The 72,089-nt window shown below is 34.7% G+C and overlaps 4 protein-coding genes and 2 long non-coding RNA genes across 11 annotated transcripts in view; 2 read left to right on the forward strand and 4 right to left on the reverse strand.

Moving 5' to 3' along the window:
- The window catches only part of LOC145634710 (uncharacterized), a 2,496-nt gene extending 2,231 nt beyond the window's left edge, over positions 1–265 (reverse strand). The window contains exon 1 of the mRNA XM_081686106.1: positions 1–265. This exon is cut by the window's left edge and continues 286 nt beyond it. Coding sequence (XP_081542232.1) covers positions 1–242 — 242 coding nt within the window. The 5' untranslated portion in view covers positions 243–265.
- A 3,036-nt stretch (positions 266–3,301) lies between these two features.
- Positions 3,302–5,262, reverse strand: LOC145634711 (uncharacterized). Its single transcript, XM_081686107.1, has 5 exons — positions 4,605–5,262; positions 4,282–4,512; positions 4,129–4,194; positions 3,968–4,033; positions 3,302–3,654 (listed from the first exon to the last, which is right to left on the reverse strand). Exons 1-5 carry the CDS (start codon positions 5,196–5,198, stop codon positions 3,562–3,564), a joined length of 1,050 nt encoding a protein of 349 aa, XP_081542233.1. The 5' UTR covers positions 5,199–5,262; the 3' UTR covers positions 3,302–3,561.
- Positions 5,263–29,738: 24,476 nt separating this feature from the next.
- Positions 29,739–42,392, reverse strand: LOC145634712 (uncharacterized). Its single transcript, XM_081686109.1, has 9 exons — positions 42,138–42,392; positions 41,559–41,639; positions 37,987–38,107; positions 37,809–37,903; positions 36,002–36,073; positions 35,201–35,449; positions 34,939–35,047; positions 30,354–30,540; positions 29,739–30,215 (listed from the first exon to the last, which is right to left on the reverse strand). Exons 1-9 carry the CDS (start codon positions 42,159–42,161, stop codon positions 30,134–30,136), a joined length of 1,020 nt encoding a protein of 339 aa, XP_081542235.1. The 5' UTR covers positions 42,162–42,392; the 3' UTR covers positions 29,739–30,133.
- Positions 42,393–51,183: 8,791 nt separating this feature from the next.
- Positions 51,184–57,930, forward strand: LOC145635941 (uncharacterized). 3 transcript variants are annotated; one of them, XR_014113949.1, is made up of 10 exons: positions 51,184–51,365; positions 51,478–51,654; positions 52,366–52,511; positions 53,631–53,687; positions 53,767–53,847; positions 55,226–55,315; positions 55,418–55,483; positions 55,639–55,833; positions 57,192–57,293; positions 57,486–57,930. It is a non-coding gene; the product is annotated as an uncharacterized LOC145635941 (long non-coding RNA). The 3 variants fall into 3 exon arrangements; XR_014113947.1 differs by having other exon boundaries at positions 55,226–55,483; XR_014113948.1 differs by having other exon boundaries at positions 51,184–51,320; positions 55,226–55,483.
- A 7,396-nt stretch (positions 57,931–65,326) lies between these two features.
- On the reverse strand, positions 65,327–68,807 carry LOC145634713 (uncharacterized). Of its 4 annotated transcripts, XR_014113504.1 has the most exons (6): positions 68,387–68,807; positions 67,277–67,865; positions 67,030–67,178; positions 66,577–66,651; positions 65,904–66,456; positions 65,327–65,824 (listed from the first exon to the last, which is right to left on the reverse strand). It is a non-coding gene; the product is annotated as an uncharacterized LOC145634713 (long non-coding RNA). The 4 variants fall into 4 exon arrangements; XR_014113505.1 differs by having other exon boundaries at positions 65,904–66,651; positions 67,817–67,865; XR_014113503.1 differs by lacking the exon at positions 66,577–66,651.
- Positions 68,808–71,774: 2,967 nt separating this feature from the next.
- LOC145634714 (mitotic checkpoint protein BUB3.2) overlaps positions 71,775–72,089 on the forward strand; it is a 5,341-nt gene continuing 5,026 nt past the window's right edge. Inside the window, exons 1-2 of the mRNA XM_081686110.1 lie at positions 71,775–71,957; positions 72,061–72,089. The exon at positions 72,061–72,089 is cut by the window's right edge and continues 102 nt beyond it. Of these exons, the coding sequence (XP_081542236.1) occupies positions 71,838–71,957; positions 72,061–72,089 (149 nt within the window). The 5' untranslated portion in view covers positions 71,775–71,837. The remainder of the gene's footprint in view (positions 71,958–72,060) is intronic.

Genomic DNA, 72,089 nt, shown 5'->3' on the forward strand with positions numbered 1-72,089 from the left:
GAATAACGGTACATATTTTGAGAGTTAGAGGTGGAATCAGAAGAATAATAAGATGAACCACCTTCTGCATTGTTATTATTATTATTGTTATTGTTAGTATTATTAGCAATAATGTGGTAATGATGATGATGGCTGTAATTGAGATTTACGTCGTTAGGATTAGGAAACAATTGAGCCATAAAATCGGCCTCTTCGTTGACACACACAGCAGCATTGAAGTTGCTCCATTCTCCTCCTTCCATACTGTCTCGAGTTATTAGTAGGATTGAAGTATTGCAGGAGGAGAAGGAGAATGCTGCTGTGTTTGTTATTATATAGTTAGAATTTTGTAAAGTTTATTTAAGTTTCGAGTATTAGTTTTTTCGAAACTTACAAGCTAGTTAATAATTTGGATGAGGATGGATGAGATGATCATGTTTTAGTTTATATATTATGTCTATAACAGAACCAAAGGAGTAGAGAATAAAATTGACCTTGCCATAAACTGTTTTCTGTTTAACTAAATGATTAGCTGTTGAGAACATTAATAAATATTAATGTCATTATCCATGTACATCAGCAGCACGAGTCTACTACGATGGGACCCATGACAGCTAATAGCAGGAACTTAAGTATTCCGGTTGGTGGTCATAAAATAATAATAAACACATTGGTTCAGAATTAGTTGTCACATTGTCTCAACCTTTCATAATCACAGACAACAAAACTTTTACCATAAAAGGCCTTTATAATAGTCGTGTTATTTCTATTTTTTCCCTCAAAGGGATGCCAATCCCTGACATGGATCGACCTAAAGTTAATGAGAGAAACTAGAACTTGATTTGAACCAAGCCCAGATAACACGAAATCACCCCAGTTTGACCCATTTATCATATTTCATCATGATATTGATTATTACAACATTTGCGATAGCTTTTTTTAGCACGACCCAAAATCTAACCCCAAACCAAACCTATCGGCCTATCCCCCAGCCTAAAAGGTGATAATGTGGGCGTAAAATGGGAAATGAGTTAGTATATGCGACTATTAGTTTCAAACATGTTAGATAATGTACCGGGGCTAGAAAACATTAGAATGAACAAGGATGGAGAAATGGTTACAAATACAATCCAATGATTGAATAGAGAATGTAGTACGAGTTATATAATTGGTAGTACCAGACAATTAATTGCTTTTTTAGAATTTTAAAAAGAAAAGGAATAAATTTTTGGATGGAGGGTTAGAGAAAGAATCCCACCTCTTAGCAACTTGCAAGGACGTGCAACGAGTTCTCTATGTTTTTATGCAAAAATAAAATAGACTAAGATTAAGATCTTTCAAGCTACAAATGAGACCTTATTATAAAAATTAAATATATATAATATAATTTAGAGAATATACTTTGATACAGACAAATATCTGCTTACGCCATTTTTTGATTAGTAATGTCTTCTTCAATGTTCTGTAATTTTGTTAATAATTATATTATTTTGGATTAGTGCTTGTTGATTGATGACTTGTTTACACAATATCCCCTGATCAACAACTGCATCTGTTAGCTAATGATCGTATTTCGTATACTATCTCCCTAGACAGTTATAGGGATTTTTCGAGAGGAACAAGATCGTATGTGACTTGGCAACCAGATTATGTACTTGTACTAGTTCATGCACCGTATTAAAAATTCACCAAAGAACTTTTGTCTGCTCGATCTATTATTTGTCTTTGTGATCCGTTTGTCTTGGAATAATTTGTGATTTAATTTGATGAAGGTGATCAGTTTGTCTTGGAATAAAAATAAAAATAAAAAAATAAAAACAAAACTTGCTACATTGTTCAAGATGATCTGTTACATTACTTATTTAGGCAAGACTAGTCGCGAAAGGTGTTTTTTTGTTTTAACAGACCAACCATAATGAAGGCTCTAACCTTCTTTATATACCGAGTAATACACATGTATGTAGTTTAGTTAAACTGTTTGCATTATTACATAATTACCAATTAAGTTTATTATACTTGATCCTCTGGTGACTTTAAATAGATTGTATTAATTGCTTGAAAGACATTTTGTATAAGCATCAGCTAGTTGAATAATGTGAATCGATACATACTTATGATCACCATGCTTATTGAAAAACTGATGTTCAATCTTGATGTACCTGCTTCTATTGTACATGTTGAACATGATTAACAATACGATAGGTAGGAGAAACACTGTCACGAAGTAGTTTGATTGAACATCGATCTGATAACCTGACCAAGACCAGCAAGAAGAGATCTTTTTCATAATGTACTTATGACTGTCAAAATAGAAATTTCTGAATGGTTATAGACCAACACGAGAAAGAAAGTTGTACAGCTAGCGCTACATATTAAGGATTGTGTTAGGAGCAAATAGGGCTGCCATGTGCTGCTGTGCACTTGTGCTTATTATTTTACAAACACATCCATGGCAGCAGTCCTGTCCAGAGCAGGGCTGCAGGGCAGAAGGCGGAGATCTTCACCACTGGCAGGCATCCATGTCAACTGCAACGGCATTTTAGGTTGGAATTGATCTAAGAAACCAATAATAATGAAGGTTCCACACCTCTAGTATATGCTATCTGACACAGGTGTGGTGCAATTGAGGCAAAGACAGTGGTAAACCTACCCATCGCAGACACTTGTGTCCGTTGACACAGTCGTGTTGGGTGGAGTTTGCAAGTTGACAAGACAATTATTGCACTCACACGACCACCTGTGTCAGCCATCAAAGTTGGGGTGAAATGAGTTCCTTTCCTAACGGCTCAACTTGGCAGCAGGCTGTGTTAGCTCTAATTTGCTGATTTTTGCTATAAATTCTTTTCGAAATGTATTTTACAGCTACCATTTCAATGACAGCTACAGAACTACTGAGCATCGATTTTAGGAACTTAAAAAGAGTTTTTTTTTTTTACTGTAAATTTTATTTTTCTTTTGAAAGTAGCTTCTCTGTTTATGCAATGAGCTATACTTAGGATGAAAAGCGCACCTATAGATACCATAAAATCGTGCTTGTTTAATCCAAACCGAAACAGCTTGGAATTGACATTTGAACCAGAAATTTAGTCCATTGTCATATTTCTCAATTAGTAAAACTTTGCTACAGATTCCAAGCTATATAAACAGGCTTTGCTACTGTATAGTTTTAGAAACATTGTCAATATTCTATATATCACTCCAAAGTAACTCTTATAGTCATTGTCTTTGAGAGCAAAGTTTTAATTGTCCATTCATATTTATTTACACATTACATGATCACCCACACCAAGCAACGAAGAGTCCATCAGTAGAACAAGAATAAAACCAATGTGATCAAAACAAGTCAATAAGAAACAATGTATTTCGAACAAGGTCCATTATGAAAAAAATCAACGGACACAAATTGGTAATCCATGTCAGTCCAGATCAAATGTAAACTGTCACCTGAACTTTCTTACAGGTTTCAGCAAAAAATGTTTGCCTTTGTAACTTAGTTTACTGATAAGATAACAAGGGCTTAGTTATTATTAGTGTTGGTATCATGAGTTATGAAGTTACAAGAGCCGTATATTTTTAGATACATCATAGCAGCGCGCTGATCTTTGAATCAAGACCAAAGTCCACTCCGTTGTATGCAAGGGGCGCATACATCCACATCTCGTCAGAACTCAATAGCTGCAAGAAATCGAAGAGAGAAAGAAATTAGTACCTATTAATATAATATTACATTATTGCATTATGATCATTGTGTGTTTTTCAATATTGTAAGGGACTCATTTATAAACTACTCTTTAAAATATTTGTGACTGGCGTATCTTTGCATAAACATTCAAAATAAGGTTTGCCATTTATTTGACTTCATTATATATTTTTTAAATGATATGTAGAATATTATTGTCTTGGATGAAGTCATTTTTTGAAATGAACCATGACGCGTTTTTCTGGTCTTAAAATTCAAACAGTAAGGATGTCATCATATCCCTTTTACCTTGATTTGAAGCTGCAAAAATTTGACATAATGGACAGCTTCTTCAAGCATTGTGCTTATGTCAACCTGTCAACCAAAATCAGATCCTTAAGATTTTCACTTCTTGATAAAGACTTAGAATATAGTAAAAATAAGATATGCTAAAACCAAAGTGTTCTCACCTTCGTTCCATTAGGAACAAGGCTCTGCAAGATTCTTAATCGTTCATTAATCCTCTCTCTTCTTTTCTGCAATATAACGAAAATAAGTTAAATCAATAATTTACCAATAAGGCGATATGCATTGTTACTAATGTGTAAAATGTTAACACTTACCCTTGCGTAGAGACTTTGAGGATCAGTTGCAGCTCCCCTGCTGGCTCTTGTTTTACCATTCATTTTGACAGCTGCTGCAGTCTCTTTTGAACCCAACTCCTGAGACCCGTTGCATTCCTCGAGCTCTTCTGAACTAGTACTTGAGTTCTGCTTAGTAAAGTCAGGAGCATTATCTTCGTCATCAGAACCACTTTTCTGATTCCTCTTTGTCCTGACACTCCTCTTTCCTTTCTGAACATACATTGCAATACCATGATCAGACATTGTAATGTAATATAATAAAAATTTTCTAAAGGTTCAAAATGAAAGTTTAACAATCTTACCTCTGAAATTCGAGATCTTTTCTTTCCACTCTCAAATAGGCCACTGCTTCTGTCCTCAGAAGCAGGCTCGACTTCTGACATCTCATATTCTTGTTTCAGCTGTAAATGCTTATTTTCCGAAAACTCTGGCTGATCTTCAAAGCTGCCACCACAGCTGATTTCCAAATTCAAGCTGTCACTTCTTTCCATCGAGTTACCTGGAAAGCGCTGGATAAAGTTTTTCGCAGCAGATGGACATAAATCAACAGGAAAGTGGCAGCTATTATCATTAGCTGCAAAAATCTGATGAGTTTCGCTCAAACAAAAGTTTTCATGATAAGGGTAGACAACAGTACTACTGCTGCTGCCACCACTATAGTTACTCCCTTGGGACAAACAATACGAATTAAAATTCTTATCATCGGAACTAAAAAATGAACTGCTGTCAAGCCTGTCATCCTCTGTCATACCGGAGTAGCAAGAGGATGACAGTGCCAAGCTACACGATTCTAGTTCTTGCTCAAGCGAACAATTAGGAAACAACTGAGCCATAAAATCGGCCTCATCATTGACAGAAATTCCGTTAAAGGATCCCCATTCTGCCTCCATCATCATTGTTTTAATGTTTTTTTATACTTAATTGATCTTAAGTGTGTTAGAAGTGTGTTAGAGAAGCTAGATTTTGTTCGAGCTTGAATGAAACAAAGATATCAAAGGACATATTTATACTCCAAAGCCAATGCAGCAACTTGCAGATTGACTTCGTTAATACTAAAACGACACTTTTGTTGTGTAGTTAAGCTCAAAATGATTGATGGGGCCATTGCAGGCTAATGTAGATTAAATTAAGGATTAATAGAAGTAAAGAAACCCTTTTGATGGCTTAGAGGCCTTAAGCATATATTATAAAATATAAATAAAAATGAAACACGTATGATTACGAAGTCTAAACGATTGCAATCAACGAAAAGGGACCTTTATTTCATAATGCAAGTATGATTTGGTGTGAGGCGAAATGGGAATGTAGAATGTTATCCTACGAATTGCAACGACGTGGAATTATATTTTATTGCAAACGAATGAACTCCATAAATTATTTCATTATACAAGTACATTTTGACAATTGACAAGCTTTTTAGTTGTTAATGATGATAAATTCAGCTAAGGACCAGGACATCAGAGGAACCTTCATAAAACACATTGAACAAGCCAAAATATTCTTAGAGTAAATAAAATCACTACTTTAAATAAGAGGAAAGTCCGTTATTCTACCAGTAATCCATAATACTTAGAAACTTCTAACTGTCAAAATCTATTAGCTGGATGAATTAAGACAGGTAATTAATTATTAACTACCATTTTGTTGATATTATAGACTTTTTTTTACTTTAACTCTAATAAACCCATGTCCATTTTCGGATGTCCATTTCTTATGTAATGTGTGAGTACTTTTAATCTGTATCCGGTTCCATGCAACCGATGATATTATCACAATATTAATTGAGATATTATTGAATGTAATGTTTAGTAATGCATTAATATAATGCACATTATATCATTTTGACAGAATGAAAGATGCAGTATTGGTGGCATATAAGACAATGTTCAGATAATCTAAAAACTAAACTATGATTGGGCCAGTTTGCTTTTTCTGATTGGATATAAAAATTTAAAAAGCTGACTAATAATATCAGTAATGATTGTTAAAGATGGTAGAAATGATTAAGTATAATAATCATTCTGATATCTCTAACACATTCAGATTTTATAATAAGACAAGAGAAGCCAATGATGGTTAACTGACACTGATTACTGCACACGAGTTATAAAAAAAAAAATTAAAATAATAATAATAATAATTGTCAAACTAATTTAATTTGTTTTTGCAGTAATGTCATAAAATGTTACTCGTATTATTATTATTGACTTGTACTATTTTATGTGGAACAAAGTTTCAACAATTAAATAGAAATGAACTAAAGAAACTTCATCCTTTTTCAAAAAAAAAAAAAAGAAACCTCATCCTTATTCCTTAGAACAGCAATTTGAACACGAGTAATATTGAACTTAAGATCTGATTAGCTAATCGTTAATCGCTAAAAAAGTCTCCCGGGAACAAGTTGCTAAAGCCCACGAAATCGCTAATCGTTGTAGAGTAGATTTAATTAGCTTTACCAATTAGTTTTTCCTTTAGTTTGTGGTTGTCAAAAAAAAAAAAAAAAGATCTGATTAGCTATCAATAATTCCTTAATTTATTAACTACTACTGATTGAGGCCCAGAAATATGTTTTATACTCTATCAACTACACCGTGACAGAATAATTATTTTATTTCCGATCATCATACGATTTCTAACATGGTTGATGCGGTGTTACCTTTGAAATTTCAACTAACCCGTTGCATAATACGGAGTATTGGTATGTATCAACAAGTAAGGAACTCTACAAGTCTATATATATCTTACAAGACAAAATATCTTCTGGCAAAAGTTCTTCAGCAGAATGTTTACTTAAACTCTTGCACAATTTATATATAATGGTTAATATCATGTGGAACATGTGGCTTTTCTTCCTCAATAAACAAATTACTACATGAGCTTGCTATGCTTAGTTAATTTTTAATTTTTTTTTTTACCTTTTCATTTTTAATGTTAACACGTACACCAATTGACTTGTACCTTGTAACACCAAGGAATCTCTTGTGCAACCGATCTGATTGAGCTAAGAGTCCTGAGATTATCCGAACTTATTTAAAGTTATTTTTTTGCTTATTTGCAACCTGTATTAGATTTGTCAAATTTTTTAGTTCATCCAGGTGCATAAGACTACTTCGTATAATTTAATGATTTTGTACGTCTCGCCAGAGGGACTGTAGCTACAAGGGTGCAATGTGCAAGCGTTCAAACTTGTGTTTTTCTATTGGTGAAGAAATAGAAAGTGCTAATGTAACTACAAATGTGACTAGCTAATTTTATCTAGAAGTTTAGATATTTTTGATAATAAATTTATAACCATTTGATAATTTTCTTTGACATTTTCACTAAAAATAAAATAGTGCCATCAGTTTCTTTTGTGCAAAACAAAGACTATTATCCGTTTCTTTTGCGTAAGAGGAGTCAATGTATAATACCTATGTTTTCTCCCCTTTTTACCCGTTTGTCTATATAAACTGAAAATGATAGGAGTTGATTAAAAATAATACTATACCCGTTCCATAATAATTAGCACAATAAGCATTGATTTTTATCATGACTATCATTTTTATTTTATTATGTATTTGTTAACTGTAAAATGTTTATTTCAATGATATACATTGGGATAAATTCAATAATCGTCGAACTCATTAACACCACGTTTTATATGATACGAGTAGTAAGAAAAACAAAGATGGTCAAAAGTTACGATAAAGTTCAAAGTGCGTCAATCAGTTTCTAGATGTCAATGAGTCGTGCCGAGATAAGCTTGTTCAGCCTAGGCTTGATAAGTAATATGCGAGCTTGAACTTGAGTCAAGCTCGACCGAGCTTTATTTTGCTTGTTCGAGCTTGCCTTATGTATATAAGTTTTTTGATATTTGAAATTACCTTGCAAGTATATCATTTAAATTGAACTTAAGCTTTAACCGAGTTACAAATAAACCTTTTATAAATGTATAAATGAATACAAACAAACACCTAAACCATGAACGAATTGTTCGTGAACCTAAATGAGCCAAGTACTTAATACTTTGTTTGAGTAGGACTAGTATATTAAATGAGCTTGAAATTCTTGTGCAGCTTTAATCGAGTTTGTTCGAGGTTCGCATCGGCTCATTAATATCCCTATATCTAAATTAAATCTGTCTTTGCCCCACCTGGGTATCCACTATTGCCTAAACCTACCTTACTAATCCTCTACATTCTTTGTCTCACATCAAAGTTTTTTTTTTTTTTTTTATCCTCGAATCCTTAAAATTCTTCCCATTTTCCTTTTACATGCATGTGTGCCGAATGCCGATATGATAATCAAATTCAATATAATCTGATATTCTAAATGTACTTATCTTAACGAAGCAAACAACATCCTACGCACTTCACCATATTTCTTCTTATAGATTGGAAAAAGATTATTATTATTATTAATTATTTGAAGTATTAATTATTATAATAATAATTATTATTATTATTTTTTAATTTTATTTATAAAAAAATATTATTATTTATCAACTCTAATAATTATGTCAATTGTCAGTTGATGTAGGACACTCGGTCCTACAAAATCAATAGCTAATTTTAATTAATTAGAGTTTTATCATACGGTCCAAAATGGAGATTTGGAAGGCCGGCGTTGATTAACTAAAGTAATTGAATTACACTCACACGAGGAGCTATGTCTCCATGTTAGCATCATTCAACTAAAATGTTTTCAATTAAGGATATGCTAAGATTATACTCTAATATTCAGTACAATTATCTTAATCTAATGCAATATGGGAATTATTTAGATCAGATAACAACTAATTATTTGTTTGACTCATCAATTAATTGAACCACTAAGCCTCCTTCATTAACTTAATTAATTTTTTTATTTGTTTTTGATTGGCTTAATTCTATACACGTATGTAGGTTTTAAATTCTATACCAGGATTGTTAATTATTTTCATTATAGTATGATACTCTTATTACTTCCCCTCATTATACCTCCCTCTTAATTAACACTAATTTTCCTAATTTTGTACTCCCTCCGTCCCTAAATTACATTCCTCTTTCTCTCTATTATGTAAGGAATAAATGCTAAAAAGAGGAATGTAATTTAGGGACGGAGGGAGTAGTTAATAATATAGTCACTTGAATTATCCAAATAATAGGATTGAATTGGCTATTATTTAATTTACCTTATCGGTTTTAGCTTGGAATAAGGCTATATTTGGCAATAATCAATGAAAGTGAGATTAAAAATTAAATTGGTAAGTTATTTCTAAAAATTTAGTGCTTAAAATGTAGTTAATGAAAATGAGAGTTAAGCATATGTTTGGGAACTTACATTTGCCTTTTTCTTCACCACTTGGGACCTCATTTTTTTTAAAGCATTTGATGGATTACCTACAAATTTCCGGTTAAAATTCAGCTCCAAATAATTAACCTCTTGGGTTAACAAATGACCCTTTAGTAGCACTGTCAAAACAGTGTAGGGGATTATAGGTACTACGCAGCGGAAATAATCATGAATCATATTCATATAGCACCTAACCAAGGATCTCATGCATAACACATAAAGAGTAAGAATAATACCTTCGAAGCGTGATTCCACAAGTGATCGAGCAAGAACAATAAGGAGAACAAGAACCCCACGTGTGATTCCTCTACTTAGTCCACGAGCACGGATTAAACCTCCACTAATGCTAGTTAGTTGTGACTGAACGCTTCAATCAACCTTCAACGGAGATCCGAGTCACGAACGCACCACACCACCACCCACGCACCACCACACGCGCCGCCCACAAGGGAGAGCTATACGGACAGGGAGGAGAGAGAGAGGGCCGAAATAGAGAGAGAGAGAATTAGGGTTTTGGGATGCTTGGTTGCTTGTGTGACAATTTACTGTATGTCAATTGTTCTATCATGCGACCCTAGGCATGGTTTATATTTATAGATCATATCTAGAAATAAAACCATGTCATGTCCAAAACCCATTAGACTCTTCTAACTATCCAAGCCCAATTATCAACATGGTATGTCATGTACTCATGAGGCCCAATAATGGGCCTCTAACTTGTTTAACTCAATACTCTTATGTGTGACCTTGTAGGATCCACTCTATAAGGCTTTGGGCCATTAAGCTAGCCCAAAGATCAATTGTCATATCTAGCACCAAACATTGATGACCCTATAGAATGAACTTATTATCTCCATAATAGTGATCCTTGATATATCTAGTAATTGCACTTATCGAAGACATAACTCCTTCAATCTCCCACTTGTCTGAGACAAGTGCGCAATATTCAAATTCCTTAAGTCAACGTGTGCCGATTTGATAATATGATTGCATCTCATGTCGTGATCATATTGGTCCACAAATCTTTTCTTGAAAACTGAGTGAGAATTACAAAACAAATGATTATTGTGTAATCCATTTGAGCACGGCCATGCATTTTCTGAATTCTCCCTCTTCAAGGGGCCAAGACACATTCCTAAATAAATAGGTAGACTTAATCCAATCTTGTGGCAACCAAAGCTCCCACTCAATTTCAGAAATGACCGGGAAACACCCTTTATAATCTCCAGTTACGGGCAGACGTTTGAGTGTACCACAGCCATAACATCCATTGAATGAAATCAATGTTCCACTCATGTCAAAGGAATCCACTAATATATCCGGAAGCTCTATACTTGAACTTCAAAGTAGGTCTATAGTTCGATCATGCATCATTCATGCATATCCATGTGATTAACCGAGCCTCACTATGCTCCTATAGCCCATGAAACTGCGCTTTCCAATCAATCTTACACGCTAGTCCATTATTAGAAATCATTTATGTCCAATTTAATGATTCTGAACTAGGAACTAAATAATATATGGATTTTGTTCACCTGTGGGGTTTCATTCACCAGGTCATCAACCTGATGAGCCAATCAATCCATAATTATTTTGGACATTTTATTTAATATTGAAAACCATCATTAAATAAGAGAAATAATAAAATTTCTGATTAAACATAATTCTGCAAATGAATGTATTACATATGTAAATTATTTTTCTCCAAAAATAAATACAACTTCTAATTACATCATTTGCCTCAATCCAGATTCACTAGCATGTTTCTCATGCTTTGGAAGTGGAAGGGGTTTAGTAAGTGGATCAGCAATGTTCTCATCCGTATGAATTTTGCACATCTTGACATCTCCTCTGTCAACGATCTCTCGAATGAGGTAATATTTCCTCTCTACATGTTTGGATTTGAAGTATGACCTAAGCTCCTTTGACTGAGCAATGGCTCCATTATTATCACAATACAACTCGATTCCCTTTTGAGCACTTGGTATGATATCCAGCTCAGTTAGGAACTTCTTAATCCAAACTTCTTCCTTAGCTGCTTCAACAGCAGCCAAATATTCTGATTCTGTTGTAGAGTCTGCGACAGTGCTTTGCTTCGAACTCTTCCAGCTCACTGCTCCTCCATTCAGACAGAAAATGTATCCAGATTGTGATCTGAAATCATCTCTATCTGTTTGGAAACTCGCATCAGTATAACCTTTGACAACCAACTCATTTTCGCCACCATATACTAGAAACATTCCTTTAGTCCTTCTCAAGTACTTAAGGATGTTCTTGGCAGCTGTCCAGTGTGCTTCTCCTGGATTTGCCTGAAACCTGCTACACATACTTAGAGCATATGCAACATCCGGCCTCGTACATATCATGGCATACATGATTGACCCTATTGCCGAAGCATAAGGTTTATCAACAATACGTCTCATCTCTTCTGGCGTGTTAGGGCATTGAGATTTACTGAGCGTAATGCCATGAGACATGGGGAGAAATCCTCTCTTAGAGTCTTTCATGGAATACCTATCAATGACCTTATCAATATAAGTTTCTTGACTTAATCCAATCATCCTTCGAGATCTGTCTCGATGTATCTTGATCCCCAATATGTATTCAGCCTCTCCTAAGTCCTTCATGGAAAAACAACTCTTCAACCATTCCTTGACTGACTCAAGCATTGGTATGTCATTTCCCATGAGTAGTATGTCATCTACATACAAGACTAGGAAGACAATGCTACTCCCACTAGACTTCTTGTATACACAAGGTTCCTCTTCACTTTTGATAAAATCAAACTGTTTGATTGCTTTATCAAAACGAAGATTCCAACTCCTGGATGCTTGCTTCAATCCATTAATGGATTTCTGAAGTTTGCATACCTTTCTAGGATTTTCTGGATCTTCAAAACCCTCAGGTTGTATCATATACACTTCCTCCGTCAAGAACCCATTCAAGAAGGCGGTTTTGACATCCATCTGCCAAATTTCGTAATCGAAAAATGCAGCAATCGCTAGAAGAATCCGAATGGACTTAAGCATGGCTACTGGGGAAAAGGTCTCATCATAGTCAATACCATGAATCTGTCTGTAACCTTTTGCAACCAGTCTTGCTTTATGGATGTAGGCATTTCCATCCTTGTCTGTTTTGATTTTGTAAACCCATTTGCAACCAATAGGTTTTACCCCATCAGGCAAGTCAACTAGGGTCCACACTTCATTTTCAGACATTGATTCCATTTCGGACTTCATGGCCTCAAGCCATTTATCTGAGTTGGGGCTCGCCAAAGCTTGCTTGTAGGTTGTGGGTTCTTCATTCTTCAATAAGAAGATTTCATAATCCTCAGTTATCAGAACCTCAACAAACTGTTTGTTTCTGATTCTGGCAGACCTACGAGGGTTAGGAGCAACAACAGAAATATTCTCTCCAACTCTTTGAAGATTTTCACAAGAACTAGGTTCAAGTGGGACGATAGGAGTCTCGCTAGTCGAATTAGCTTGCTCCGACGCATGATCAATCGTATCATGCGCCCTCGCCTCTGATGTGGTGTTATCCACATCCATTTGTTGCTCGTCTCGAATTTCTTCGAGAACCACTTTACTCCCACTTGGCTTTCTAGACAGGAATTCCTTTTCTCGAAAGACACCATCGCGAGCAACAAACACTTTGTTATCTTCGGGATTGTAGAAGTAATACCCTTTTGTTTCTTTTGGATAGCCCACAAAGAAACACTTGTCTGATTTAGGTTGTAGTTTATCACCTTGTAAACGTTTTACATAGGCTTCACATCCCCAAATCTTGAGAAAAGACAACTTTGGAGCTCTTCCATTCCATATCTCATATGGAGTCTTTTCAACTGCTTTAGACGGGCTTCTGTTTAGTATTCTAGCAGCTGCTTCTAATGCATATCCCCAAAATGATATGTGAAGATCAGTAAAGCTCATCATGGACCTCACCATATCAAGTAAAGTCCTGTTCCTCCTTTCTGACACACCATTTAACTGTGGCGTTCCTGGAGGAGTTAACTGTGAAAGTATTCCACAATTAATCAGATGTTCATCGAATTCTTGGGTTAAATATTCACCACCACGATCTGATCGTAATGCTTTAATCGTCTTCCCAAGTTGGTTTTGTACCTCATTCTGGAAATCTTTGAACTTTTCAAAGGATTCCAATTTGTTCTTCATTAAGTAGACATAACCATATCTACTTAAATCATCAGTAAAAGTAATGAAGTAGTTAAACCCACCCCTTGCTTTTGAACTCCAGAATGAATGAAAGGGGTCCACACACATCCGTATGTATGAGTCCCAAAAGATCACTAGCTCTTTCACCTATACCCGTGAAGGGTGACTTAGTCATTTTCCCAAGCAAGCATGACTCACAATTTTCAAATGATTCATAATCAAATGAAGAAAGAAGTCCATCCTTGTGTAATTTCTGGATGCGCTTTTGGTTTATGTGACCAAGCCTACAATGTCATAGGTAAGTTGGGTTTGAACCATCTGTTTTCTGCCTTTTATGATCAATATTGTAGACATGGGTTGTATATTCTAATACATACAAACCATTAATTAATTTGGCGTTGGCATATAACATATTTTCTTTCGAAATAAAACAACACTTGTCTCTTATTTCAAATGAAAATCCTTCAGAATCTAAAACAGGAACTGAAATAATGTTTTTAGTTATTGTTGGTACATAATAACAGTTATTAAGCACCAAAATAAGTTTAGAGGGAAGTCTCAAATGATAGCTTCCAATAGCAAGTGCAGCAACTTTTGCTCCATTTCCTACTCGAAGCGTTACTTCCCCTTTTGCCAACTTCTTACTTTCTTTCAATCCCTGCACGTTATTAACGATATGAGCACCACATACGGTATCAAATACCCAAGTGGAAGATGAAGTAAGATTAATTTCTACAACGAAAACATCAAGTAACTCTTTACCTTCAGTTTTCACTAGTGTATAGTGGGGACACCCTGGTGTATGGCATGGCAAACTACCGCAAAAGAAGCATTCGCTTCCTCTCCTCTTCAGGAACTCCTCAGCATGGTTAAGCAACAGATTGATCAATTATCACCGAAGATCCCTCATCATTATGAGTGAGCTTGACAATGTCAAAACCATCATGGAGTGAGAAAAAAATAATATCATGAGCAGAGTCATCGTCGATCGGTTTTCCAAGGACATCCATTTGATTGAACATTTCAATCAATTCCCTTACATGGGCCCTTACTGACTGACCAGGCATGAGTCTTTTAGCCATTATTTTACAATGGACATTGTAAGCCTCATACCTTACACTGTCAGTCCAGGAATAGTAAATCTGAGGGATCGAGTTAACGACCTCTCTTACATTTTGATCATTTATGCCTCCACTTCCTAATGCTCCTATGCCACCTCGACAGATGGCACGAAGACATTTGTACAATATGGTTAGCTCATAGTGCCTGAATCTTCTTTTCCAACAAGTTGGAATAGATTCTAAAATGAGCTCTCTGATTTTCTCTGCAGCTGAAACAATTTCAGCATGCCTTTCAGCTCCATACTTTTCTGTGTATTTGCTCTCAACAGGAATGTATAAACGAGATTCAAGCCCATGGCTTGTGAGAACATTTCTCAACTCCTTTTCCCATTCCCTGAAGTTTCTGAGATTCAGCCTTAAATTAAGTTTCATTGGTAAAATTGCGTTATCGTACAAGTTATTCATCTACAAACAAAAAACAAAACGAGGCAAAATTCAATAATTATGTTTAATAAACTTTTAAAGTATCATAAGCGTTTATAAAATTGGTAACTTTAAAACATTCATTCAATTTAATTGATCCCTAGTGAATAGAATGATTCCAAGATCCTTTATTTGTGCAATAATTGACCGGACTAAGGCCCTACCATCAAACATTGCATTTTCAAGGTGAGTAAACTCTTTACTGATTACAACTCTTTGTAATTCTTGGTTGAATAATTAACCATCACATGTTTAATTATTACCCTTAGCTTCAAGGTTCTAAACTCTTTAGGTAACATCGTTGAGTATAACCAATTAAAAGTGTAAAACGTGATTTACCCCCACTCCCCTAAGATATAGTATGACACTCAGCTGAGGCATGACCTGCCATAAATATCGAAGGTTTCATCGGGTTTTTAATTGGGAAAGCAACCTCAATATTACTGGGACCTAGATTCATTATGTTGTGATTATTTAGTGAACTCTAGTGCATCATCAAACAACATAAATAAAATCTAACATGCATAATCTACTAATGCATAAATAAAACATGACATAGTATGGCCCCTTAATCCTAAGAAAACTAATAAAGCAAAAGCTCCCACTTGAACCTTCATGGATCTCATCCATCTTGTTCCTTTGGGCCTCCACTCCATGGATTCTTGGATTAATTGCAACCTGTAATTCTATTCTATTCTATCTAGTACTTAAATAAAATAAAATAAATTACAAAAATACTTAACGGTACGCAGACCGTATTTAGATTACAAAAATACAAAACGATGCGCAGATCGTATTTAGAATATATGGGTCATACTAGTCTATATAGCAATATATAACATCATATATTATAAAATTCCATATAATAAATCACTCATCATGCTTTCCTAAACTACAACATCGAATGTCCACAGTAAAGGAAACATGGCTCCTAAAATATCTCATATTTTAATTAATTACTGTAATTAGATAATATCATATATTATTCATGACCAATTATAAAATATCATATATTTTAATTTAGGTATGAGATAGAATCAAATCTTATTTTAATTGTGGAAGATAAATCATATTTATTTTCCATGATTATCCTAACTCTTAGGAGATTCTATCCTAATTACTTGCCAATCACATATTTAAAATCAATTAATATCCTAAAATAATTATGGGATAATCATATTATTTAATCAATTATTATCCAAATAGAATATTTTGCTCCATAATTATCCTATCTTAACAAAATTAACAACTTTAATTTTGTTAATTATCTTTTCAAAATCAAAACTTATCTTTTTAAATTTTAATTTTGAAAACTGATTTTATTCAAAATAAAGTAAAAAAAAAAATTTTTTTTTTTTGAAAAACCGCGTCAGCCATCGTGGTGTGGCCAGCCGAAGCCGGCCACGGTGGCCGCACACCTTGCGGTGTGCGCTGCCCCTGCAGCGACACGCAGACAGCAGCAACAGCACACCTATCGGAGTGGTGCACTGCTGCGCTGCCCTTTTGACTGACCCGTGCCCAGCCCGCCCTCCCTCCTGGACCACCACCGGTGCGGCAGTCGACGTGGCTGCGCCACCCAGCCGCGGCTGCCGCACCTCAATACCCCTTTTTTTTTATTTTTAATTTAAAACAAAACAATTTTATTAAAATTAAAATTAGTGTGGTCCATCCAATTTCAAAATTAAATCATATTCAATTTTAAAATTAGGGTTCTTCATGAATTTAATCCCAATTCAATTTAACTTTTAAATTAAATAGGTTGATCATGAAAAATTCATAATTTATCATGAAATCAATTAGATTAAATTCTTTAAACATAAAACTTTCGAATTAAATCAAAATCAAAACACAAATTTCATAAATTAGGGTTTTTGATTTCTAAATTTTCGAAATATTGAGGGGGGGGGTTCGAATTTTTGAACTTGATAGGGCAATTTTCGGATCTTTTTAAGGCTAATATGGAGCAAATTAAACACCTTTAATGATTCTATATTGTTAAATCACATTTAATATAATAATTGATCCATAATTAAATTATTCTCCCTCCTAATTGAATTAAAATTGTGGATTAACAAAGGTTAAATACTCAATATATGTAATTGCAAGAGGCTAACTGATACCACTGTAGGGGATTATAGGTACTACGCAGCGAAAATAATCATGAATCATATTCATATAACACCTAACCAAGGATCTCATGCATAACACATAAAGAGTAAGAATAATACCTTCGAAGCGTGATTCCACAAGTGATCGAGCAAGAACAATAAGGAGAACAAGAACCCCACGTGTGATTCCTCTACTTAGTCCACGAGCACGGATTAAACCTCCACTAATGCTAGTTAGTTGTGACTGAACGCTTCAATCAACCTTCAACGGAGATCCGAGTCACGAACACACCACACCACCACCCACGCACCACCACACGCGCCGCCCACAAGGGAGAGCCGTACGGACAGGGAGGAGAGAGAGAGGGCCGAAATAGAGAGAGAGAGAATTAGGGTTTTGGGATGCTTGGTTGCTTGTGTGACAATTTACTGTATGTCAATTGTTCTATCATGCGACCCTAGGCATGGTTTATATTTATAGATCATATCTAGAAATAAAACCATGTCATGTCCAAAACCCATTAGACTCTTCTAACTATCCAAGCCCAATTATCAACATGGTATGTCATGTACTCATGAGGCCCAATAATGGGCCTCTAACTTGTTTAACTCAATACTCTTATGTGTGACCTTGTAGGATCCACTCTATAAGGCTTTGGGCCATTAAGCTAGCCCAAAGATCAATTGTCATATCTAGCACCAAACATTGATGACCCTATAGAATGAACTTATTATCTCCATAATAGTGATCCTTGATATATTTAGTAATTGCACTTATCGAAGACATAACTCCTTCAAACAGTTTGACAGTTCGGGTTCAATTCGGTTTGAAATCGGTTCAGTATGTAATCGGATTGGTTTGAAATCGATTTAAGTGTCTCGCAGGTCGGTTTCAGTTCGGTATAAATAATTATCAGTTCGATTCGGTTTATTCTTGAGCGGTTTTATTAATTCGGTTCGGGTTGTAAACAATCCGGGTAGTAAACGGTTCGGTGCAGACGGGTCACGATTTGTTAACGGTTCGTTGTTAACGGTTTTTATCCCGGTTCAAACAGTTTTGGGTTGGAAATGGTTTCGGGTTAGAAATTGTTCAGTTCTTTTACGGTTCAATTTATAACTAGTTCGGTTCTTTTTCAGTTCAGTTTATAACTAGATCGGTGCTTTTTCGGTTCAGTTTATAATTGGTTCGGTTCTTGTTCAGCTTAACGTTATTCAGATCGGTTCCATTTCGTGTTTACTAAATTACGGTTTGAGTCGGTTTTCAGTTTCAAAAAATCGATTAGTTATCGAGTCGTTTGGATTCGGGCAGTTAAATGGTTTTGGTTTGAAATTTGATAGTACTTGCTAACCTTTGTTGGTTAACAAGTTTTATATTAAGTCGAGACTTCATCATTTCATAAATAGGCATCATATTATATACAAATTCTCATTGATTTTATAAATACATATCACGTTCTGTTTCAAGTTTAGCCATACCGATCTTACTAGTTTGTAGCCGATTCGTTTATAAGCGGTCCGGTTCATAAAATGATTCGGTTTGCAAGCGGTTCAGTTAATAAACGGTTCGGTTTATATACAATTCGGTGCAAACAGGTCACGGGTTGTTAATGGTTTAGTGTAAACGATTTTTATCCCGGTTTCAGAGTAAACGGTTTTTATCCTGGTTCAAAAGGTTTCGGGTTAGACACAGTTTGGTTCTTTTTTCGATTTGGTTTAATTTCATTTCGGTTTAGAACTGGTTCGGTTCATTAATGGGTTTGGTTCTTATACAGTGTAACATTATTCGGATCGGTTCGATTTCGGGTTCATTCACATACGGTTCGGGTCAATTTCGATTTCAAAAAAACGGTCTTCAATCGGTTCAGTTCTCATTTGGGTCAGTTTGTTTCGAGCAGTTAAACGATTTCAGTTTGAAATTTGACAGCACTACCCTTTAGATTAGAAAAAACCCAGTCCCTTCACATCTATAATTCGAGAAATTCTTTTCAATCAGAGCAATGGTGGTTATATTGGTTAAGATGAAGGACACGCGCGAGTATGATATGACATATTTTCAAATCTTCCACTCTCATTCGTAATTTGTATCTTCCTTGTAGCTCATGCATACACAATAAGAAAGTCACAAAATGACGTCGTTTGAAGAACTAACGTTTTTATTTGTTATCTTGCTTGGACTCCATGAGGATAGAAGCTTTAGTTGGGTCGTGTCGGATTCACGTGTTTTTCATAGACTGAGCTCAAGCATAATCTATAATTTCAAATTTTTTGCTAAATTGGTCAAAAATAACAAAGGAGACACACAAAGAGGCTCGTTGTGCTTGTGCCTGACTCGTGTCAAATTTTGATCATGATGTCCATGCACGAGCCACAACTAGTCATGTCATGTTTGACTAGTCTTAGTACCAACCCAATGCATGTCCAACTCTAATTTAATGCATCGCAATTGTTGTTCTTTAATTAGTCATTTGTCAAGGGCAACCTCCGTTTAATTTGCTACTTAAACTTTTAATTGATTCTGCAACTTACCAATAAACGAACAATAAAAAAAAGAAAACGAAAAATTGAGTTTATAAATCCCAACTTTGGGCGATTTACTATGAAAAATCCCAACTATTCGCTATCCCTCAAAAATCTCAACTTTGATACCCATTTTCTTTTAAAGATCCCAACAGGTCACCAAGCCTTTTACTTCAAGTTACAATCCACGTGTCAACACGAGATTGGTCAAAAAAAATTAAAAAAAAAAACTAAAAAAAATTAATTAAAAAAAAATAAATAATAATAATAATAATAATAATAATAATAATAATAATAATAATAATAATAATAATAATAATAATAATAATAATAATAATAATAATAATAATAATAATAATAATAATAATAATAATAATAATAATAATAATAATAATAATAATAATAATAATAATAATAATAATAATAATAATAATAATAATAATAATAATAATAATAATAATAATAATAATAATAATAATAATAATAATAATAATAATAATAATAATAATAATAATAATAATAATAATAATAATAATAATAATAATAATAATAATAATAATAATAATAATAATAATAATAATAATAATAATAATAATAATAATAATAATAATAATAATAATAATAATAATAATAATAATAATAATAATAATAATAATAATAATAATAATAATAATAATAATAATAATAATAATAATAATAATAATAATAATAATAATAATAATAATAATAATAATAATAATAATAATAATAATAATAATAATAATAATAATAATAATAATAATAATAATAATAATAATAATAATAATAATAATAATAATAATAATAATAATAATAATAATAATAATAATAATAATAATAATAATAATAATAATAATAATAATAATAATAATAATAATAATAATAATAATAATAATAATAATAATAATAATAATAATAATAATAATAATAATAATAATAATAATAATAATAATAATAATAATAATAATAATAATAATAATAATAATAATAATAATAATAATAATAATAATAATAATAATAATAATAATAATAATAATAATAATAATAATAATAATAATAATAATAATAATAATAATAATAATAATAATAATAATAATAATAATAATAATAATAATAATAATAATAATAATAATAATAATAATAATAATAATAATAATAATAATAATAATAATAATAATAATAATAATAATAATAATAATAATAATAATAATAATAATAATAATAATAATAATAATAATAATAATAATAATAATAATAATAATAATAATAATAATAATAATAATAATAATAATAATAATAATAATAATAATAATAATAATAATAATAATAATAATAATAATAATAACAATAATAATAACAATAATAATAACAATAATAATAACAATAATAATAACAATAATAATAACAATAATAATAACAATAATAATAATAATAATAATAATAATAATAATAATAATAATAATAATAATAATAATAATAATAATAATAATAAAAATAATAATAATATGGAAGTCCCAACAGGGGGATCACTCTTCGGCCTGGTTGCGGGCGGTTCCGATATCGGGTTTGGGTCAGACTATGAATGGTAAGACTTACCGTAGTGTTCTTTGCTACAGGTTGGGTGTTCCTTTGTTCTCCATTTCAGCACCGTGTTCTGCTTGCTCAAGGGTTTTTGATGGGGATATTTATGGGGATCATGCAGTGTCTTGTGCTAGGATGGTGGGTATTAAACATCGGCACAACGTTGTTCGTGATACCCTTGTTGATATTTGTTTTCGGTCTGGGATTTCTGCTCGAAAAGAGGTTAACGTTGGGTTAACTGGAGGGAACGACGGGGCTCTTCGACCAGCAGATATGTTGCTTTATTCCTGGGATAGAGGCCTTGATGTATGTGTTGACTTGATGGGATCTTCACCTTTGACACAATCGGGGTTGTCTGACTTCGTTCCTGGTCGTGTTGTGTCTACGGCGGCTCAGCGGAAGCGGGACAAGTATGGGGCGCGTTGCAGGGCTATTGGCTACGGTTTTCTTCCTTTCTCCTTTTCTTCGTTGGGGGAATTAGATAAGGATGCTATTGCGTTGCTGAAGCGGGTTCAGGCGTTTGCTAAGATTCAGGATATTGGTGCTCGTGCGGCAGCTCACATCTTCAGCAGGATCGGGTTCGCTATAGCTAGAGGGGTAGGGGCCCAGATTGTATCTCGGCTCCCCACTAATTTCTTGTAAATTGATTGAATTTGTAGGTTTTTTTTCTGATATAATAATAATAATAATAATAATAATAATAATAATAATAATAATAATAATAATAATAATAATAATAATAATAATAATATATTTTTAAAAATAATAATAATAATAATAATAATAATAATAATAATAAGCAGCTGCCACCCCTTTCTCGAAAAACACCCTACCCCTACTCCACCCCCGCCGAAAAATTGGCCCCCACCCCCGAAAATCCCTCCCCCGATGCCGGAAAATGGCACCCCTCCCCCCACCTCGCGAAACCCTCCCACCCTAAACCGAAAAACACCCCCTCTTAAAACCTCCACCCTCGAAATCGCCCCCCTCCCCTTCCCCCACCCCTGAAATCGACCCCCCCTCCCCCACCCTCGTAGAACCCTCCCGGTAGGTCGATTTCAGGGGTGGGGGAAGGGAGCGGGGCGATTTCAAGGGAATCCCCCCAGTAGGTCGATTTTAGGGGTGAGGGAAGGGAGAGGGCGATTTCAAGGGTGGGGGTTTTGGGAGGGGGTGTTTTTCGGTTTAGGGAGGGAGGGTGGGAGGGTTTTTGCAAGGGTGAGGGGGAGGGAAAGCGGTGGATTTCGAGGGTGGGGGAGGGGTTTTCGAGGGTGAGGGTCGATTTTCCGGCAGGGTGGGGTGGGCATTTTCCGAGATGGGAATTGGGGCTGGGTTGGATTTATTTATTTTTTTTAATTATAACAGATTTTAAAAAAAAAAACAATTAATTTTAATTTTTGGACCACTAAAATTCTGACAAGAGACATTTTTTAAAAAAAAAAAGAAAAAAAGAGTTAACCTTCTTTTCAGGTAACCGGTCATCTGAGATCTTTAAAAGAAGATGGGTTTCAAAGTTGAGATTTTTACGGGATAATACATAGTTGTGATTTTTCATTGTAAACCGCCAAAAGTTGGGATTTATAAACTCAATTTTTCCAAAAAGAAATTATCATCAAACAATCTAGGAAAAACTAGAAATAATAATCTCACCTTTCACACACTTTGTTTCAATAATCTCAACTTTCGAGCAAAACTAAATGTATTACATATACATACAAAGTACGTAGTATATTACTTGAGTAATTTAAACAAACGATATTAATATTATCAAATCTATTAAAAAATTACTATAAATTTTAAATTATAAATTAGTTAAATAAAATCCCTAAAATAACAAGTGTCACAATCTCATTCTCAAACCAACAATTAAAGTAATATACTACCTCCGTTACACGTTAAGTGCAACATTTGCCAAATAAGGAAGCTACACATTAAGTGCAACAAAGTGAAAATTTCCTAATATAGTAAAAAAAATTTTGCCAAATTACAATTCTGCCCTTACTTAATTTTCTTAAAAAACAAATTAACACAAATTTACAGATTTGATTAGAATCCATTTCTTAGTTAATTTATCAAATGACTCCCACCAAAATCAAAACACAAACCTCCCAACTACCCACATTTAATTGAATCAATTCACATTAAATCAACTCTCACCTTCATCATTCATCTTCATTCATCTCATGAACCCAGAAACCCTAACCACAACCATACGCCCCTCTTTCTCTCTCTTCCATCCATCTCTGTCTTCCATCAATCTCTCTCTTCCATTCGAGTTTCCCCCGTTGATTTTCCGATCAGATCTGACCGGAATCAACGCTTTTTCCCTTTTTTTTTAAACAAATTTCACTGATTTACTCGTTTGTGTACACTTGAGTCCCTAAAAATGGCTGATTTGACCCCTTTACATGATGCGTTTTTCGCTTGTGATGATGACGACGAACGTGATGTTCTTGATGAGCTTATTGTGTATCTTGAGGATGATTTGCCTTGGCCTTTTCAATTTTACACATCCGGTGAAGCTAAGGAGGCGTTGTCTGACCATTCTTTTGAGTGTTTGGGAAGGGTCCTTAATTCTATTCAGATGGAAAAAGGTGAAGATCCTGTGGTGGATTTGGAAGAGAACTACCATCCTAGGGTTCCAATTGTCAAACCGACAAGACCCACCTTTAAACCAAGAAGGCTAGGTAGAGCTACAATTATGCGGAGGATAAGTGGGAAGGGGGTGAAAATTTGTGATGCTGAAGAAAGGGACAACGGGAACGAGGGAGGTTCAGATGGAAAGGGAGGGGGAAAACACGGGGGTAAGGGGAAGGAGACGAAGAAAGGGGGAAAGGGTGGGGTAAAAGAAAAGGGAAAGGTTGTTGAAGAGGAGGAGTACTATGGTTTTACAATGAAATATCCCCCAGCCAAAATGATCTTCCCTTCTGAAGAAGCAAAAGATGGCAACAAAAGGATCAGATCTGGGTTCGTGGTTGATGAGGACCAATTCGATCCATGTTACCTCGATTTTCTGAAACATCTTGATCGAAAATTTCACCCTTCTCAGTGAATGGGCAGCGTATAATTTTCTTCACCCATATTTAATTTCTGTTTCTGTTTACCTTAGTCCCTTTGTTTTTTGCATGAAATATATGCTAGCTCTGGTTGTTATATTCTTCAATACATGTTTTGCTTTATTGTTATTGCTATTGCTACAATGAGATAATCTTGCTATGAGTCCCAATTGTGATGATTATCGATGTTGCTCCTATTTTGAATATGGTTGGCTTTTTTGGTGATATTGTGAATATGGTTGTGGTTTTCTGGTTGATATTGTGGATATGGTTGGCTATTTTGGTTGTGGTTTTCTGGTGATATTGTGAATATGGTTGTGGTTTTCTAGTTGATATTGTGGATATGGTTGGCTATTTTGGTTGTGGTTTTCTGGTGATATTGTGAATATGGTTTTGGTTTTCTGGTTGATATTGTGGATATGGTTGGCTATTTTGGTTTATATTGTGAATATGGTTGGGTATTCTGGTGATATTGTGGATATGGTTGCCTTTTCTGTTTCACATTGTGAATATGGTTGCCTTTTGTGGTTCATGAATGTTGATGAATATGGAGATGGTTGATTGATGAATGATGAATGTTGCCTTGAATGCATGTATTTCATTGAATTGGGGAGGTCATTGTAATGCATGTCAGTCCTATTTTGGTTTATTGATCTCAGTGATACTTAGTTGAGAGATCAGTTTATGTTGTAGATTTCCAGATGATGAAGGGACTCAATTGACAAAATGGTTCATGTGTTTGATTTTGCTCCATTAAATTGTGTAACATTTGATGTTTGAGGTAACAAACCATGACTCATGTACTGAAAAAAAAAATTACCTTCTGATGGAAATGCTTAAAATAAATAAGGCACACACACATATAAAGAGTCCCTACTTGATTGCCTTACATGCCATTAGTTTAATTACACACAAAAGATGGCATAACCACATAGCAAATTTTACTAAGGGGCCCTAGACTAATTACATTCATAAAATGTGGTTACATGTGGCAATCAACAAATGTTACAACTTGTAATCAACTTGATTGCCTTCCATGCCTTTTCTTAACTGTACATACAAAAGGGCAGAAACACATAACCACATTATAAGGAGTCCCTATGACTATTACCTGCACAAAATGTGGTTCAAAATGGCAATATGTACTGCTGCATTTAGTCTGCATCCACTTCATTCCTTCCTTCTTCATTTCCTGCTTCTTGTTCTGCATTTGTGTCATTTGGTCGATCTGGCCTGAACCTTTCACTAAGATAGTGGATTGCCTCCTCTAAAATATGCTTGTCCACTGGAACATTTCTGGGCAAAATTCCTGCATTTTCCAGCCTTTCCTTTGCCATATGTGGAGTTCTGAAGTTGTTTCCCCCTTTATGCTGAAGAATCTTTAGCATAACCATTTGTAGTGTCAACCAACTGTTTCTGTTCACAATAGGGTCAAACTCAGTGTATGCATTCTCAACTTCCTTAATTAACTCAGAAAAATTAGTTGGGAAAGTATGATATTGCAGTGACTGAATTGAGTTGAATAGGCCTAAGTCTAAGACATTTAAATCAGGGGATTGGGCTGGTTGATATATCATTTGGATGTTGAGGCCCCTTTGGGTTGCTGCTGCCACAAACTCTGGATCTGTTGGTATTTTGTGTGGTCTAGCGTTGTCCCATTGAATGTACACATCCCTGCCTAATTGTCTTGGCCACTTCTCTAGAATAGATGGAATGACTTTGTTTAAAAGCATATCTCTTATGATATCTTTTGTGACATGTTGATGTGCTTTTAATTCCATTGTCCCAGCTTGCCTGTTCTTGCTACTTTTTTTAGCCATTTGCTCATACACAAATGGGAAAATCCCATACTTCCCATCGTGAATAATTCTGCCTTGTTCATCTTGAAGTACTCTGCCAATGAGTCCCATGAACATGCCTTTCACTTTGAACCTTTTACTTTGTTGGCATCTGTATGGGTCTTCTTCTAGTGGACAGAGATAAAATTCCTTGTCTCCGGGTTTAAATAAAACCATTTTTCGTCGATATGAATGACTTTATCCATATCAACAAATCTGGGATTTGTTGTGGGTGTGCCAGGGATGATATGGGATAAAACCCAATTCATCCTTGCAATCTTATGATCTGCACTGAGGGCTGGATGATTGTTGCTTGAATGAACCCTTAATTTGCCCTGTTTAATCAACCTATGAAGTGTGACATGTGAAATTCCCAAAGCAGCCGCATAACTTCTTTCGGTTGTCCGCAACCTTAGAGGGACTGACTGTAGTAGTGCATCTGGCCATTCTTTTGGTTTTGGACCAACCCTCCCCAATTTCTTTGTCCTGACATCAATCACCTCTCCATTTTCTCTCTGTTTTTGCATGTCCTTAAACACTCGATGTACTGTTGATCTGTGAACATGAAATTTCCTGGCTATTTTTGATTGTGCACGACGAGGTAATTCATCATCCTCTTGTAGCATAGCAAGAAGATGATCGACAATTCCCCTTCTTTGGTCCAGAGTTAATTGTTTTCTGCAAATCGTTGGCTACCCGTGTTCATTTTCTTCATCTGTCTCTGTTTCATAACCATCTTCATCTGTTTCCATATCATCAAATTGTTGATTTTCTTCATCGATTAGCATTTGTTCAATACTCCAAAACCCATCACCACTGACCTCTTCCATTGCTTGCTGTCTTCTTTTTTTTTTTTTTTTTTGTGTTGTTGTTTTCAGATTTTTTTGACAAAGCAGAAGGAACCTGAAGTTGGAATATAAGCTGCTGATGAAGCTGTTCTTGAATGCTGCTGTAGGAATTAATTTTTTGCTTCAATTTAAAAAAAAAAAAAAAAAAAAAAGCTTTGGTTGTAATTTTATCTAACTCATGCTGACTGGTGGTTGTGTTATGAACTTATGGAACAATGAAATGCGTTTGTAGCTGCCTCTTTATAAAGGAGGTTGCCTTTTGGAACAAAGAATGTCTGCCTTTGATATTTGGCAAAATTTTGATTTGAAATTTGGTGAAAAGTGGGGCGGGAAATCCACTTCCCCCACAAAATTTTGGCAGACTTATTAAAAGTAAACCAAGGATTAATGGGACCCACTTTTCTCTCTCCTCAAACTAATCACATGCACTTATTTTATTTAATCACTCTTTCCATTTTTTTTCTTGGGAAATGTGCACACCCCTTTGTTGCACTTAACGTGTAACGGAGGTAGTATGTCGCTCTTTTAACAATATATAAACTCATAAACAAATATTAAAAGTACACAAAACAACATGTATCATATAAAAAATTCAAAATTTATAAATAAGAATTACAAACATCAATTAGAAATTCAAAGAAAAAGCACAGGATGCACAACATATGAACATAAAGCATTAAAATTTACTTATAGAGTAACGTAGTTGATATTTGAAAAGTAATACTGGTTGTCTTCCCATATCCTAATAGCCAATAGATGTTGATTATAGTTTCTAAGTTTTACTTTACTTCCTACGGGCTACTTTCCTAGTACCTAGGGTTTTGGGCCTAATATTCATCCTGTTACACTAATTTTTATTTGGGCCGACACTAGGGGTCGGGCCCTTGAAGGCCCCCCATGAAGGTCCGCCATTGGTTTTAATAATCTCAACTTTAGGGGCCGTTGATATTCTTCAATCCAAATTCCCAAATATCGATTAAATGGGTTAATTTGGTTAAAGCGACACATGTCACAAATTAATTGGTTAAAAACATATTTAATTAGCCAAAATCCCAACCACCCCATGGTTCAAAAATGCGGTTTCGATTTCGATCACGAGAATGATTGCGGTGTCGCGGGCACGCTTATGATGCGTTGATCGCGGACCATGTCACGGTTGTCTCGATGCACATTTGATTTCAAGATAGTATAGGATTAGAGCCATTAGTGAGGTGATATGGGGGCATAATAATAGATTTGAGCCATTAGTGGGGAGATATGGGGGAATCTTTCACTATATCTTTGAATAGAAAGTAACTTTTGTGTGAAATAATATATGTAACTTTTAATGTGGGGTGATTTAGGGTTGAAATGTTTGATTCGGATAAAATCGCGGGGTTTTTTAATATCCCTTGTTGATGCGGACAATCTCGGTTCGGTTAATTGAATTTCCTTTACAAAACAACCCAACCAAGACGTCGCGGCCTTGTTTTTATACCTTGAACCACCCCAAAAGATCTTGCAACCCGCCAGCCAGCCACCTCTCTAGTCGGACCGCCGGCCCTCCCCCACCACTAGAGTCGCTGCTCCAGTCGCTACCTTCTAAACCACCATCCCCTTCCCCTAAACTCCCACACCACAAGCCAAACCCCAAAAACAAGCAGCCCCACTCCTGAAAACCCCAAAAACCACCTGCCCCACTCTCGAAAATCCCTCAAAACCACCAACCCCACACGAAATATCTAAAAACCACTAGCCCCACTCTCAAAAATCCCCAATAACCCCTCCCCCCACCATTAAAAACCCTAGTAGCTAGGGTTTCGAGGTGGGGGAGGGCTGTTTGGGTTTTTCGGGAATGGGAAAGGGATTTCTTTGGTGGTTGTGTGGGGGGATTGGAGGGGATTTCAAGGAAGGGAGAAAACAGCGAGGGAACAACGGCAGTCCACTAAGGGAAGAACGGTGGTCCACCGATGGAGAGGCGGCGAGCTTTCTGTGGTGGTGGAGGGGAAGCTAGCTAGGTTTTTCTGATTTTTTTTTTTTTTTAATTTTTGGACCAATCAAAACTTGACATGTGTCAAGTGTCAAGTGACCTGATATAGGTCATTAACTTTTGTTGACCGATTATGGATTGAAGAATAATAACAGTCCCCAAAGTTCAGATTATTCTGGAATAATCCAAAGTTGAGATTATTGAAACAAATCTGTGAAAGTTGGGATTATTATTTCTAATTTTTCCAACAATTTAAATATCATTAATACTCCATCCTTTTTGCAATAATCGCAATACTTTCCTTTATAATTCCTTCATCTCTTCAAAGGAGCATGATTATTCTCATCCTTCCTTCTAAATTTTCTCACATCAAATGGATCCTTAGGGTTGTATTACATGCTCAATTACAGCCCCATGGGAATTAAAATGCTGAAACAATATATTTGAAATTGCTAAATCAAAACTGGGCAAGAACAAAATTGGGGTCCAATTAACGACGTATGATGAACACATGGGCGCATGAAGAACCCTAGGATATTACAGATTTTTAAGTCCCAAAATAGAAGAGGGGGTCGAAGGGGGAGATGTGAAGTTTAACCCATCCTGCTGAAGAAGAGCATACAGGAGCTCTTCAAGCAAACAGTGCAGACAACAGTTGAAACATCCCTAATTCCCCAAATAAAATGGAAGAAAAGAACAAAAAAATTCTATATAGAGACATGATGCAGTGACATTTAAAAGGACCAAAAAAGAAGATAACAAAAAACACCAACCACCTAGCTATAAGTTTACAAATTAGATGAATCAAACTGCCAGAAACTCAGACTGTCAATGTAGGGTGGTATTAATACCTTACACAGCAAATCATTATTGTTCATCATTGGCCATCTCCTCTAGGCTACCTTGAGCGAGTCTGTAATAGAGGATACCCATTGTTGCCAAGCATGCCCTGCAACCACCGAGAAAGCTTAAAAAATAATAATAATAAAATAAAAAAAATTAAATTAAATTAAATAAAAAAAGAGGAGAACATAGAAATGCAGATAAGAGGATGAGAAGGCCCACAGCAGATATTTGTAAACATTACATTATGGCTATGAAAAGGAGAATTTTTCTTGGGTCCATTCTTGATGATTTCTGGTGCCGCACACGCCCTTCTTTACCATCGTCAGCATTTAATGAGTCCCTACGAGATGGGGCAGTTACTGGCAAAGTGGGCAAAGCACTGGACCAAAAGGGCAGCAGTGCTCTCAGGAACTTGTGACGGAAAGGACCTGTTGAAGTCAATGTCAAATCAGTTGATAAATACAAACCCTGTGCTTAGCGAACACCACTTTTTCACAAACAGAAGTTGCATGGCTTGCATTATAGAAGATCTGCTCGTCTCATGAAAATCATCGTACTGAGTTGATTTACTACTGTTCAATAATATTGTATATCAGCGCGTTTCTGGTGCGGCTAGCCGCACGGTGCGGCAATGTACCATATCAGTAACCCTTCTAGTAACCCCTCAAGTAACCCCATTTAAGTAACCCCTCTAGTAACTCCCCAGACAAAGTGACTGACTTAGTAACCCCTGACTAACCTGGTAACCCCATTAACCCCCGACCTAGTAACTCCTAGTTTCCCCTGGCCAACCTAGTAACCCCTAACCTAGTAAACCCAAGTAACCCCTAACCGACCTAGTACCCCTAACCGACTTAGTAACCCCTAGTAACCCCTAACCGACCTAGTAACCCTTAGTAACCCCCTACCTAATAACCCCTAACCGACCTAGTAACCCCGGACCAATCTAGTAACCCCTAGTAGCCCCCGACCTAGTAACCATTAACCCACACCCAAACCCACCGTAACCACCACCAACACCAACCTTTCTCAACCGCCGTCCTCAAAACCTTAAACTCCACCACACCACCACCAATTCCCGTACCACTAAAAACTATTAAAATTGTTAAATAAAAAATTAAATCGAATACCTCAAAATGAATAGTGCCTTCGAATTTCACTAGAAATATGGCTAAAAAGGCCAAATTCAGCCATAAAAACTCTAGATCTAGAGTTTTCATGGCTAAATTTGGCCTTAAAACCTCTAGCTTGTTTTTCGGCGACGGAGTACGAGGAGCTTCCTTACCCCCTTCCACCGCTGCTCCATTTAACTTGTTTAATTTGAGTGGGCTAACTAGAGAAGATGAAAATAGGAGAGAGAAAGAGGAGAGAAGAGAGATAGAAGAGAGTTCATGAAAGGAGTGTTTTAGGTGGAAAGAAGAAAAATAGGAAAGAGAATGGGAGATAGAGAAGAGAGAGAAAAAAATATATATTATATTGCGGCTGGCCGTATGGTGTGGCCAGCCGCATATGAAACTTTGTGATTGTATATTTATGACGATAGTACTCCCTCCATTCTATGATCATCACACTTTCTAGTTTCATCAATTCATTTTTGTAGGCTACACAAGTTACTTCATTTTTTTTTTCTCGAAATACTTATTAAACATCGCTATTGGAAATAGCAATCTTGTTAAATTTAACAAAGATTGATGGCCTTAAAAACACAAAATCTTCGAGTAGCACTGCCTTTTTACCGTTAATGGACCCCACTTCTTCACTTCCCCCAGCTAACCTTTTGTTCTTTTAGGACTTCTCTTTATCTTTAGGACTTTAAGGGGGGAAGAGGGGACCCCACTTCTTCACTTCCCCCAGTTAACCTTTTGTTCTTTTAGGACTTCTCTTTATCTTTAGGACTTTAAGGGGGGGAGGAAGAGGGGGGGTGTAAAGGGAAAGAAAATGAGTAGGGCTAGCTCCCTTTGTGACGTTATTTTAATCACTATCTTTACCCTCTCTTTACCCTAAACTCCTCTCACTCCCTACAACCTATGATATTTCTATTCCCTTTCTTCAAGACCACCCATACACCACCACACCCATCACAACTGTACAACCACCACCACCCACCACAACTGCAACCACCACGGCCACCTTGATTCACTACCCCAACACCGCCACCTTGCCAGCATAACCATCGCCACCCTATCACTACCCATTACAAACCCAAACCTCATTTAACTTTACCCCACCCACCAAAATCAGCCTTCCCAGTTCCCACCCACCTAAAACTAGCCCCACCCTCCTGAAACTAGCCCACCAAACTGAAGAAATAACCCACCACCTTGAAAACCCACCCAACCCACTTATAAACCACCACCACCACCCACCTAAAAACCCACAACCCTAAAATACGAAAATAAAAATCAAGATTAAAAACGGAAAAATAACTTTACATATCATTGATATGGTCAAATTCGACCATATGAAACCTCTAGATCCGAAGTTTTCAAATTCAATTTGACCTTTGAATCTCAAATTCAGCCATGGTGTTGGTAAACAATGAAAGGAGAGAAAATGGGAGGCGGTGGAGGCAATGAGGAAGAATTTAGCGGCAGCAACTTGTGGTGGTGATAATGGAAACGGGAAGGGGTTGACAACAACATTATCAGAATGGAGGAGAGTGGTGGAGCATAGGTGAAGAAAGAAGGTAGGCTGAATAATCCACACAACACCTTATGTCAAAGGGAATTGCTTTCCATTCCCTCTCAAATCTCAATCCCTTTCTTGATTCCATTCCCTTCCCCGAATCAACCAAACACCTCCTAAGTCTTCTTACCCTATTAATTTGAATTCAAATATCAATATCACTGAAAATTTTGCCTTATTGAAGACTAAGTTACGAGGTGTACTTGAAAATTTGAAATTGAGTAGGTTAGCATGTTTTTTCTGAAATTCCGGAGAAATCGATGTTCATTTGCAATACTACGGTTTATATATAACTTGGGTTTATATCCAATCCTCAGACTTTGGGTATTTAATTGGTGGTTAAGGTTCTCAACTCATGTTAAGGGCCATTCAGTTTGCAACATGGGTTAATAAATCAAACTTAAGGCCAAGCATGACATTTCAAGTTGAAAAAAAATGATGAAAACAAAGAAGTGGGCCCCGTTGACGGTAAATAGAGTCTATTAAAAATAAGTGTATTTTTTTTATGGTAGATTTTGAACTTAAATTTTAAAAGGTGCAGATTTCAAATGTGGAACAATAAACTGATAATTTCTATAGTTCTAATTTGCAAATGTTTATTTCTTCCTAATCTCACATACCCCACATGCAACACACTCCTCACGCCTTTTTCTTACACAAACACAACATACAACACTCATTTCAGCCTTTTCCTACACAAACCCACATTCAATACTATCTCTCCAACATTTTCTTACACATTCCTTACTTCCTATCCTCCTAAAATGTGTATCTTCATTAACCATAATTTAGGAATAGAGAGAGTAATTAACAATAACAACAAAAGAATTAGATATCAACAAATATGCAACAAAAAATTCAGGTTCTTTTTTTAAACTGTGATTATCACAATGAAGCTGAGGGAACAAGTGAATTATAACCCTAGTAAGCAAATTAAGTAGTCTTGAAGTCAGATTAATTCTTTCAGAAGGCATGTTCTATGGTAGCTTGGAATTTCCTTAACCTTTTGCAATCCAAACTGTCATAGCAGAAATCACTCTTAATCCAGTTTCATTATGCCCCCCATATTTTAGAAAAAGAAAATATATATACACGCAGGTGCAAGGTGCACCCTAGGGTTTTTTCTGCTCAATTAACATTCTTTGCTCATTTTAAAATCTAAAATGAGCAAAAGAATATCAAATGAGCAAAAAACTACTCTTGGGTGCACCTACCTCTATGTGCATCCGGGTTTATACAAAAGGTGTTGCCATAATTTTCTAAAGTCAACTTAAATATTACTTTCACTTTAAATTTTTCCAAATTGTCATAGCAGAAATCACTCTTAATCCAGTTTCATTATGCCCCCCATATTTTAGAAAAAGAAAATATATATACAAGCAGGTGCAAGGTGCACCCTAGGGTTTTTTCTGCTCAATTAACATTCTTTGCTCATTTTAAAATCTAAAATGAGCAAAAGAATATCAAATGAGCAAAAAACTACTCTTGGGTGCACCTACCTCTATGTGCATCCGGGTTTATACAAAAGGTGTTGCCATAATTTTCTAAAGTCACCTTAAATATTACTTTCACTTTAAATTTTTAAATTTTTATACATATTTTATAAGAAGTAATACTCCCCCTCCTTCGATGACTGGATTAAATGTCAATTTTGCACTTTAAAATTGCCCAAGTTTGTAATGTTATCATATTATGCACTAAATATTCCCACACGTAATTGATTAGAGAATGGAAATTAAAATAAATAAATAAGAGGTAGTGGAAAATATTAAATTATACAGGTTTTTTATTTCTTTTCCCTATACATGAAAATCACTCCATAATAAAGAGAGTAAGTGTTATGAAAGTCATTTTAACATTGACTTACCTAGAAATTTACTTATTTGTTTGATCAACAAGTGAATTTGGAATTCCCATGAATTTGAACAAGGGGTGCTTAATAATTTATTTTCCATGTTTTATAGGAAGTGTAAATTCCTATGAATTTTACTTCCTCAATTTTACTTTTTTTGTGTCAACCAAACAACTATCTAATCTATTAATTCCCATGAATCCCCCCCCCCCTCTTCCCCATTTGTTGTTTTCAACCAAACAAGCACTAATTTTGACCTAGAAATACATTGGTTGCAAAGCTTTCTCACCTCTTCGAGAGTATTTCTTCTTGTTTCCATCCTCATCATCAGCAAAATATGAAATTTCAGAGTTTTGCCTTTCAACATGGATTGCACCTTTCCTTGTACTAGCCCCAGCCTGCATAAACATAAAGTTTAGACACTAAAGTATCTAAAAGAATATTATGAAAAGCAAAGAGATCATATATTGAATGAACACGAGGATCAAATCAAGTTGGTTTCAAGGCCAATACAACATATAAACAGTAAAACCTTTGTATAGAAATCTTACACTTGCAGGACTTCCAGCTTTTACATAATTAGGCTCATGACTAGAACCATCTATCTCTACTATGTCTTGTGTAGTAGCATTAGATGAGCCTATTCCGACCCCAATTGTTGCTTCATTTTTTATTCCTTCGATGCCTCCAGCACCTGATAAACGTTTCAGGGGATCTGAAGAGAAGGCAGGGGGAGGGCCACGGTCTGGCGTTGTCATCGAGACAGGATGGCTTCCAAAAACATTTTTCTCCAGACCAGTCTGCAATGTGACAATCAGCTTAGAATAAAGAATCCCAGAAGATCACGAGACTTCAGCATTAAAGTGTTCTTAGGTTAAACAATCAAAAAATTCCAATGATTGAAAAAGATACATTAATATTATGATGATAACAATGAAAAGGGATGAAGGCAGAGTACAGAGAAAGTACTTTATTTAATAGCTACAAATAGCTCATTCAGCAAATGTCGACTGTTACTCGGAATCGACTGTTACTCGGAATCTTCATTACACCTCAAGTACCCATGTCGGACGCTCGGACGTGGGTAGGACACTTAAACAATTCATTTTAGTTCAAAATCATGGAAATTTTTCACAAAATAGCCGAGTCAAACACTTGGACACAAATTTGTGTCGGACATGGGTACCCAAGTTCGAATAACATAGGTAGAAACAACCAAATTTATTACATTTTCACATAAATTACAAAAGGGTGAAGGTACGGTAGGGAGAAAGCACTTTATTTGTTAACTTTTTATAGATAAGAGGGATAAGGGAGAAAAGTAGTTGACATGCAAACATCAAAAGCCTTACTTGCATAATTGCCTCCTTAAGCTTTGAATGAAGGTGTGATCCTGAATCCTTGAAATTTTTTGGAGGCCATATCTACATTCACAAAATAATGTTAAAAGTTATAAATTAAATCAAGAATGATACTAAGATAATAAAGTCAAAATGTTCAATAAAAAAGAAAGAAAAAAACCGCAGCAGTTACCAATTACTAAAAACGGTTAACTGATACCTATGTTACTTTGGACCCACCCACAATAACAATTACTTTGGACCCACCCACAATAACAATTATAATAAAGATGGCAAAGTCAGAATGTTTTTTAAAAAAATACATATAGTAAAACACACAACAGTTCCTTCCTCCCGCCCCCCACCCCCTCTCCTCCTATAGGTTATATGATACCTATGTTACTGTGGAACCACCCATAAATTCACAGCAATACAACATGACAGGAGCGCATTACTTTTTATCAACCATGGTCAAATTCACAAAATTACCACCTGAGGAGGTCTAATAATATTCTAAATTTTGAATTCATATGATTACTTAAATATTAAGTAAAAGCAACTGCTATCAACTCATTTGAAAGTTAGATGGCGATTAAACAGAGTAAATTAGTATTAAACAATCAACAAAACAAGCAATTATAAGGACATATTAATTGAACGTGAACAAAAAGTAACCTCCCAAAGCTATCTAACAAAGAAAAAGCAAGAAACTTTAGGCAACAATAGGTTCCCTACCCACAATCTTAATCTATTATAACTTCAGTACACCTTCACAAGAATCACAACCTTCTACTGTAAAAATGTACTCCCACCTTCTCTAAACTCTCTTCTTGTTTGAATGATGATCATCTCACAAAAAGTCAAAATAAGAACTTTTAGAGGCATATGGAGTATGGGAAACAAAAAAGGTATATATACATATATAAGATAAAATAAATAAAATAAAAAGATCAATAAAATGCAGTAATGAGCATGTGACCTCTATGGGAGAGACCTCATAAGAAAGAAATTGCTCCACATAATCAAAGATGCCAATAAAGACAATTTAAGAGATATACCATTTATCATCATTCTTTGACACCAAGCCCAGCATTTTGGGAAAGTTCTTTGGTTTCAAATGAATCTTACGTGGACTACATTTCAAACAACTATAAGAAAGAGCACCTGAGATGGAGACCACATTATCAATCATGGATACAAAAGAAAATAGTGGAGCCTGAAATTCAAGACTAAATAATGTCCTTTCTCTTTAGGGAACAGTGCTCTTCCTCAAGGGTCAACATTCTTGTATCCATGTTGGATCGTTTCAGATGTGGAAAGTACAAATTCCCATTAGATGAATCAATAAGAGGGGCTTTTTTCTTATATAATCCTCTCTTAGCTCTTTTCAAACTTGCACTTTAAAATATATACTTCCTGTGTTCTTTTTTATTGCATCATAATCCTACTAAGGATACTACAAAATATTCCAACAATACTTTAAATAAATTATGGTTCTTTCTACATCTATAATTATAATATGGGTCCCTGGTATTATCTCTCTCCTCTCCTCTCCTCTCCTCATAATTGTGCATCCCCCCATGTTGAAATTAAAAGAGAATGGAGGAATATTTTTATGTTACCACATTTAAGCAATTATTGACTCACGTTTTGAGTACATCCACAAATACAACATAACCTTTTATCCAACAAGTTACATATTTGATGAAAATATCCCTACCTTACTTGAACATTATCTATCCAGCAATTATAACAAAGAACGTGGTGAATGGAAAATGAAGATATGAGCATTAAAAAATATCTAACAAACAGGACTCACTGAAGTTGAACATGCAGGGCAAACATATCCGGCTGGTGCAGTGTGCGGAGGAAAACTTTTTAAGTGTGAAATCAAGCAATTTGTGTGTATAACATCTGAAAAAAGAACAAAAAATCATATTAACACCTAATTTGAATGCATAATCAAATTACAAATGATTATCTCAATAACAACATACGCAAACAGCCAAGGCGAGTAGTTTGAGGATCTGTTCCTTCCTCGAGCACAGCACTGCATTTACAGCAATTAGGAGGCCAATCATACTCTCCATCTATTACCCACTCTGAATAGGTGCGAACCTACATAAAGAGGACATGCATAAATAAGTCAACAGCCTCAACACAGTACCTAAGCCTTCAAATTAATTATCTATTAGAAAGCAAGAATGGCTGAATTCAAGTCATAATATATAACGATGTAAATAATACACTTTTAATATTGACCACAAACAGTCTCTACAGCAAGTAAGTTTGCTTAAGAATACAATACAATGATCAGATTTTCTAGCAATTTTAAGATGCATATAATTCAAACTGTTAATAAAAAAATAACCACTTACCACCAGTCCACAATGACTTTCCTTTATTACAACACCGACCAAACACTAAAGTGAGGACACAACAGTTCTGACTCTACATCAAACAACACACATAATTGGAAAAATTACTGCAGCAATTGCCAAAATAAATATTCATATATTTCCTCCATCTCAATAGTTGCATCATTTTCAAAATAATGATATCTACTGTTACATATTAGTAATCAATAATGGTCAGAGTATGGAAAGTGTAAAAAGTAAATACGTAGTATGACGCACTATCGTGAAATGGAGAAATTATTTGACTCTAGAAGGATAAAAAAAAAAAGGACTTTTAATTCTGTAAATATATCATAATTTAATATCTATCACAATAATATATTACATTATAAACAAGATATGAGGGTTTTATTCCTAGTCTAAATCTTCATGAGGATTAGTCACCCCATTCCATTATCTCGTAACATCTGTATTACAATTTGTATACAGATGATATAGTTATGCTAATAGTATCTTGAGGAGGAAGATAGTCAGCTATTACTCTATTAGAGGGGAAATGAGAACTAGAATATATTATAAATATAGGAGAGTAGGGAAAGAGAAAAAAATTCTGGATAGTGCATTGTTGTCTTTAGTTTGGTTTAGCTCTTGGGAGTGAATCAAGGTACTTGAAAACTTGATATTCTATCCTGCTTATTGCTGCAATTCCAGAAGTATCAATCTAAATCTCTCTTTAACCTATAATTTCTTCTCTAGAAATCTCAGTTCATAGCACACTCCATTTTAGTGGTGTACCATTATCCAGCCTGGATGCTTTATGTTGAATACATATTTAGTGAGCACAGTGACAGTGATCTAGAACTTTCAAGTATAGTTAGTCACAGGCACTGTACCTCAACACAGTACGTGTTTAACCATAATCATACCAGAGAATTATTGGATTCCATACAAAACAAAATTAGTAACACAATAAATCGATATAATGACATCATAGAGCATAAAAATAAGTCTCCAGAATTTCCTAAGAGTATGCATGTGCGTACACCGACATTCTTTATACATAATCTGACAGAAAACGGAAATAATATCCGGTGCTGATTAGTGAGTTTTGTCAGTTCAAGCCAAGGTATGTTTACTACTTCCTCCTATTTTTCTCCTATGTTCTTCAGTTTTTCTCCTTAATTCTCACTTTCATCCTTCAACCATCTAACTTCTCCCACCTGCATGGCTGCACTTATATTTACATGTGTTATATTTTATTTTGCCTTATTGTTGTTTGCTTATTATATCTATGTCCATAAATCCAAAATGGTGTTTCACTTTGACCCCTCTTGTTTAGTTCTAGTGTCGGCATCCTTCAATTGGTTCATTTTACCAACTAATTCGAGAAAGAATAGAACCTTGCTATTTCAGAATAGAATCTTTTAATTAGTTTTCATCAAAATACATAAAATAAAGGTAAAATTATTAAGATACAAAGTTATATTACAATGTTAAATTATTATTTGACTATAAAGTATAAAAAGAATAGCAGTATAACATATTGGGATTCAAGATTCTCTCTTGAACTTTAATAGTTAAAATTGATAATATGAAAAAGATTGGTGACCAAAAAGAAATGAAAAAAAAATTGGAGCAAAACATCAAATGATCAAAGTCATCAAACAGGCCTAAATTTCCATTCTTACAATTGTGCATATCCAACATGGGAATGATGGATCCACCACAAGGTGCAGAACAAGAACTGGCGAGAAAAAACAAGTTTGTTTTTCTGCACAGAAAAATTAATTTCCAATAGGGTATTTGGTTTGTAGATAATCCTAGATCTGCCACTTGGTGCACAACAGCATGCAATGCGAGTACAGTTTTTATTATGCATGAGAAGCGTAATTTCAAATAAGTTACTTAGTTTACAAGATAAATACGAACCCAAAGGATTGATTTCCATAAGCTCACATATCTTCGGATTTAACTTAGCAAGTAGTGGTACTATAGAAGGGAAGAGATGTTTCCTTAGACCATCACATGTATAGGAGGTACTCCCTCTGTTACTTAATAAAAGCATCACTTTAACATTTCCACTTTTTTATACGAACTTTAAAGTTGATTTTATTACTAATATTTGCAAAACAAAAGTTATAATGAAACACCTCATGTGCCTCTGAGCCTCGGGTGCGCCTCCTCGGGCGCTTATAATGCTCCTCGGGCGCCTCTAGTGCACCTTATTGAAAACGCCTCGCCAGGCCAAAAAAAGGCACTTATCCCCTATTGCCTTGCGCCTCAGCGCCTAAGGCACGCTTTTTCAAACATTGTTATGAAATATGTTATTGGAAAATTCTTGTTGTACATTTTAACAAATTCAACCTTTTAAATATTTTATTAAATAGACCTTTAAAGATATTAAAGGTAAAATATGTGCATTGGCAAGTGTGCCAATCAAATTCATGCAATTATTTAGGGAGTGAATGTTTATGAAAAAATCAACTAAATGACTAATAGTTTCCCTGTCGCAATAAGGAATTGATAAAGAGTGCAGATGTAAAAGTGCATTCCCACTCTTACCCATGGTCATATTATAAAACATATATTTCCCCTACCTATAAGTATAACTGCAGCTTTCATGAAGGGATTTCGTCAAGGCCCAAGTCAGGAAAGTGTATTATGACACCAATCAATGTTAATAGAGCTAGCTGGAAATATGAATATTCCAAAGGAAGATTTGGAACAGACACAATCTACATATGATTTGAACCCTGTTTGATTTTGGATTAAGAGTTAAAACTGTATCTTACAACAATCACAAGTGAGGCACAATTGACAGAGGCTCAGTGTCTCTGTCTGCATCATACCACACAATGATGAATTGATGATGATCCATGGACTAAAGAGGGCAAGTTTAATCGAGAATTTTCTCAAAGAAAATCATAATTTTGGTAGGCCAACTCCATACATTCTATGTTTACTTACCTCTAATATGCTGGACAGTCTACAGTGAGAAATCTTTTCAAAGCAATAAGATTCAATGTTATCCTCGGCAATTTAAGACATTACACAACGATGCACAATTTTCATGCATGGTTAGGACAGACCTCATAGAAAAAGATGATATAGTATTAGACTATCAGTAAAACAGCATTTAAATAGAAGGGACACATAGGAAATTCAAAACATAACAATGTACATGGCATAAGGCATAAATGTGAAATAATTACCACACAAATTTGGTGTTCAGGGAAGCATATGCATTCTCCGCAAACAGGAACCTTGTGCACGAAACAGTATAATTTAGTTGCCTGAAACCCACAAAAAAACATAAGTAAGCACTACCCATAATTCAGCACATAATAACCATCAATTCAACAAAGCAAATTAAGACTATACGGAACCAACAACAAGCATTCCGTCGCTCCTCGAATCAATTCCTAAGCTATATATCATGCAACCCCGATAAGTAATTAATCATTTCCACAGTAAGGGTCAGGGAAAACATATCAAATTCATTGCTAAACCACGATATTTCATCCCAACATTCATATACCAACAATTGATCCCAATCAAAGTTAGAATTTCGTCCTAAAACCTCTTAAATTAAGACAAATTGTCAACAAATATATCCTAATTTTGCAAATAAATTCAGAGATCCCTCGATCAGATCTAAAACAGCAAGATCATCCAAAAATACAGCTTAATCCTTCAATAAGAGCTAAAAATTAAGCATGCGATCAAATCAAAATTACAAAATTACGAAAAATTAACGAATCTAGAACCGAAGAGCAGAAAAGAGGACTCACTTTGCGGCATTTACAGACCACCATTGCATTGACAAACAATGTAAATCCTCAAAATAGCTACGAATTTAGGGACGGATAGCACGAAGATGATGATCAATTGCTTGAGATTAGAAGCAAATCTAGGAAATTTTGGGGGTTAAATTAGGGTTGAAGAAATCTGAGGACAAAAGAGGAGAGAGAAAATTGGGAGGGAGTAAGAATTGTGATGGATGATCTAAGAAGGTGGAGAACAATTGAAAATATTACAGTTACAGCTCACTTTGGCTCTCTCACTTGTTTTCTGGTAATGAAAATTATGAAATTTTCTTCATTACTGTTTTTTTTTTTTTTCCTTGTCTTGTCTATAATTTCTCGATTTTTATTTGCTTTTGTAATGAAAACTTTGAAGTTTTCTTCAATTTTCGTATGGAGTAACTTAGACTTGACAAATGGATCATAATCATTCGGGTCGGATTTGAGTCGAGACAATTTGAGGTCAGCAAATTTTTAGTTAGGGTTATCACTTCAAATTGAGTTCGAGTTGGTCAATTAGGGTCGGGACAATTTTCATATCAATATTAGGTCGGGTCAAGTTAATTCGGGACTGGTCAATTTCCGGATCAATTTTTGGTTTGATCAAGTTGGATCAGGCCACCAAAAATATATTCACTTTAAAAAATTTGGAAAAAGTCCCTCTTATTTCAATTATAACTTTTATAATAATTAGAAATAAAGTAAATTTCTTTTTAAAAAAAAGTATACTCGTAATTAAAAAGGTGAGTACCTAAAGAAATCCTAGAATCAGTAATTCACCATTTCACCCTATTGACTTCAGGTATCGTGTTGCTTTATGTCAGGTCAAGTCAATTCGTGTCGACATGGGTCAATCAATTCGGGTTTCAGGTCACTTTGGGTCGTGTCTACTTCGGGTTTCGAATCGGATCATTTAGGTTAGGTTAATTTGAGTCAAGTCAATTTTCGGATCAAAATCAGGTCGGGTCAGGTCACCAAAAAAAAAATCACTCGAAAAATTGTTGGAAAATTCCCTCTTATTTCAATAATAATCAGATAATATAAAGTAAATTTTTGTAAAAAAAATTATAGGACAAATTGATTTAAATAATTCAACCTTTACCCCATTTAAATCAAATAATCCAAATATTGCTAAAGAATTCAAGCTTTGGGGGTCTTTTGGATTCTATTAGGCCAAATCGACTTATAACTTAAAGAATAGGTAATTTTTTATTTAATTTTTTTTGAAGACTTTTTTTTATTTTTTAATTATTTTCAAATTAAAAAAAAAAAAAAAAAAAAAAAAAAAAAAAAAAAAAAACAACAAATCACTTTCTCTCTCTTTCTCCCAACCACCCTCCCCCCTTCCCTGCCACCCTCCGTTTCCAACCACCTTGCTGCCACCCCTGACGCCTATGTTCCTAGCCACCTTGCTTTCCCTACTTATTCTTCCAACAACCCCTATCATATTCCTGTCCATTTTTCGGCCAATGAGCCCACAAAAAAATCGAAATCGCCACCCCTCATTCCCTCTCTGCCAGTATTAATGGGTTACTAGTCATGAGTTGCACGTTGGAGATGGAGAGGAAGAGGGTTGTCACACGTTGCCAGTATATTTGAAGGTCGAGGGGTTTTTGGGTTGGTTGTGGCTGGTGTTTTTAGATTTCGGGATCGATGGTTTAGGTGGGTGCGAGGGGAAGGGAAAGGGAGGGATGGTTGGAAAAGTAAGGGGAAAGGGTGGTCCGAAAAGTAAGGGGAAGAGGGAGGAGAGGGGCAGTCGAGAAAGAGGTTGTTGTCGCTGGATTTAATGGAGGTGAAGGTTGCTGATTTAATGGAAGGGGTGGGGAAGGGGTAAAAGAAAGAAAATGTAAAGGAAGGAAAAGGAAATTAATTTTTTTTTATTTATCTTAAATGTAAAATATATTAGATGAATCAGAATATGACACGTGGCAAGGGGACTTGATATTGTAAGTTTGTGACCGGTTTAACCAAATAGAATTGAAGACCCCCAAATCTTGGATTATTCAGGAATAATCCAAAAGTTGGATTATTAGATTTAAACGAGGTAAAGGTTGGATTATTTAAATCAACTTTTTCAAAAAAAAAAAAAAAAATTCCTCCGCCCCTAAATTACATTCATACTTTTAGCATTTATTCCTCACATAATACAGAGAAGTAGGAATGTAATTTAAGGACAGAGGTAGTACTCTTTATGTGGTTAATTTAATGAAACATTTTGACTTTCAAAGAGTTTTAAGAAAGTTAGTTGAATTTATTAAAATAATAGCAAGTGATTATAAGTTTGGGAGAGAGAAGAAAGTAAGGGATTTTGTGGGGACCATTAATTAGTAATTTTTTTAAAAAAAAAATAGAGAATGTTATATATTACAAAAGGAAAAAGATATATGCAGCCCTAAGGGCTGCATATAAGAAGCTAAAAGTGGAAAAAATTGACAATAAATAAACATTTATTACACCGATTTACTCATGAATTGTCGATAAATTCTCAACTTAATACTAAAAAAGGAAAGATATTAAATGCTTATATGCAGCCCTAAGGGCTGCATATAGCATTACCCATTAATAAATAGAAAAAAGTTACTAAGAAAGAAAATGTTTCATTTATTGGGATTTTCCATTTGGTATCATTGTAGTTTAGGCTTTTCCATTTGGTACCCAATTTTTACTTTTATTTCAAATGGTAACAGTATACTTTCAATTTATTATCTACTGTAGCATTCCGTCAAATAGATTATGTAATCTTCGTCAAAAAAATTGATTGGTTAAGGTTTTTAATCTGAGTTTTAGATTTTAAATGTATGGGACTTTTCTTGAGAAAGTGTTGGATTTTAAAATTGAAGATAGAGGTTTGGGGGAGGGGGATGGTTAGCTGGGGAAGTGGGTAGCCACCGGCATGGCAGCATTTATGGGCGGTGATTTTTTTCCTTTCTTTTTTTTTGACGTTTAATTTAAATTTAGGGAAATTATCAATAGTACACGACCCAAGGTTCGAGCGTTTATCAATGGCACACCTACTTAACTATTATTTATCAGCGGTACACCCAAGGTTTCACACACTCATCTACAGTAACCACTCCGTTAAACAAACGTTAATCCTAATCTATTTTTGGCCTTTTTAACTTAAAAAACTCCCTCCTTTTATTTTCCTTCTTTACTTTCCCTCCCCTTGGAATCGAAATATTACCTCGAAAATCACCACTTCCATACACAGGCAATGGATCATAGTATTTATTTCCTCTAATTAATGGTACACCACCATTCCCGTAACACTCATCTTCTATTCAAATCATCCTTTATAAAGGAAAATTAATCAAATAGTTATGATGACCATGTGACGAGTCATATTTATATAGTGTTTATAGGCACGATTATGCTAGTTTTATAGTTGCTTTTTGAGTCTTTTGTCGCTTTTTAGGTCGCAATTGCATAAGTTATCCATTTAGTGCTCTATTACTCTTCGTTTGTGTGTTTCTTAATGTTTCAGGTAGTTTCTATAGCTATTTGAACGCTTTCGGAGTGGTTTTGGAAAAATCGGACAACGATAGGATGAAAAGTCGATGAATCGAGGTCGCTTAATGAAGGATATGTGTTTGTGGAAGCTTAGGTTGAGATTTATATGAATGAGTAATGATTATAGCATCCACAGGTGTCGTTGTGCACTTTTCAAAATTGAATTTGAGTTAAAAACGAAGTAAAACGATGTTTTACAAAGTGGCAAAACTGACCTTTGCTCACTCTTTTGATCATAACTTGAGTTATACAAATTGGATTGAAGTGATTCAAGTTGCTTTGGAAACTAAACTTGAAGAGCTTTCCAACAGTAGGTCTCATGCCTATATACAACTTATGAATCAGAAGTTACAAGCCTGTGAAGTTGACACAATGCCCAGCAGCCCCGAGTGAGAGCTCACTCGACCAGGGAGCTATAGCTCAAGTTTACCCACGACAGTAGCAAGAAAGGGGCATCGTAGCACGTAGGGGCAAACATTCATTGTGGCTGGTCGGGGCCCGGCCCCCCTTAATTTTTCTAAGTTATTGGTTTTAAGTAATATAATGTCTAATAATTACACTTAAAAAGTTATGACATAGTGGTTAAGTATTGTTATTTTTGAGCAAAAGGTCTAAGGATTAAACCTTGGCCCCTAAACTTTTTGGCCCAAGATCCGCCATTGGTAGCATGTCTTTTGCTTGGCCCTCGATTCCATCGAGCATCTTCGTGCCACGTCATCTGCTATCATCCAATCGTTTGACAACTTGTGTAATTTTTATTTTCTTATTTCCTCTTTATGTATTTTTAGATTAGAATTTGAGGGAATTATAAATACTCAAGGAGACTTATTTTCTCGGGACGCTTTTTATTATTTTTATGTTCGTGTTAGCTTTCTCTCTAGCCCTAGTTTTTCATGGACAACTCCATGTATTCCTCCATGGATTTGTCCTTGAATTTGTTACTTTAATTTATAGAGGTAATTTTATTTCTTTACTTTTGATTATGCTTTCTTTATTAGTTTTAGTTTTAATTATCATGTTAGAGTAGTTTATTTCTAGGGTTTGGGAATCCATGTTTATACTATAATCTTGATTGATGTTATTGATATTTTAATTATTGATTTCTCTAATTGATATTGTTTTGTTGTTAATCTTGCAATCTGATAAATTGTATGATTAATTCATGTTAATAAGAGTTTAAATAGAAATATATTACTTTTAAAGGCTTAATAACAATTAGCAATTCTGATTATGTTAGCGACCAAGCTACATATGTTGAATTGATGAGAGCGTTAAATTAAGACCCGACCGTAGGCTTAGCAATTTCTCTAGTTAATTGATTGATTGAATTGTTATTGATATTTGATAGATTTAGAACTATAAACATGGTGAACCATAACCCTAGGTTCTTTTTATCAATTGTTTTATTCTTATTTTTAATTTAGACTATATTTCTATCCCAATTTCGTGACATAGTTTAGTTTCTCCATACCTTGAAAGCTAGATTGAATAGTCATTTCTCTATGGATTCATCCCTACTTACCCTACTACATTGTTAGTTGGTTTTGTTAGGAATTTATCTTTGACAGGTGTACGAAAACCTATCACCATGCATAATAGCATAACCTGAATTCAACCCGTACGAATCCACTAGACTACCACTTCCCCTAATCCCCCAATCTAAAATCCTTAACACCCTTCTCATGTCTACACACAAAAGATTGAAACCCTCCCCCATTACCAGAAAACCCATTAAAACCCTCTAAAACCCAAAAATTCTCAGTCACATTACATGCACCCCCCCTAAAAACATATATATCTCTATGAAATTGTCCAATAACATCATAGTTTCCAACACTTAACTTCTGAAAATCTGCTACTAAACCTAGTTCATAAAATTGATCAAAAGGGTTTACTGATGAAGAAGATGATCTACAAAATGGGTTTTTGGCGTTGAAAAACGTGAATGATCAAAAGGGTTTACTAATGAGAAAGATGATGATGCTTTTGATGAACCAACAACAAAACTAGGAAAACAAAACCCATAATTAGCAGAAGATTGAACAACACCCTCATACATTTTTTGATGATAATAATGAGATTCTTCACCGGAATATTTATTATCGATTTCTCTTTCACTTTTGTTCATCTTAGTTTAACAAATACCCCCCAAAAAAACGCTAATATTCAACAACAGAGTAGGAACAAAAAAAGTGAAATATAAGACAAACCCAAATAAAAAAATTACTATAAAGGAGGGAAAGTAAATAGGTATTATAGACACCCATTTGTGTCTCCCCAAAACCAAACCCAGTGATGAGTACCTTTCGCGTCGAACATAATCGAATGAAGTGAAAGTGTGGAAAGTCTAGCGTTGCGGATAGTTTTAATTTCTTTTCTCTTCTCTCTGTTTTTGAAAACTTATTTTAAGAAAACAGCCAATCCAGTTTGGTTGGTCCATGATATGGGTCCAATAATAGTGTATTTGGATGGGACTTGCAAAGACCTTTCCAACGATATATTATAAGCCCAATTCCGATGAATATCGAGGAAGTTATGGCCAAAATACTAAACTGGGCCCGATTTGGTTTTTATATGCGGCCCAATGATCTAGAGGAGGGCCTATTATTAATTATCATTTCTAAAGATATTAGGATTGATTATAGTCTTTTAGAATACTCTAGAAGGTTCTTTTAAATCCTAATGGAGTTAGGATTGATAATTATGTTTTAAAGAGTTTGAAATTGAATAAAACTACTCCTTTTAAGAATCCTTATTTTGTACAAAGTGGAATATATTCAGATTTTATTTTCGTGCCTCATAATATTTATCCAAATTTTATATGGTTGGATAGATCTTTAAATTATCTTTCCAATGATATATTATAATATTAAATCCGAGTTATAACGAAAAAGATATGAATGAGACATGAAACTTTATCCAAAACTGACACCCTTCCACTATTTTGGCCATATCTTTTTATCTACAAAATATTTTAATCTGATTCTAATTGGGTTGGAAATTATACTTTAAGATATTTCCAACAACATATTATATGCCTTATTTGGACTTCCGGATCAAAAGATATGATAAAAACAAAAACGCGTTAAAAACAGGCTTGGCGCCTGACTCCAGGCATTGGCGCCTGGAACCAGGCCTGGCGCCTGGCACCAATGCCTGGCGCCAACCTCGTTTTGCGTGCGCTAGACTCTGTTTTGTTAATTTTATCTTTTTGGCTGATTTTCTCTATAAATAACGTATTAAAACTCCGTTTTCGATAACCAGATTTCATCAATTCTTATTTCAATTCACCAACTCTCATCAAGATTTTCTTGATTATTCTCTCTCTTTCTTTCTCTTTTCTAAACTTTGCTTTTCATATAAAATTCCGCATTCGCAAGATCTAGAAACACCTAGCCATATTCGAAGTTGCCTTCGCCGTAGACGTGAAAGGTTTTAATTTCTGAGGGTTTGGTCCCAAATCTCTATTTCAATTATTTAATTTAATTGTTTGTTTATTATTTTCCTTGAAGTTACTAACATGTGTATTTTGTTATTAGAAAGAGGTACGAAGCATCAAAGTAAGTACTTTAATGGTTTTAATTGATATTATGATGTAGAAATCATGTTTATATTGTTATTATGATATTCCTAGTTTCATGTCTAGGGTAACTTTAATATTGAACATGATTCCTGCGTTGCTTCTTATTTTCTTCCTAATATTTATGATTGTTAGTATCATGTTAGGGTTAAAGATTTGATTTTTATTGCTTAGTGACATGCTAGGGTTTGTTATTAATCTTGTTAGTATCATGCCTAGGATCTTGCTATGTTTATTGTGCTTTAACATGATTTTTGATTATGATTTCATGATTATAATTGTTATGATTTATGATGATATTATTATTATTATTATGATAATTTATTATTATGTTGCTTGATGATTTTATTTATTTATTGCTTGATCACACTTTTTTTGCATGTTTAAAGGGAATTTGGTACTTGTAATCACGCTTAATAAGATAATTAATAATCTTGTTTAGGGTTAATGTGATTATAATTCAAGTGATCGCCAATAATAGTTTATTTTTGCATTAATATTCAACCAACATAGATTAAACAGGTTTAGGGTTAATCTATTGATTGCATGTTAATCAGAAAGCGCACATGAATACGAGCAGAATAAAGTAGAGGCCTATTATTAGGGCAGATTCAATCTCTTTTAGGTTGGATTTGTACCTTCATCCCCGAACCCTTATTTGTTTCATGACCTTATGGAGTTGACGATCTCTTGGATCGTTAAGGGGTGTAACCTTCACCTCGTGAACGGTTTACAAGTTCCTTAAAAACTTGTTGGCGACTCTTTTGCTCTATCTTCTTCCCTTTTGGACGCCACCGTACTTTAGTGTTTGATCACAGTGGGGTTCAAGCTAGTGGGATTAAGGCTTGAAATTATTCCCTATAGGTATAAAAAGAGGGAGTTTTTTAAGTTAAAAAAATCGAAAAAAAGCCAAAAATAGATTAGGATTGACGTTCGTTTAACGGAGTGGTAACTGTGGATGAGTGTGTGAAATCTTGGGGGTACCGCTAATAAACAATAGTTAAGTAGGTGTACCACTAATAAAAAGTCGAACATTGGGAGTACCATTGATAATTTCCCTTAAATTTATTATCATTATTTTGTAGTCGGTTAACATACAACACTTGGTAAATAATTAATCTATATATATGTATACTAAAATAATAACTGCTGATGTCATCATTGCTTACATGTCACTTTTTTTATTTAATTTTTTTCCTCCATAATGCAAGGATGATGTCATATTTTTTTTCCTTTTTAAGTTACCCTTTTTAACATAGGTTTGAAAATATATTCCCTTTGAATTTTTAAATTTTAAATTTTAAATTTTGGGCTTTCTACACATATTATGCTATTTAGTTACTTACGAGTTGTTAACAATAATAATTAATTATATAATATAATTAAAATTTCTTAATTAAATATGTAAATTATATACTTTCGGAAATTGTATATTCATATTTAATTAGAAATTAGTTAGGAAAAATGAGGAAGTTATTTTTTTCAGTACGTATTAAAAGTGTATAATAATTCAATTCTTATTTTAAAATTGTGCATTGCACGAGGTTAATCTAGTTTTTAATTAAAATTTAACCATTTCTTTAAGTAATCAATAATCGGGATTTAAGAAATAAAACACATGTAAAGGTTAGAATTATTGCAAAATAATCAAAAGTCGAAATTATTTAAAATAAATCGTTGAAATTATTAAGTATTTTTTTCCGAATATATACTCGTATCTATAACTCTTATAAAAGTCCATAGCACATTTACTGTAGCACAAAATGAGCTCCCAAATTTACTGTTCATTAGAAACAGGGAAATACCGCCCCTACCCTTTGCCTCCTTTGCTGAATCACCAAAATTGGAGGGGTAGGATTGTCATTTTGTATGAAGACTCTTCTGCCCCCTTTCCGTTTCTTTTTCGCTCCTTTCCCTGATTTTACTGTCTTCCCTTCATTTTCTTCACCTTTGAGTTGCTTTTACGTGCGTACTCTGAATACTCCATTGAAGCGTCTTCGTAGCTCTCTCTCTTTGCTCCTTTGTGATGAATTTGTATCGTTTAAAGTAATCAAATTCATGTGAGATTTTTGAGAATTGGGGTAATTGATTTTTCAATTGATTAGGGTTTAGTTTAGCTGCAATTGGTAATTGCTTTTCTCTTTTCTCTTTTTTGAAATTCTCCCCAAAATTGTTTGAATAAAATGTTGAGTTCTCGATTGAAGCGACTTTTGATATATTTCTCTTCCTTTTTAACAGCTTATGTGCAGAAAATGTTTTATCTTGTGATCATCGAATATCAATTTCACAATCGATCTAGGGACTCCTGAAGAAAATCAAAAACTCCATTCGGTGGTGCAAGAGAAGGAGAACCTGGAAAGCGGCATCATCATCAGTTCGTCTCACGCCGCCGTCAACATGTCCACCGCTGTCCAGGTTCCCCTCTTCCTCTTGATTGTTTGCTCATATTTATCAATTTGTTTTTGGATAACTCATAATTGAGTGTTTTCGGAAACCGTAAAGTTCAACTTGCTAGATACATATTTTCATGAGAAATGTGACAAAACTTTTACAAATTGGAAAATTACCAAACATTTGTGCACAAACAATTCTGGAAATCTTAGACAATGAGGTTAATTGCTACTTTTTTTGTAATTTTTTTGTTTTTTAGCGAGAAACTTGAAATCAATTAATTTGCTTTGTCATGCAACAACAGGTTCCCTTCATCTCCATTGAAGCGGCTTCTAATTTCTATCTATATTCCATTGAAACAACTTTCTGAGTTAAGGATGTTTTCTTTGTGTAATAATCGGATATCAATTTCACAATGTAGGATTTTTCAAATTATTTTTCGATTTTAATTGATTGTATATGAAGATTGATTTTTTTTTTTTTTTTTTTCATTATAGTTTGTTAATGGATCGGAGCACAGAACAATTTTTTCGTTCTTTATTGATTGCTATTATTTTCGGTATTTTGCTATAACCTTACTCTTGATCTGGGATTATGGGTTCCCCTAATTTTGTGAACCCTTTTGTCGGATTTGAAGTTTTTTTTTGCTTCTGATTGTTGGGGATTCCAAGCTGAGGGTGTTGTTGCATCCATTAAAATTTTGTTTCAGCAGAATTTCTGATTTTGGGTGTACAGGATAATAACTTTCTGGATTTTGGGTGTTGAAGATCAAATTTATTTGATTGATGTTGACATGGAGGGATCCCGAGCAACCTGCAGATTATTACTATGAAGTCGGACATGAAATTACAGATGCTCCAAAAACCAAGTTTAGGATTAAGGTTTGTTGGGTTTTTTTTATTTCTTTTATTTTTTTGGCTTTATTTTCAGTTGTTAGTAATTGAAATTGCTAATTGAATGTTGATTTCTTTCAATGAACATTGCTTTGTGATGAAAATACATGATTTTGCCAATTGCAATGGTTGCATAAAATGATAGAATTATGGGTGTTTGGGGAAAATGTTGATTGTTTGCTCATATTTATCAATTTCCTCCTTTTGAATCCGCTAATGTTTCCGGCGAAGAATAGGATGGTTGGGTTTTCGATGGTGTTCTAACCCTTCTCTTTAATTTACCTTATTATGAGCATGGATATGGGTGAGATCTTCTTCATTTTTTTTTCCAATTTTTTCTTATTTTATTTGCTCGTGAAATGATGAAATAGGTTTTTTGTTCTGTATTTTGGTATGAAATAGGTTTTTTGTTCTGTATTTTTTCTGATTTTATTTGCTGGTGAATTGATGAAATAGGTTAATTGAGTTGTTCGATTTTTGATAATTATTTTTATGATTTAATTGGTAGCTGAATGATCAGAGAACTTGAAGGCTATGAGGATAAATAATTGTTTATAGTAATCAATTTTCAGTTTGGTTTTTGTGGGCATTTCTTGTTTTGGGTAATTTGTCATTTGGCTTGGCAGCAATTTGATGGGTGTGTTTGCATGTTGATATTTTCTTGCTCCTCAAATGCGCATTTCTTTCAGATTTGGTTTGACGCCATGGTTGATTTTTCCCTTGCTTGAATAGCCACACCAAATATATTGTTTGATGCTATGCCGATCTGAACCTCCTCTGCCATTTTTAATTTTTTAAATTTTATAAGGTAGAACTCATTATTTACCATAAAAAAAAATTAGATGATCTGAGCCTCCTCTCAGCTTACGAAGTTGCCCAGGTATTTTGATTTTAATTAATTGGAATTTGGTATAATTTGATTTCATGATTATTGTTGTTATATTGTCATTAGTTTCTTTAATCAAGCTGTCAAGGGTCAACTCAGGGATTAATCTCTCTAAATTGATTAGTTATAATTTAGTAGTCGGTGTTAGTGATTGGGAAATATTTGTATTAGCTTCCATATCCCTGCTTATTATTTCTTGGGGCTTGCATTATTTTTAACAGGGAAGGAATGAGAAGATAGAGCAGTAGTTGGAGATGGAGCTCGAACAAAGTAGAAAGGTAAAGTTTTGTTTTCTGTTTTTCCTTACTTGAATCACATGACATATTATTTACCTATTTGTATCTTTTACTCTTCTAGGAAGTTCAAAAGTACCATGACATGTATGTTTCTGAGCAAGAAGAGAAATTGGATTTAGATGTTGAGCTCCGAGATTGCAAGGTATCTTATCACTGCCCTGAAAAGCTTTGAGGAAAGGAAATGATATTGGTTCAAATCTCTTACTCATGCACTAAACTTTAGCACCAATTCTAACTCAGTCTGCTAATGAAGCCTGTTCTTCATAGCACTATGAAAACTAATAAAAAATGAACCGAAGAAGATTGAATAAGTCCTGAAGCAAAGTAACAGATAAAGATATTAGTCTAAGCTTTTTAGGGATTACGGGGTCAAAGATAATCAGGCTTAATAGAATAATCAGGCTTAATTGGATACAAAAACAAATGCAACTACAATGGAAAAATTGTTATGTATTGAATAATGATCTATTTGTTTATACAGACAACACCAAATATACTCTTCATTAGGGATGATTCCACATTCTACCGCATTAACTACCCTTAGTTAGCGAAATAGGAAACTGTCTTTAGTCACGGTCTTGAAATTTATATCAGGAAAAACTCAGGTTATGAATAATTCTACAGTATGCGCACATTGTAGGATGTAGGGAGTATCAAAATATGCAATATTCAAGTGCATGCAACAAGCATTCTCAGTTGATTCAGGAAATTTGAATTGAACAGTTGATTCAATTCAGAAAATTTTGAACAAATTATGCATATATTCAAGTGCAACTTGGAATTGAATATTCAAGTGCAACAAAGTATGCACACATTGAATCTAGATTTTGTTGGATTATAGCTCAATGTGAAAAATTTCCACATTTCTTGTTAGTTTGGGGAAGAATTACATTGAATTAGACTTAGTTAAATGCTGGATTTTGTACTAGGAATGTAATGATCAATGTATTCTTATCTTATATGTTGATGCTTAATTTGGAAGGGAGGTTGAATATTGATAGTTAAGTGATTCATGTGTAAGTTTTTGGATGTAACAACAATGTATTGCTTATGCCCACTCTTTTTGGATGTATGAACAATTAGAATGATTGATGGTTGAAATTAAACTATGTTTGCTGAATAACATTATTGGATGTAAGAGCAATTAGAATGATTGATGGTTGTTTCAGAAATTTTTTTATTTTTATTTTTATTTTGATTATTTATTTATTTATTTATTTATTTTTTGTGAAATTTTGTTATCCTATCAAAAAGTTGAAACTTTTAGATTGGTTTTCTTATAAAATAGAAAAATAGTAAGGGCTGGGGTTTCAATCTTTCCATGATCTTAATAGTCTTGACATATGTCACCTTCATCTCCTCGGTCGCCTTGCCTCACTTCTTCACCTCACCTCCTCGCAATAGCTCCTTGATGCTTTAGTTAATATTACAGGGTTTTAGCTTTTATAGAAGTTAACAGAATTTTGATTTTTGATATTTATTTTGTTAAATTTACAAGTTGTTTGCATATTTGAATATAGAATCTCAGCCGTGTCGGAACAGTAGCAGCTACCCGAAATGAGCACCCCTTGCCAGGTGCCAGTGGGCCAAATGTCATCAGATGAGCTGTAGTAATGTTTTTTATTTATTTATAAAGTTAGCGAATATCAATTTCTCAGTCCAATTGTGTCAGTATATTTGAATATGGAATCTCATCCGTGTCGGAACAGTAGCAGCTACCCAGAAATGAGCACCCCTTGCCAGGTGCAAGTGGGCCAAATGTCATCAGATGAGCTGTGGTAATGTTTTTATTTATTTATAAAGTTAGCGAATATCAATTTCTCAGTCCAATTGTGTCAGTATAGTCAATTTAAGCTTCTGCTATCATTTCAGCAGCTATGGTGATGGATCATCTAGGCCAAGCTTACTGTTATTGCATGTTATTGTTGGTCAGGATGAAGCTTCTAAAGAGACTGGAGAGAGGTTGTAATCTACTGGAAGTAAGCAGGACCTTGCTCTCTATGGATACGCAGTTATGTTTTTGGATTACAATTGCTCTGTAACACCTCTTGTCAAAGTTGAGGATTCAAGGACTCTGGATGTAGATATGATATGGACCTGAGTTTCCTGGCAGGACCAGCTAACCGAGGTATGTTTGGATTTTCATTGATATGCTGATTCGTACATCATTTTGGTGATATTGGGAATGACATACGGCTATAACAGGGAAAGGGGGAAAAGGGCAATGGTGGTATTTCCCTAATTTTGTGAGGGTAGAGGAGAGCTATGAAAAATTTCTAAGGGCAATGGTTATTAAGATATTCTCTTTTTAATTATCTCTCTCCCCCTACTAACCCTTTAAACCAAAACTACAGCAATGCTTACTTTTCGGTGCCTTCTCTAACTGCTCTAAACTCTGCGCAGTAAGTATATGACATAAATGAATAACCGAAAAGTAAGCATTGCTGTAGTTTTCTCCCCCTACTGTATCCTTTGTCATGTCATTGAAAAGATATTATATGGTCATGGTTATTAAGATATCTTTTCAATGATATGACAGAAATCTATATTATTAGAAAGAGAGTATCTTAATAACCACATTAGATAAATGAGAGGAGCGATAGAAAAAAGGAGTGACGAAGAGTGAGGGAGCAAGTAGGACGAACTGAATTATCAAGACCACAATAGAAGAGTTAAAAGGAGAGAAGAATAGGAGCAAGAGGAGGTAAGAGAGGAGCTGATGATGAGGGAACAAAAGGGTTAGAGGGAGAGAGGGAAAATGTGACGGTAACTATGCGAGAGAAAGAAGGGAAAGAGAGAAGGAGCATTGTCAATCCGAAATGTCACTAGCAAGTAGCAACAGCAAGCTCCATTTTCTTTTCTTTTTTTTAGTTCATTTGGTTGCTTATTTTTCGGAAATTATATGATTTTTTTATGTTGGTATTCTGATTTTTCCTTTTTAAAAGTATAATGTATACCTGTTTTCACTATCTCCTTTTTATTTTCTTTTTCATTTAGTATTCTGATTTTTTATTTAGTTCCTTTCTCTCCTTTTTAATTGCTTTGATTTCTATGAATTTCCATTGTATGTAATTTATGTTCTCAGTTAAATTTATTGGTGTTAATTTACAAGATTGATTTAATTTTTCTGTTTTTCTAATTTTTTTTGTGTTTGTTCTGTTTTCTTTGTTTTGGTATTTATGAATTTGCATTGCTTGTGATTTATGTTCTCAATTTATTAATTATTGATAATTTTTTGGATTGATTTTATGTTTATTCTTTTTGCTATTAGAATGAAACTCATATGTTGATTTAAACCAGTGTCCTATTATCGACAACAGTTTAATTGCTTTTGCTGGAAATTGTCCGAATTTGAAGTCTTATTAATTGAATTGTGCCCTGAAATAGGTTTGACAGCATGCAAGCAATTATTCAGGGCTTCCCCAAACTAAAATCAATATAATGATTCTATATTCTGACTAAGATTCATTATCTTATGTTGTGCAGCAAGTTGAACATAGTAATGTTAGCAAAATGGGGAAGAAAGGAAACTGGTTTTCAGCATGTAAGAGGGTCTTTGCTCATCGCTATAAGGAGAATGTAGCTAATGTAAGTGAATTCTTTCAGATTTGTTATTCATTTTTTTTTCTAGACTCGAAACTTTTTAGTTCAGGCAATCTCTACATTTTATTGTAGAAATAAGGGATTAAATATTTACTCATATCAGATATAATAAAGTTATCAAAGCCTAATTGCAACGTTTGGCTTGATACTTGTTCATTGGCTATGTTAAACTGATAGGGAATAGAGAAGAAAAATAAAGAAAGGGATCAGAAATCTAAAATTCGAGATGGCCATTCGTTCTTGCCTTTTGTCAAAGACCCAAGTAGCATTGAGAATACTTAGGTGGTTCAAAGGGTGCACCAAGTTACAAAACGTGAGCAACCAAAGGCAGAACCTCCGACTCCACCAGAGCAACCAAAGGCAGAAGAACATTTCTGATGTTATTGCTTTGCTGATGTCATTTTACAATATTTTGTACTTTCTTTCTTTCTTTGCTGATATGATGGTAAAAGGAATTAGAAGCATCAAGTTTATTAAAATCAAACATATTTTTTGTTTATAGGTATTGATAATTATTGGGTATAAAAGTTTGCCTCTGATTTGGATGTATCATTCAACTTTACGTGTCTAGAACAATATTGTAGAAATGTTAAAATTGGGTATTGAAGTAATTTTCTATGCATTTGTTTTGTTTTATTTTATTTTTTATTTATTTTTGGCTTTCCCTACATTTCCATTACAAAAATTGCTGCATTTTTATTTACCATGCCTACAATTATTAAGTGCCAGTTACCACAAAAAAAAAAAAAAAAACTCACAATTAATTGACTATACTTATAAGCAAATCATTACACATTGAAAATTTAGTGATACCTTGGTACCACGTGCAACGCACGTTTTCATCAATCATGAGAAAGTAAACTACTTAGAAGCACCTTTAAAATTAAAATTCAAAATTATGGTAGAATTAAGTTAGTTTCATGAATACGTGTTTTTATTTTAATTTTACACAACCTTAGTAGTATATAGTTTTAGAGAGAGGGGGGGCGAGGGGAAGGAGAGAGAGCATCCAAGAGAGAGATGCGTCCAGAGAAAGGGGGAAGAAGAAAGAACGGTTGATAAAGAGAAAGAGGGCAAGGGAGAATGAGAATGGGTAAGTCAAAAAAGAGAGAAAGAGGGCAGACCAAGAGAGGGATGGGACTTAGAAAAAAGTGAGGGGAAGGGGAGAGGAGACGAAGAAGAGAAAGGGAGAGAAAGAGGTTGGGAACTTGGGATACAAAAAGAGAGAGAGGTAAGGGTCTAATTTAAAGAGAAAGATATAAAAGAAATATATATACAGAGGGAGAGAGGGATCGGGATAGAGAATAGAGTGAGATGGAGAGAGATAGGTCGAGGGAGAGAGAAGGGCCAAAAGAAAATGAGAGAAAGAAAAGCCAAAAGAAAGATGGAGATTGAGAGAAACTAGGATAAATAGAGGGGATCGTACGTGGGAGAGAGTGCAAAAAAAAGGCCTCGGGGGAGAAGGAGCAAGTGCAACTTATAATTTTTAAAGTCTTAAAAGGATAGAACTTACGGGCTTGGGACAAGAAGGATCATGTAAAAAAGAAAGAAAGCGAGAAACAGCTAAAGAGTTTAAAGGAAAGAACGAGTAATAGGAGAACAGGTGCAAGTGTGCAATCTATAATTTAAATGTCATTATAAAAAAGAGGGAGTAGATAGACAAGATTGAGGGATAAAGGGAAAAAGAGAAAAAGAGGTTTCAAGGAAATAGAGGAATGAAGAGATGAGAAACACTTCAAGAGACCATTTTTAGTGCATAATTGTGAAAGAAACTTTGAAAATTAGAAGAGACGGAGGAGGAAATGGAGAAAAAAAAAAGATTATGAAATGCAGGAAAAAAAAATGGTAAGGGACTTCACCAACAAAGAAGAAAGAGATCGATGCAAAAGTCTTTAGAGAACCATCTTATTAGTATGTAATCAAGGAGTAGTAAATAAGACTTTAGTTTTAAATTTTGTAAAACCATAAAAGTCAATTGTTAAAATATAGAGAATTCATGAGGATCTTTAATTATGTTTGTAAACCCATACTTTAGAGAGAGAGAGAGAGAGAGAGAGAGAGGATGGGGAGGAAAGCAGGAGGAGGGGGAGAGAGCAAAAGACGAGGGAAGAAGAGAGGAAGAAAAGGAGGAAGATACATTAGGAGAATAAAATGGAGAGAAAAGGAGTGAGAGAAATAGATAGATAGAGAAAGAAGAGAATGGGAGGGGGAGGGAGAGAGAGAGAGAGGGACCTAATGAGAGGAAATCAAGAAAAAAATGGTTTGAAAGAGGAGTAATGATTGATAAAGATGACATGTCGAAAGAGAGAGAGGGCATGTCAGGAGAAGAGAGGGCATGCTGAGAAAGGAAAGGGGTTGAGAGAGAGGGGGGGGGGGGCAAGAGAAAATGTGAGAGAAAAAAAGGATGGAAAGGAGATGAGTGAGAGGAGAGAAGGGAAAGGGGCCGGTAAAACATAGAGAAAGAAAAAAGAGGGATGGCTAGGGTGGTTGGAGAGTACGATAGAAAGAAGGAAAGAAAGAGAAATAGGGCCAGGTGATGAGAGAAGAAGAGGTTGAAAGAGAAAAAAATAAGGCAATAAAGAAAGAAAGTGATCAATAAAGACATTGAGTGATAAAGAGGGAGAGGGATAGAGAGAAGGACCAGGAGAGAACAAAAGCAAGAGAGGGACGTCGGAAGAAAATTAGAGATACAGATAATACGAGAGAGAAAAATCAGACAGATCGCAGGACAAAAGGGGGAAAAAGAAGCAAGTGCAACCTATAATTTTCATAGCTTTTTACAGGATGTAATAAGGATCCAAAGGAATAAGAAAAAGTGATAGAAAGAATATGAGCCATTAAGGAAGGATTAAGTAAGGGGGGAGCAAGTACGACCTATAATTGTCAAAAACACATACCAAAAACACATGTAACCAACACACTTTTTGGGCCAAGAGCAACGTGTAACCAACACACAAAATCAGACTTCTGTTTTTTCAGCTTCTGAACTCACAAACCGTTTAAAAGATTAGTAGAAAAAACGTAAGTTTTTTCAGCTTCTTTTTTTAAACGTAAGTTTTTTTTTGTACCTTTTTTTTTATAAACCATTGCTCTTCAACAAAAGCCCAAATTAAAGAATACTAAACACTTCTTATATAATCATCATACTATTAAAATGCTAATAGTCTTTTAAAACTCAATTTAACAATAATAACAGAAATAACTTTATTATTGTCATTATTAGTATAGTTATTATAATTAGAGCATAAGAAACTACAACTTAAATCTTTCCATCAATTTAGTAATAATAATCAATTTATGTAATTATAATAAATTAAATATCACTAATAATTGGGGGACTGCGCACTAATACATTATTAATAATCAAAACACATGATATCATCTAATATATAACAAAATTAGAAATTGCCAAATTGGGGGATTGCGTACTAATTGTAGAGAGACACAACCGCGACAAAGGAGATAAATGATAGAAATTAGGAATGTGAAAATGAAGAAAGAAAAACAAGGAGGGGATTTAAGAAAGGAGAAAGAGATGAAAAGCACTGTAATTAAAAATAGACTATTTTTTTTAAGATTATAATCATAATCAAAGAAAGGAAAGAAAAGGGGTCGATCGAGAGAGAGAAAGGGGGAAAGGAAGAGAGAGAAAGGCCATGAAAGAAAGAAAGCGAGAGAGGGAGGTCGTAATTAAGAAAGATGGAGATAGAGTGAAGCCGAAAAAGATAGGGGCCGAGGGGAAAAGAGAGAGAGAAAGAGAGAGAGAGAGAGAGAGAGAGAGAGAGAGGCCAACGAAAAAAGGAAAAAAGGAGCAAGTGTGACCTATATTTTTCAAAGCTTTTTAGAGGATGGAACATGGATAGGAAAGGAGAAAGAAAGAAAGTGTGAGAGTTTGAGCCAATAAATGAAGGATTAAATGAGAGGGGAGTAAGTGCGACCTATAATTTTTAAAATCCATTTTAAAATTAGAAGGAGTGGGGCAAAGCTATGTTAAGGGGGAGATAAAGGGAAAGAGAGAAACTGGAGATGTTTTAGGGTAATAAAGAAAGGAAAAGATGAGAAACACTACTTCAAAAGACCATTCTTAGTGTTTGATTAAAGAAGAGACTTAGAGGCTATGGAAGAGAGAAATGAAGAGGAATTAACAATGTGAAGTGAAGAAATAAAAATTGCGAGGGGCTTCTGGAAAAGAGAATTAGGTAAAAAGCCCGGTACATTTTGAAAAGATTCTAAATATTGTAAAACCATATAAGTAAAGTGTGAAAATATAATGGAAGATGGAAAAAGGTGAGGATGAGAAGTTGAGAACTATGAAAGAGGGAGGGGGGATATGGATTATCTATGTAAATTTTATTGTATCATTAGATAAGGAAGGAGAGAGGGAACAAAGGAGGGAAAGTGATAATGGTTATCTACAAGATCCTTTTCCCCTACGCCTGCATCATTATTTACTATAGTTAAAGTGATCATTAGCCGAATTAAATCTAAGGCTTGCCACATAAAATAATACACTAACCAATCAGAGCAAAAAAAAATCGACGAACAAAATGCAACCAATTACATTAATACATAAACTACGACTAATTATACACTAATCACCGAGACAAAATCACATTGGGGGGTAATCACATTGGGGGGTAATCATAGGAATTATTTCATCAACGAAGAAGAAATAGATTGATGCAGAAATCTTTAGAGAACCATCTTTTTAGTATGTAATCAAGAAGTAGTAAATAATACTTTAGTTTTAAATTTTGTAAAACCAATAAAAGTCAATTGTTAATATATAGAGAATTCATCAATTTTTTTTATTTTTAATTATGTTTGTAAAATCATACTTTGAATTGCTTTAGAGACAGAGAGAGAGATAGAGAGAGAGAGGATGGGGAGGAAAGCAGAAGGAGGGGGAGAGAGCAAAAGACGAGGGAAGAAGAGAGGGAGAAAAGGAGGAAGATACATTAGGAGAATGAAATGGAGAGAAAAGGAGGGAGAGAAAGAGAGAGATAGAGAAAGAAGAGAATGGGAAGGAGAGAGAGAGGGAGGGACCTAATGAGAGGAAATCAAGAAAAAAATGGTTTGAAAAGTAATGAAAGATAGAGTTGACATGTCGAAAAAAAGAGAGGGCATGTCAGGAGAGGAAAGGGCAAGGGCATGCTGAGAAAGGAAAGGGGTTAAGAAAAGAGGGGGCAAGAGAGAATGTGATAGAAGAAAAGGATGGGAAGGAGATAAGAGAGAGGAGAGAGGGGAAAGGGGTCGGTAAAAGATAGAGAAAGAAAAAAGAGGGATGGCTGGAAGGGTTGGAGAGAAAAGAAGAAAAGAAAGAGAAATAGGGCCAGGTGATGAGAGAGAAAGGGGTTGAAAGAGAAAGAAATAGGGCGATAAAAAAAGAAAGTAGCCGATAAAGAGATTGAGTGATAAAGAGGGAGATGGGTAGAGAGAAGGACCAGGAGAGAAATAAAGCAAAAGAGGGACATTGGAAGAAAATTAGAGATAGAGATAATATGAGAGAGAAAAATAAGAGGGATCGCGGGACAAAAAAAAGGGAAAAAGGAGCAAGTGCAACCTATAATTTTTATAACTTTTTACAGGATGTAATAAGGATCAGAAGGAATAAGAATAAGTGAGAGAAAGAATATGAGCCATTAAAGGGAGGATTAAGTAAGGGGGGAGCAAGTATGACCTATAATTGTCAAATCCATTAAAAACATAAGAGGGAGCAAGAGGACAAGACTAGGGGGAGGGATTACAAATTCTCTTTATATTTGGAATTATTGAATTACTTTACAATTTGCCTACAATTTAAAATTCTTTTCATTCATTCATATTTTAAGTTTACTCACACCTAAGCTAATATTAAGATAACCACAAATCATCTTAATCAATAAGGAGTATGTATCATACTACAAAGTAACATGATTTCCAAAATTTGCATGTTGTAGGATTATTAGTTGCCTTTGGGCCTAATATTTTTGTATTAAGCAGCAAAAATATTATAGATATTATTATAGAATTTAAATAAAATGCAAAAAAAAAAAAAAAATTGAATAAATTGATATTGTACAGGCTAACCTTTTTAAAATTTTCCTACAACTAAGCTAATCATTAGCCAAATTAACCTACATTAACACATAAAATACGCCTAATCACACACTAATCACGGAAACAAAATAACGTTGGGGGACCGCGCGCGTAGCGCGCGGGCCAACGACTAGTACTCCAAAGTTTGTAAAGGTGACAAAAAGGCTTAATTAAATAAAGGAAAATTTTCAAAAAACCACCCAAAAATGTGATCAATTTCTAACTAACCACCCAAAAAAAATTATTTTAAAATACCACCCACTAAATTAATTAATTGTTCAGATTCCCACCCAATTTGAAATTCCGGTGGATTTTTAACATGTGGGCCCCACATAACGGCTAAAACGGCTAGTTTATGTTTTTAATTGTTTTCTTCCCCTGATTTTTCCTATAAAGGTCTTCTCCTTATTCAATTTTCGATCCTAATTGCAATTTATCCCCAAATTCCACAAATTTAAGCTTGTTTCTAATTGCCTTTTGCATCTTCAACAACGACAGAACTGGAATTCGCACAAGGTAATCTCACTTATTTGGAAAAATTAGGGTTTTTGCGAAATGTTAATTAGGGGAATTTGTGGGCTTAATTAATTAGGGTTTTGTTATGTAGACGATTTAATTGTGATATTTTGGCAATTAGGGTATGTGGTAGTGTTGAATTGGGGTTTTTCCTTTCAATTACAATTAATTTTGCTAAATTTGTAACCTTGTTCTCTGTGTTTGTTTGTTGTTGTAATTGTTGTGGCAGAAATGGAGGAGAATAAGATTGTTCTCAGATTTAAGTATTTAAGTGTAACTATAGACATTGAATATGAAGTAGGCAAAAGTAACTTGTTGGATACAACTATAGAATTTGATGATCAACTTCGTGACATGGGTGATCCATTAGAAGGATCAGTTGACCTGCTGCACCCCACATTTCAGTATGTGTATAAAGGGAAGTTTAGGAATTTACAAGATGATGGGGATGTGTTCAAGATGATTAGGAGGTTACCTAATAAGGAGGTGTACACCATACATGTTGGGACCACAGATGATCCTGGGTTTTTGGCTGACTGTATGTTAGAGTACAGGATGAAACAAAATGGTACATGCCCCCCTGGTTACCCTCATTATGGAGGGAAACCACCACTATGAGTATGTGTGATTGAGTATATGTTTAATTGCTTAAATCTTTGTTCAATTGATGTAAGTTGTTGCTTAAACTGAGTACTGTTATGTTGGATTGTAGGGTGAAAGATGTCATGGAATAACTTATCTCCCACAAACCACAGGAAATGCAATTGTGGATTGCCTTTTGCAAAGTTGACTTCTTGGACAAAGGAAAACCTTGGGAGGAAATTCAGGGCTTGCAAGTTCTATGACCCTAACACTGAAACTAGGGGGTGCAAGAGTTTTGAATGAAGGACATTGAAGATGGAACTGATTGGCAAAGAGATGTCATTAACCAACTGCTCCTTGACAAAAAGTTGATAAAAGGTGAAATCAACTCATTGAAAAAGGATGTGGATGACTTGATTGGCCAGAGAAGGTGTTTACTTAATGAGGTTGACACTTTATAACTGAAATGCAAGGCCCTACTGGTGATAGGAAGAAAATGATCGCAAGCAATGGCAGTTGTGACAACAAGCTCCTAGTTTATTTAGTTGTGTTGTGTTGGTTGTTCTAGGTTGTCTTGTAATGAATAAAATGGTTTAAGTGGGAGGTGGTGTTAAAGCAAGAGTGATTGTAATGGTACTCTTATGTTATCAATGAAATGAATAAGTTGTTTTAGTACTTATTATTGTTGTGATTAGTTGGCATTATTAGTTGTTATCACTTTTTATTGTTGTGATTAGTAGGCCAAGGTTATGCTAAGAACACATCACTATGCAAATGAATAAAAATACCAGCAAAATGACCCATATATTACAACTAATAATGCACTATAGCAGTGCTATTGTCAACTTCAAAACAGAATTAAGGCACTCAAGTAATACAACAATCCATTTATGTCCAAAATACTACTACTTAAACTGTATGGTAGATCATATAAAATGCAGCCACAACATTAATGTAGTCAAAATACATTTAACAACCACAAACAAATATATGGGTCATACTAAGCTACTTCCTAAGTCTAAGAGGCTTAGCTGAGCTAAGAGGCTACTTCCTATGTCTAAGAGGCTTCGTCTTGGTTCTAGGTGGTCTGGCTGAGGTAGTGGGAGTTGTTGTTGTTGAGGCTTGACCGAGTTGGCTCAGCTGATGCTGCTGACTCTGCTGTTGTTGCTGACTCTGCTGATGCTGACTCTAGGCTACTCCTGATGCTGAGTCTGCTTACTCTGAGACTGCTGTTGATGCTGTGTGTGCTGAGTGTGACTTTGCTGCTTCTTCTGCTGCTCTTCCTGAGGAAACTTCTTATTAGCAATTCTGTTAGGTCCTGGTGTACCACTAAGGGCATTCTGCACAACCAAATTAACATTAATTAGGATGATACTCAACAATAAACACATATCTCCCAAAATCACTGCTATTTTGTACCTTTTTCAAAGCTCTTTCTGCTTTCTTCTTCCTCTGGTCATTCACCCATTCACCATGCACAGCTAGTCTTCCACCTTCTTTTTTTGGGGATGAGACAGCTACAGGTGCCACATATGGGTTTTTGCATGTCTTAGCATATTGTCTTAATTGCCCACATTTCTTGCAAGTGCTCCTCCTTTTCAAAGGTTGGTGCTCTTGCTGGTTATTGCCAACCACTTCCCCCCCTTCTCCAAATTCCTCTTTTTTGACTTTGGCCTCCTAGGCTGAATTTTGACAGCTGGTGGTAGAGGTTTCCTCAACTTTACCTTCTCCCAATGATGTGGACCAGGCATAGCTGCCACTTCAAATCTGTATGCAAGCATATAAGTGGACACAAGGTAGCCACTTTCCACATAATCTTCAGGGTCAGCCCTCTTATTCATGATGCATGCATATGCATGCACACAAGGGATGCTTGTTAGCTCCAGTGGTAGCATGTGCATGCCTGTTTGCTGAGGTCAACTGTCACTAGGTCTGAGTTCAGCTCTACCTCATAACTATCAACCCTGGAAATCTGCACAATGCAATAGCAGCAGGTTATATCCTTTGAAATGTCTTATTCACATAAGGAACAACTTTTCCTTTCATTTTCTGATAACTCTCCCATTTTTCATGATTCATTTTCATCATGTACCTCCTCCTAAGCCACTCCATTTGAGTCAAAATTGGCTTATCCCTTACTTCTTTGATGACAACGTTAAAAGTCTCACTGCACATATATACATTGTTGAGCAACATGCATGTTAGACTTTCGGAATGAACTAAAAGCATGTCTGGACCAGTGTTGTGCTGGGATCTCAGCTAGATATTTATATGCTTCTTTAGACAGAAACTTAATTGATTCCATTGGCACTTCAAAGTCAAACTAAACAAGGAAAACCACACACATCCACACAGATACACATAGTCAGACAACCATGATTAATCCAATAAAAGTGGACTGAAAACATAGAATCTAACACAAACAGAATACACAAATTCACAGTCACATACAAATACAACACATATTTCACAGTCACATACATAGTTGCAAAACACAGACAGTGACACAACATGGACTTTAATCAATCAAAATGCAAAAACATACCAAAGTTGTTGCCCTTTCTGCTGACCAGATTAGCTCCTTGAAAGTTGCACCAAAAAATTGTAACTTGAAGTTTGCCCATATATGCCTCACACAATACCTTTTAATTTGTCTGCATAAGGCATCACCTGCTCCATAGCTTCTAGTAAACCCTATTAAAAAAAGACAACAATAAGATAAGTCAGTTAGCCCATATTAAGATATGAAGATTTGGAATTTCACTAAGTAAGTGCAATGTTTAGAATTATACCTTTTGCCTATCAGACATAAAGGTATAACCACTACCACAAAACTTGCAATATAGAACGCCTGAAATAGACTAAATAGAACGCTTTAGAGGCGTTCTTCAACTAGGTTGCCTTATAAAGTTTACAAGGCGTCTCTTGAAAGCGTTCTATATTCAATACAATACAAAACTCTTATATAAGATAAGCGCTTCCATTTCTATGCATAAAGTAGAAAGAAAGCAGGGGAAAGAGAACGTTAATCTCCTGATAGGCGTTCTCTATATATGTAAAAAGAGAACGCCTATCTAACTTAACAGTTCTCTTCTCCTTTTATTTTTACAAAAAAAAAAAAAAAAAATAAAATAAAAAATCCAAATAATAATAATAATAATAATAATAATATCACAAGCCTCGATAGATAAATATGAAAATGAATAAAATTTATTCTAATTGCGTATAACTATGAATTTCTGTTTTCAATAGTTACATATCATAAACAAACTAATTTTATGTAAACGTAATCACTGCATCCATTTCTTGGCTTGCTCGGAGTCTGGGATTACCATTTCAAGCCTACAACTTTCCACCTTCCCATCAATATAATATTCATTTCTGCAAAAATAAACAAAATAGTCAAGAAAATTTCAAAGGTTTCAGGCGAATTTTAGACCAAATTACCAATATCAATTAATAAACAATGTGTTAACATGCAATCGGGTTGTTTGAGAATGAAACGAACTAATTTCAAATCTAAAATGATGAACAATATTTTTGAATATCCGACCTTGACAACCAAAATTTATGGGAAAAATTAACACCATATCCTCAAGATTCAGCACAAAATGAGACTAATTCAAAATCAAAATACATGATTTTGAAAACTCGATAATATATATGTAAAACCAAATTCTCCATTAAATTAAGTAATCAAATTTTTTTAAAAAGTGATCAAATTAAAATCAAACTAGAAGCAAACGTAAATTTTAGATCTACACAATTTCATTTTCAAAATAAATCATCAAATATAAAAACGAAATTGTTTACAAAAGTTTCAAGTCATATCAATCGAACATATAATCCATTAAAATAAACCTTCAAAAATTAAACAATAAAATTGAAATAGAACAACTTACTTGTCAAGATAAAGAAGGAGAATTGATAGAGGCAAAATTACAAATTCAAAACTCACTACTTGACAAAGAATTCGAGCGTCCTTTCGGGCTTCTGATGAATGTTCCTCGTCATTTACAGCTTCATATAATTCTTTAGTAAAAAAGGACAAACAAAATGATGACGACAATGATTTTTGCCCATAACTGTCGATCGAAGGCAAGCAAAAGGAAGGAGAAGGTACAACAAACTGCAAACTGCAAACTGCAGACTTGCGGGTTGCGGCTAGTGGGTTGGTTAGGTTTTCATCCAACTTTTTTGCTTTAAGGAAAAAATTTATAAGGAAAAAAATAAATTAAATTGATAAAAGGGAGTTGTGTAAGATAACTTGATAAGATTGATAACCGTATACTCCAATATAATTCTAATTTATTAGATTAATTATTTTATTTTATATTTACACATACAAATAAACGGGTGGCTAAGGGAGGCGTTATGTATTTATTGTCTCACAAAATGGTGATCTAAGAAAAGCGTCCTCTTTTGTTGTAGAGAACGCTCATTCAACTTAATTGTTCTCTATTTTGCGTTATTTATTCCACTTTTTGTAGTAGTGAACCAAGGCCTTGATTTTCATCTTTCAAGGCTGTCATTAGACTCTCTAGGAACCACACCCAAGTCTGAGTGTTCTCAATCTCAACTGTTGCCCAGGCAATAGGATATATGTTATTATTGCCATCTTTACCAACTACAATTAGTATTTGACCGGGATAAGGGCCTTTGAGATGGCACCCATCAACTCCAATAAGTGGTCTGCAGCCTGACAGAAAACTTCTTGCCATAGGTGTAAGGCAAATGAACATTCTCAAGAATTAAGGAGGCTCAGGCTGGTCAATTCCTTCTACTACAACATTGCACACAATACCAGGGTTACACTTAATGACATCCTTCCCATAGTCCCACACTCTTGCATACTGCTCTGCTGCTGATCCATATATCATCAGCTTAGCCCAATCCCTAGGCATCCAAGCCTTGATGTATGTAGTTTCAATGCAGTATCACATAAAACCCTCATCCTAAAGCTTTTTATTTTCCAGCCTGGATCACTTCTCCAATCTTCAAGGTATTTCTCAACTAAAAATTTAGCAGTTAGATTTAAATTGCTTCTAACTCTTAAAAACTTGTGCTTCGAATTCAGACTCTTAATCTTCCAATAATGTTGGTTCACAGACCTTCTTGTAACTACCCTAAAGTGACATCTTCTCCCCCCTACACAAGTACACTTAGGTAGCTTACACTTCTTAGCATTCCACTTGCACTGACACCTCCTTCTACACTGAATAGTGACTTTGGTACTGTCATTGTGCAAATACCAATACTCATACCTATTCTCAATTGCATGAACCCTTAACACTCTCCTCAGAAGTTTGTTATTCTGAAACTTCTAACTACCTTTGACCAAATGAATGGGTTTTTTTGAAGTCTATTTGTGGATGGAAAGTTGGACAATTGTCTTGCTCCTCATCAGAACCTCTAGGGATATCCAACTCCTCAGAATCAGATGTGAACTCTCTCTCTCTACAGTAACCTCTTTGCTCAACAGTTACTCTCAAGGTTGTACTCAGGGATCTGCAGCTCTTTATCACTGTTATCTTGCACACACTGTAAACTTGCATTCACTTCTGCTAATATGTTGCCTACAGTGTAATCTAGATCTTGAAATTCCCCCTCCTCATATTCCCCCTCTTCTTCCCCAACTTCCCACTCTATGGTAGTATCAGAACAATTAGAGTTTGAGGAACCAGATCAAAAGTCTGATTCCAACTCAACCTCACTCCTACACTTCTTCTTCCTTTTCCCCTTTGCTTTCCCCTTTCCCTTCTTCCCTCTTGCCCCAGAAGTACCTTCCTCTTCACCCTTTCACACTATCTGAGAATAGTTTCTTTATGGTGGTGTTCTCAGTATGCTCATCAACCCTGTCTACCCCTTTGCTGGTTTTTTCTGCCTCCTCTTTGTCTTTGATTGTCAATTGCTGCTTAAACCTAGGGCTCCTCCTCACTTCAGTGGGCTTAGGTTTGACTTTACTTTTTTGGATGGGTTGTACAGTACTGACTTCTGGGCTAGTACAATACACTATAACAACCTTATCCTTGTTCTTTGTCTCTAGCAAGCCTTGGACATCAATATCACTCACAATATCCTTTTTCCCAGTTGATCAAGTCCTCCCCTTTATCTTATACCAAACAATGAACAACCTTGGCACATGCATATCTAACTTCACAAAGCCCCAAATGCAAGATTCCCTAACAAAGTTCACATACATCTCACTCACTTTACACTTGTACCTCAAATATTCAAAGCCACCCTCATACCCACACAATGTCTTCCCCTTTATTTTTTTGTTCACAAACACCCCCTAGTCTAACCTTAACAACTACATATTCAACATCAGCAGCAACCTGTTCATTTTATAAAGCAATATTAAGCACTTTTCAACCCAATTCACATGTACAAAAATGCAAGTTTGTTATACATAGCAGCAGTAAACAATTCACCCAATTCATTGTCCTAAGTACATCCCTAATTAAACAATTCAACAAAATTACAGTATTAGAATACTTGGCCTCTAATAATTAAATCAATCAAATACACAAACAACCCTAACTTTCCACATAATTGCAAATATACCATCAACAACCAACAACCTTCAACATTAAACACAAAGAGCAAAGCTGCTTACCTCTTTTTACGCCATTGCACTGAACTATTGTCAGGTTTCTCACCTAAGCTTCTGGTCCCCAATAAGCAGCAAAAGATGGCGACTTTTTCGCAATGAAACAACCCCACTTCAAGCAATTACTCAAGATTACTTTCTGGTGCAAGTACAATTAGGGGTTTAATGACGAATTTAGGGTTCTTAATTGAAGAATGCAGAACAAATTATGAAGAAAGGGGGAATTCGCTCAGACAAGGACAAAAAATTGATTGTAGAATAGGATTGGTTGGGAGAATTGAATGAGAAAGAGAGTGAAGTCGAGAAAAAAGAAAAAAAAAGAGGGAAGTAACTAAATTGGGGCCCACATGTTAAAAACCCACCGTAATTTCAAATTGGGTGAGAATGTGAGCACTTAATTAATTTAGTGGGCAGTATTTTTGAATAAATTTTTTTTTTGATTGGTTAGTTAGAAATTGATCACGATTTTGGGTGGTGTTTTACAAAAAATTTTCCTTAAATAAATCTCTATTAAAAAAAAAAAAAAAAATTCTAACCGTGAAGAATTTGAAACAACAATTTGAATTTGAATCTCATTACCTCCATCCTCATCCTCCTCATGACCCCATCCTAAACAAAGCCAAAATAAAACCAAAACAAAATCAGAAACTTTCACTTTCACTTTCTCTCTCCTCCCTTACAATTCAAAACCCCTTCTCTAAACCCCCGCTCTCTTTTCCCCCCTTCATCGGAGATCCCAAATGACGGCGGTTGCGCCGCCAGTGCTCGGAAAAGAGCTCTCCAGTCCTCCTACCGACGGTATTACAAACCTCCGATTCTCTAATCACAGTGATCATCTCCTCGTTTCTTCTTGGGACAAGGTTTCTCTTCTCTTACTTTGATTTAATTTTTCTGGGTGTTTGTTATTCATCCATAATTTTGATTTAATTTTTCTGGGTTATTGTTTGTTTGTTGTTACTTTAGACTGTTCGTTTGTATGATGCGAGTGCCAA

This window comes from Chenopodium album, chromosome 6, assembly GCF_948465745.1.
Source record: "Chenopodium album chromosome 6, dcCheAlbu1.1, whole genome shotgun sequence".
Lineage (NCBI taxonomy): Eukaryota > Viridiplantae > Streptophyta > Magnoliopsida > Caryophyllales > Amaranthaceae > Chenopodium > Chenopodium album.

What these genes read in the sequence shown, in the direction of transcription:
- LOC145634711 (XM_081686107.1), bottom strand. Translation starts at nt 5,198, where the DNA reads ATGATGATGGAGGCAGAATGGGGATCCTTTAACGGAATTTCTGTCAAT. An exon ending in TTGTTCCTAATGGAACGAAG is followed by an intron (nt 4,034 to 4,128) that starts GTGAGAACACTT and finishes TTTGGTTGACAG; the next exon opens with GTTGACATAAGCACAATGCT. An exon ending in TTTTGCAGCTTCAAATCAAG is followed by an intron (nt 3,655 to 3,967) that starts GTAAAAGGGATA and finishes GATTTCTTGCAG; the next exon opens with CTATTGAGTTCTGACGAGAT.
- LOC145634712 (XM_081686109.1), bottom strand. Translation starts at nt 42,161, where the DNA reads ATGGTGGTCTGTAAATGCCGCAAA. An exon ending in TACTCGCCTTGGCTGTTTGC is followed by an intron (nt 37,904 to 37,986) that starts GTATGTTGTTAT and finishes TTCTTTTTTCAG; the next exon opens with ATGTTATACACACAAATTGC. An exon ending in AAGCTGGAAGTCCTGCAAGT is followed by an intron (nt 35,048 to 35,200) that starts GTAAGATTTCTA and finishes ATGTTTATGCAG; the next exon opens with GCTGGGGCTAGTACAAGGAA.